Genomic DNA, 70775 nt, shown 5'->3' on the forward strand with positions numbered 1-70775 from the left:
CACGCACAGACACACACACACAAACACAGACACCGACACACACTCACACACACACACCCACACACACACACACACACACACACACACACACACACAGACACACATGCATACGCACACGCACAGACACATACACACACATATACACAGACTCCAGAGGAAGTAGCAGGAGATACTGTCTCCTGGAGTCAGTCCCTGGTGAGGCCTGGGCGCTGCGGACCGAATGGGAGAATGGGAACATCACGGCAGTCTGTCACACACACACACACACTCACAGGAGCATCCCTCCATGGACATCCAGAGCCACCTGCACAGCCATGTACACTCCATCCACAGGCACGCCTCCAGCTCATCAATTGTAACCCCCGTACAAAGAAGAACGGGGAAACAGTTGTGAATCAATGTCAGGCAAACAGACGAGATTAGATCTGGGTGTGTTGGGCCGGGAGGTGGTGTGCGTACGTGTGTGTGTGTGTGTGTGTGTGTGTGTGTGTGGTTGTGTGTGGTGAGGTGAAGTGAAGCGCAGGCTCCCAGGAGACCACCGACACACCACATCCTCATAGGGGCTGTGTAATGTGATTAGGTGTGTGTGTGTGTGTGTTTTTGTGTGTGTGTGTGAAGCAGGGGATGGGGTGGGGTGGGAGACCTCACTTGGGAGTTATTATGATCACATCAGGAGGAGAAGGACACTGTAACTTCCACAACTCTGACTTCATGATTTGTGCGTGTGTGTGTCCGCGGGAGCATGTGTGTGTGTGTGCGATGGGTGTCTTGCGGAGGAGGAAATCCCCCCGAGACATTACCCGCCCCACCATGTAATGCGATACAAACCTCGGCGACCGTCACTCCGTCAGCCTGACCTTGAGTTGAGCGGTCCCCTCCTCCATCCCTTCTCTCCTTGTCTCCTTGTCTCCTTCCCTTAGACCTCATCCTTCCTTTATTCATCTTCTTTCACCCCCAAACTCAGCGTCAAGCGTGGGATCATCTCTGACCCCCTTTAGGCAGGCATGTGGACGACTTGTGTGTGGGGGGGTGGGGGGGGTCTCACTGAGGGGGGGCCGGCTCACAGGACGGGTGTCCTGTGAGCTGTCACTATGACGGATGAGTCTTCTCATTGGCCGCCCCGCCGATCAGGTCAGCCTCCCGGGAGACGGCAGAGCAGCCGTCGCAAAACGCCGATGCGGAACCCACTAACAGATGATGCGTCTCTGCATCACCGCCCCCCCCCCCCCCCGGGTTCAGAGCCCCGCAGCCCGCGGCGGGCGAGGGGACCCCCGCCGTCCCCCTTAAAAGAATACGGTAACCCGGGTTTTTAGGGGGTGTTTATTCGGTGGAAGCGGCCCCATTTGTGAGGAGTGGGGGGGGCCACTCTGGAGTTGGGAAATTTCATTGGCTGTCAAGGTCCATATCTTTTAAAGGCACACATGCGCCCACAGAAGCGGACCTGTACAGACACAGAGCGACCTATACACAGAAACACACACACACACACATACACACACACACTCCTCGCACACACACACACACACACACACAGGGCCGGTCCGGCGTTGGCATCCTCTTTCACAATAATGGTTTTCTCCCACTTCCCTGGCAGTGCGCTTTTATTTGTTCAGTGCAGAATTCTCCGGCTGTTAAACTGAGGAATTGACTGTGGAGCTTGTCTCGCTTTTATCTCCGCCCCTGATTCATTTTCATCCCCGCTTTGAGAGGGGGGACCACCAGAGCTGGCCCCGGACCCATTACTTTGCCCCGGCACTCGGCAGTCAGCACACACACACACACGCATACACACACACACACACACAAACACACACAGACGCACACACACACACACACACACAGAAAGCCACCAAAGACAGATCATCTTTTGTGGATAGAACCATTGTTTTTCCCAAAGACACCGCCACATTACAGTACTAAGAGAGATGATTGCCTGGGAATTTTATTGGCTATTACTGCAAGAGCTATGGCTCGCCTTGGTGGCCACAATTTAACCGCCAACACCAACAGCAGCGCCACATCCATTCATCCCACACCACTTTAGCCCCGCTTCCACCAAAGCAGAGCTTTGATTACCCGAGGCATGGCTAAAACCTGTTATTTCCCCTTTCTAACCTGACAGAATACCCACTGTGTTTTCTTCCCTGATGACCTCGTTTCCTTTACCGAGACCCGAAAATAAGAGAGAGGGTACTTTCTCCAGTAGTCCAGGGGACAGGTGGTGGTGGTGGTGGCACTGGGAGCTCACCGGCCACAGAATCATCAGGAATAATTTGATTTTTTTAAATGCTTTTTATTGTGCTATTATTGCCGTTGTTGTTGTTGTCTTTGTAAATAATAGAGAGAGAAAAACTCAATAGCACCAGCAGGAGAGAATAGAAAATAATACAATAAAATAGACAAGAACAGAACAGAACAGAGCAGAATAGAAAAAGAACAGCACAGAACAGAATAGAATAATATTGAATACAATACAATACAATACAATAGAACAGAACGGGAAAGAACCGAACAGAACAGAGCAGACAGCATGGCTTGTCTGGCTCCATTCCCACGACAGTGTTGTAAGGGATAAACAAAAACTACAGAATAAGGATTTAAGAATGTGTTTTAATGTTGATGCGCAGGTGTACTTTGCACGGACGTCGAGCAGTGTACTTACCGTTTCAGTATGGATTTCCCCCATCACTAAAGCCACCACCATCAACCTCCTGGAGGGCTGAGGACGGCTTCCAGGCGGCGATGGGGTGACGGGGACGTGGGCCGCAGTTAAATGCCCCAGCCATGTAAAGGCCCAGCCCACAGCAGTCTCGTAAAGATAAGACAAGTGTTTCTCCCTCTACTCTTTATTCACTATACCCCCTAGGTTTACTTTTGTATGAACACGTTTGCAATTCCTTGGATGGATACCTTTTACGGCGGATGTCAGGGAGAAATATAATCCGCTTGTATCTGATTGCTGCTGGCCGCAGGGCGCCACACGCCCTCGTCCCTGTTATATTAGGGGAACTAATGGTGCTGCCGCGAGACTGTTTGCCAAGCCCCATATATTTGAATGCGGTGCCGGCAAATATAAGGCTTTAACATGGGTTTAAAGTTGCAGGAGTGGAAGTTTAGTTTATGCTGTTGGATAAGTATAGAGTGCTCGCTCACCGTTGTAAGTGCAAGAGCACACACAATATATTTTTTCTCTTTCTTCTTACAAATGTACTTATTGTTAGTCGCTTTGGATAAAAGCGTCTGCAAATGTAAATGTAGAGAGGAGTTTACAATCACTAGTTTTGGTTCAACGGGAAGATAATAATGGCAAAGTAACTTAACTTTAGTTCTTCGGTTAATTTAACCAACATGGGGAATCCATCCGTAGGAGTCAATTTGCAAAGCGTCCGTATTTTGCGTTGTGATTTCTGCTGAACTACAGATTGAAGAAAATACGTTTAAGTGTTGAGATGAGACCGGTCTGCCCTCTTCAGGCCTTGAGGGTACATGAGGAACAGTGAAGTGAAATCCAATCTTTATCAGAAATCCGTGTTGAGAGGATTCCGCTCAGCGTACAATAACACACTTCACATATAAAAGGGAAATCCATTGGAGATATAAGCAATCAATAGGAAGACTCTGGTAGTGGGCGAGGAGGCCAAGAGAGAGGGATAGGCCCTCAAGGCAGATATTCTGGAGTTAACTCACCAGGTAACTTATTTGCAATTAGATCTGTTTGATTTGGCCCGTCCCCTCCCACTGGATCCGTATACGAGCCGCGGGAGACAATTACTGCCTTACTAAAAGACAGGAGGGAGATGGGATCATACACTTGTGGTTACGTGTGGGGGCGCATTTGAGTCTCTGTGTCTGTTTATTTGATTGTGTGTGTGTGTGTGTGTGTGTGTGTGTGTGTGTGTGTGTGTGTGTGTGTGTGTGTGTGTGTGTGTGTGTGTGTGTGTGTGTGTGTGTGTGTGTGTGTGTGTGTGTGTGTGTGTGTGAGTGAGTGAGTGAGTGAGTGAGTGAGTGAGTGAGTGAGTGAGTGTGTGTGTGTGTGTGTGTGTGTGTGTGTGTGTGTGCGCACGTGACAACATGGCAATCTTTGGGCAGCTTCCATCCAGCCAGCCCAGTCCTCTGGGGTCCTCTCTGGGAAAATACACCCCCCAACCCTCTCTTTCTATCACTCCATCTTCCCTGAGCCCCCACACACACACACACACACACACACACACACACACACACACACACACACAAACAGTTGCACACACACACACACACACACACACACACACACACACACACAAACAGTTGCACACACACACACACACACACACACACACACACACACACACACACACACACACACACACACACATTTCAACTGAAACATTTACGTCATACTTAATCATCAGTTTGAAGTTCCATTGAATTTGTTAGCCTCCTTTTTCCAGAACTCTCATCAGAGCCCCACCAACATTCTACCTGTTCATCTGCTCGGTGTCCTGGCCTCTGACGACCTCAGACGGTAAATGAAGAGGTGACAGGCCTTAAGCCTTGCGGAGCGCCCCTTTTAAATGGGTGGCTATGTCCTGATTGGATACATCGAGTGACGACGCTTCCATCGGTTGGCAAAACGATAAATTGTCGCTATATTATACTTACTATGTTTATCCATTAATTCCAGGGCTTCTCCACCATGGGGTTATGACCCCAGCGTCTGGTTTGGTTTTGGGGTAAGGTTATTGTGTTTGCTGCACCATTTCCAGGATGTGTCTCTCATATCCTGCCACTTCAGGTAGGAGGTACGGATGAAACATTTTGGGGTAAGAAAAAGCATTAAGGGTCTCCTCTTCTCTTGTTTTTGGGACATTTCTGTCATGGTTCTCCATATCTGGTTTCATGTATCCACTCTCTTCCAAACTTGAACAATATGTTTATTGGTAAAATAAAAAAATAAAACCGGAGAGGGTTCACAGCCATAGACAGGGTTCTGTTTTCTATGTTGGGTTGTGAAAGATGAAAAATGTAAGACCTAAGGATGGGGATGCCGATAAAGAAAGGTGGCCCTCATTGTTTTGAGACTAACTCAAACCAAAGCAATTCCTGTTTATAAGCACACTGAGGTACAGTGAACTTGAATCTTTTACCCATTATGGATAATAAACAAATCCCCCATTGCTTGGTAAGGGTTTAGTCTGACAACAAATCCTTTGCCTTGGATTGTACAAAGACAGGTGGCTCTAAGTCAGAGGGCAGCGTAGCTTTAGCCTGGGCTAATAGTGTTTTCCACAGGTCACACATGCAGGCCAATGAGGTCTTGGGCTTTAAGAATTGATTCTTCATTTGCTCTCTTACTCAGAGCTGCCTTTCCCATGAGGAGCATTTGGCTTGTCTTCTGTTGGATCCACTCTCTCCTCACCTGAATATAATCTGGTAACATCTAACCTCAACTGCCCCCAACCCCCCAGGCCAGAGAGTAAATCATGTGAGAGTTCTTCACGTCAGGCGACGAGGTCTGCTCATCCAATCAGATGTGAGGGGTTAAAGGATCGCAGGTCTTACTGAGTACGGAGGACTGGCGATCTGGAAGCCATTGAGGCGATGGAAAAGGTGGAGGTCGCTCCGAATCATCACCATCCACTCCACCCTGTGGAACTCCAAGAGACATCGTTCAGATGGAGCTTTACTTTGTCAGAGCCCATGAAGTATCTATCTTTGGGGATTTACTAAGAATATGTGCAAAAGACCACCTTGATATCCTGGCTGCGTACATACCTGGAATGGGTAACAATCTAAAACGAAGCCGATCCAAAAATCTTTGCTGGAGAAAGCAGCGCCTGTGTTAATAAAAAACAGCCTTGGGTTCATGGCAGAGTGCTTTGGCTCTCTGACTGGACCTGCTTGTATCTGTGTGCACCATGGGTTTAATATTTCATCTCCTGATACGTAGGGGCACTCAGGGAATTAGAATGGTAAACAGCATGCGGCTTTGGATACATCCTCTAGTAATAAAAACCAATATCGCATGATAATTACGCAGGTTTTTTACAATATGCTTCCACGCATTTGTTTTTCTTCCAGGGATTGAAAACTGTCGGCCGATTGCAAATTATTTTTTTCCCTTTTTTATTAGCTCTCTGAGAAACACAGTGTCAGGACCGTAGCCATCAGACCTAAAGCAGGAGCCCGCCTTTATAGCCAGGCCAGCAATAAAAAATAAATGAATACATAATGCGTGCTGCATATTAATGTAATGTACAACATGGGACCGGATGCATGCTGCTGTGTTCTTCTGACACAGGATGTTATGTTTTATTTCCAATGATCACCTTAAAGTCCGGAATATGTTACAGTATGCCTGATGCTTATCTGTGCCATAATAGCTACAGGCAATAATAAAACGATTTTGCCACCAACATAAGTGGCGACAAAAAAGATAAAGACACAACTTCAAATGTCCTGCATTGATTCTTGGGGTGTCAGCTCAGCACACCCCAGTAAATCTGAGTTTGGGACGTGACACCTAAAGTTCTTCCTATTAACCGCTGAATCCCGCGAGCCTGACCAGATGCTCTCCAGGAGATACGCGAGGGCTCAGATCAATACATCGGTGTGTTCCCTTAATCGCCTCAGCAGAGGTTCACACTTTGGAGGGTTGAGACTCGGAGGGGATTGCTCACGGACTGATGAGCAAACAGCTGCTGGTTCCCTTGAGGCCTCAGAGCTCGGGGACCAATGAGGGGTGGGGGGGGGGGATTGTAGGGGGCGGGGCCTCATTGTAGGGGCGGGGCCTCATTGTAGGGGGCGGGACCTCATTGTAGGGGGCGGGACCTCATTGTAGGGGGCGGGACCTCATTGTAGGGGGCGGGACCTCATTCGATGGAGAACTAAACTGAAAGGATTCTCTTATTGCCGGAACGTTCCTCCCTCGGTGACGACGCCGCTTATTTCCAGCAGGCCTGGTGTCCCTTCGTACTTGGAAGGTATAAAATGCAGGAACACGGGTCGCCTCACCCAGCGACGGCGCACGGCAACTGAGCCGTTGTTCGATCCCCTGCGCTCCGTGCTGTCAGAATGAGCCATGGGGGGCCGAGGGAATGGTCTGTCCGCTGAGACACGTCACAGGGGGGCTGTAAATCCACCTGGGCCGTTTGGAACGGCGCTGGTTTCCCTCCAAACAGAGGAAGATTTCCCACGAGAGCGTCCCCCAAGACCCCGCCCCATACACACACACACACACACACATAAACACATACACACACACACAAACACAAACACACTGACACACACACACACAGTCACACACACACCCACAGACTGAAACACACACACAGACACACACAGACACACATAAACACATACACAGACACACACACAGTCATACAGACACACACACAGTCATACAGACACACACACACACACACACACACACACACACACACACACACACACACACACAAACACACAGACTGACACACGGACAGACACACACACACACACAAACACACACACACACACACACACACATACACATACACAAACACAAACACACACACCCCATGCCACCAGACCACAGCAGCGTCCTCGTGGGCATGCGTTACGGCCGTCCCTTCTGAATATAACTTTTCAAACGCCATTTAAAAAACAGTGGAAATAAAAGTTTGTTTGTAGTTTGTGGCGGGGCCGTGCGGAGAGTGGGTGAAAGAGATCGGGGCGAGGTTATTGTAAACCAAGGATTGTGAAATGGCCATAAATCGACATGTTCCTCCATCTGTTGAAGGTCCAAAGCTTCTTTGAGTCATTGATTTCGTGGACAAACTGTTCAGATGTAGTTTTTCCTGTCTCCTGGTTCGTTCATCGGGGGAGATTTTGCACACTGGCTTCAAGGTTCCGTAACTCAAATAAGATGGATGGTTGCTATGGGCACAAGGACATAGACACGGCATTGAGATAGAAATATTTACATATTATAAATCTATATTCACAGCATAAGATTGATGACAGAAGGGTTTGATTGAGTGGATTCCCGCTCTTAAAATCCCAAAGGTTAAGGTGTGATGATTCTAAGATCTATCAACTGTAATTGATGTAGGAACATGGAATGAGTAAAACTATATAATATAGTTAGAATTAAATTTATACCAACATGAGAATCAATAATCGATTAGGGGGCACTGTACATAATCAGTTAAATATACCCTGTCTTTATAAATTTGACACTACACGTTTATAAATTCATATTATGTGTTTGCGCATTTGTGTGTGTGTGTGTGTGTGTGTGTGTGTGTGTGTGTGTGTGTGTGTGTGTGTGTGTGTGTTTATGTGTGTGTGTGTGTGTGTGTGTGTGTGTGTGTGTGTGTGTGTGTGTGTGTGTGTGTGTGGGTCTTTGCAGAAGGAGATGACGTGGACCACCAGTGTAGGACGTGACCCTGGTTATTTATCTCTCCTGATGAAATCCTGCGAGGTTGACGTCTCCATAAATAACCACCGTAATTATTGTGGTGTGTAATCAAACCCGGGCAGACGCAGGCCTTCAGGTACAAACGACACTGATGGTCCCCCCGGGTACAACGTCCTCAAAAAGCAAACCTCTTGCATCGCCTGGCCATCTCTTTTGTGCGTCCAGGAGAAAATATCGACTTGGCGGTCGGTTCCTTTGTGTGTCCGGACACGCGCTGTCCTGTTCTTAATGTATCCACGGGGCCATTACGCCCATGCGGCGTAATTCAACTGAGGTATTCTCCTGCATCGACAAGCTCTCCCGAGCCACGAGGGAAGCACATTATCAGAGCCCCGCTAACGCAATCACAGCTAATCAGCAGACCTGCTCATACACAAGCTGATCTCATTTACTGTCATGAATGGATCATCATGGAGCCGGAGCTGTCTGTTAACACCAGAGACCGGCGAGAAATCGAGTTCTGCCGAACAACAGGAAATCGGAAACTGCTGAGGAACAGAACAGATTCCCCCCCCCACACACAGACACACACACACAAACACTGTCCTTGTACTGTTCCACAGATCGGGGAAAATCGTGTCTTTCATAATGATGTTGTGCGTTGTTGCTACGGTGAACCGGAAACAGTATTTTTTTCACGGTCTGCCTAATACCATCAAGGATTGGCGGAGAATTAACGATAACCGCCTTCAATTCTACAGATGTTAGATTGTTCCTTATAATTAACTTATTGAATTTTTCTGCGCAATTTCCGCGTGAATTCTTCGGACTGTAATGCGCTTTGTCAGCGCAATTTACTGCCCCGGTAGAGCTGCTGAGAGGAGGATCCATAAAGTCCACACCCCTCACTCTCTCCTCGGTGGTGGGGGTTAGAAAGAAGTCACAGATAGATACATCACAGAAAAGGGGGGCTGGAGAGAAAGAAAGAACCTAGTAATCAATAAACATATTAAGAGGCCGCCGTTAACGGAAACGTCATCAGCACAATCCTCAATGGCTCCATGGAGTGATGATAAGCCTCTAGTCTGTCTCTCTGCGCCTTTCCCTCTCTCTCTCTCTCTCTCTCTCTCTCTCTCTCTCTCTCTCTCTCTCTCTCTCTCTCTCTCTCTCTCTCTCTCTCTCTCTCTCTCTCTCTCTCTCTAGCCCTCTCTCTTGCCCTCTCTCTCTCTCTCTCTTGCCCTCTCTCACAAGCTAAACATGTTAACCTGCATTAGATACCCCGGGTTGTAAAGGCACGTACGGTAACACCAATCCCCACTAATAAAAGGAGAACTGAATTTTCCGACCGATTAAATTTAACTATGGCCTATCCCGGGCTTCTGAGTGGTCCTTAAGAAGAAAATGAGATTGGGTGGTGGGAGAGGAGGGGGTGGAGGGGGAGGGGCTTGCAGAAGGATGGTGAGTAATGACACATAAACATTTACTATTTAGTGTTTCCTCCAGCCCTGGCCGTGGTGTTCATAACACCCTCCTTATTGAGTTATCATAAAGTGAGCAGTGGGTTCCTCTCTCTCTCTCTCTCTCTCTCTCTCTCTCTCTCTCTCTCTCTCTCTCTCTCTCTCTCTCTCTCTCTCTCTCTCTCTCTCTCTCTCTCTCTCTCTCTCTCTCTCTCTCGCTCTCAAGCTCGATTGACCGTAGCGGCACTGACCTGACCACCCCCCCCCCCACCCCCCAGTGGTGGTGACCGTGGCCGTGTCTCTGGGTCAGTGAACGTGGAAATCTGCAACACTTAACCTTTCATCTCATCACCAGGCCTCGCGAGATGTTGTCCTCCATGATGGACTTTTTTACGATGTTTTATTGAGTCACGCCAGAGGAGAAGTTTATCTATGGTGGAGGCGTGGGCCTCCCTCTTTTTTATGACCGCCCACGACTGATGTTTTCATATTTTGAGGTCAACTGTTATTTTGTTGCTCAGGCACATTTCCTAGTGAAGAAGGGAATACTGTTCATTGAAACAAATGATAATGACTTCCGTTGTGTTTTTGTGTTTTTAGACTATCAACCCAAATGGAATACATTTGCCACGGATAGGTAACACAGGAATACACAATTCTGTGATTTGCAAATCTGTTGGACAAATTGCGTTGTGTGCAGACTTGAATAAACCGTATCTAGATGATTTAGCAAACGATCATTTTAACAAGAGCCAGATTCTGAAATGAAAGACAAACAGGATTTGAACAGGCTCCAAAACACATAAAAAAAACAGCCCCTTGTTGGAGAGCAACTGCTACGAATGGCTCTGCGGTATACCATCATCATTCATGTATTACAATCGTACATTTAAATACAATTCTCGTCCCTTAATCTGCGGTCAAACCCTGGTCCTCTTTGCTGCAGCGGGCCCCCAGTGTGAGTGTAGCCCTTAGTTGATGAGGCATTGCCTCCACGCCCCCCCCCCGCCCCCCTGGACTTCTCTATGGGACAATACCAGCGTCGGAGATGGTGGGCACCTGTCTGTCCTCACATGCCCCGCTCCATTCGGCCGTCATCAGTCCGTAGTGAAGACATCACACGGGCGTCTCTCAGCGGTGCCGTCACAAGGCCTTCCAGACATCATCATTATTTTTCCACTCGGCCGACCTGGTGGGGGCAGGCCGAGCCCTGCCAACATCGCCATGGATGGAGGGGCGAACACCTGCAGCAATGGCGCAGCTCCGAGGGTGGCCGCTGTGTGTGTGTGTGTGTGTGTGTGTGTGTGTGTGTGTGTGTGTGTGTGTGTGTGTGTGTGTGTGTGTGTGTGTGTGTGTGTGTGTGTGTGTGTGTGTGTGTGTGTGTGTGTGTGTGTGTGTGGAGGGAGGGACGTGCAGTTCCATCCAGGCTGCTGGCCGGGTGCAGGTGTCCCCGGGAACACTTGACCCTGATTGGCAGGTGGCACCGGTGGACCATTAGCGTGCCTCTCAGAGGTCAGGCCGGTGGTGTGTGACCCGGCACGCAACACAGCTCGTCCGACAAGAGGCGGTTGGCATGACAACCTCGCCGTTGTTCCTAATGTCCCGAACATTAACAAAAAATAAAACGGCCTGTCTGAGGAGGTGGGTGGTGGGAGTCTGTATCTGTCTCTCTGTCTCTGTCTCTCTCTCTCTAGCTCTGTCTCTCTCATTCTTATGTGTCTGTCTGTCTGTCTGTCTGTCTGTCTGTCTGTCTGTCTGTCTGTCTGTCTGTCTGTCTGTCTGTCTGTCTGTCTGTCTCTCTCTCACTCTCTATCAAGAGGCGGTTGGCATGACTGTTGGCACCAGGATATAAGACTATTCGTTTTGCAGTACACTTATCTGTTTCTTGTGTCTGATTCCTTCGAGCATGCCAACTGTCTATACAGGGATCCTCTTTCAGTGGCCGTGTGACCGTCAGCATTGCCTCCCTGACTGAAGGAAAAAGTAAGTCCCAAGTGTTGCTTGAGACGTGTCTGGTAAATGCAGCTGGACTGGCAGCACACCAGTGCTTCCTAACAGGATTATCTCCAGAGCTCACCTTCTCCCGCTGAGCTCCTAATGGCCTGCGATCCCACACAGAAAAGGTATACTGCAGAAAACCACAGCGGAGGACAACGTTACCGTGCAGAGACAGATGGGAAGCTAGAGAATGGCTGCTGTTGTATGGGTGCCAGTGATGTAATTACAACTTATCCAATCAGATTCCTGGTGGAGCCAATGGACACCTGCGGCGGCCATTGTCCACTGTTCCCCTCGGTCAGTCTCATCTCATGGTCCATGGAGATTTTTAATGGGCAACAGAAGGCATTTAGAAAAGCCCAAATAGGTCAGATGAGCAGACAACAAGTTATGAACATGTTGTAAAAGAGAAAGTGGAAACGTGGGAGCGTTGGCTTCAAGCTAGCAGCACCATTTTGTTGGAAACAGTTAGGTTCCAGCCCCAGGCACTGTGATACACGTGCTTTGTGTGATTATACGAGATAGTTTCAACAGGAGAAGGTAACACTTCATATTGCCTCTCTATTAACCTTCCATGGGGAAATACCCCTGTTCATATCGCCAAGAAACTTTATTATACCCCACAAACATCAATCTCCATCAGAATCAATTAATCATAAGAAATGAATGATGTTGTAGTGAGGTATTCATTATTATAGGGTATATTACTTTAAACTGACAGAGAGCTGAATAAAGTACCTTTCAATTGGCTATTGATAGTTCAGGTGTTTATTCCTACACAAAAAATTGCCTGAGTAACCTGATAATTAGTCTTCCATCCTGTTTCGAAACATATCTTTAGATTTGTTCATTTTTAAACCGATTATAATAAAATACATTATCCCGTGGATGTGTGACGCTATATATTCCACTAGGGGGTGCTAGAGTGGAATACAAGACAGTAATCCAGTTGTGAACAGGAGTTCTGCTCCTGAAATTGATGCAAGTAGCAATGCTTGTCTAAGATAATAATACGGAACTGACGGATCTAATGTATACCATAATAATCATACCGGTCGTTATAAAGGCACTCATTAGAGTCTTTTATTGTGCATATTTATAAAGCCCTTACCTTGCTGAAGTCACATCCAGTAGTACTCTGTGACCCCTTCACAGCCTCAGCCGTAATGAGGAAAGTAATGAGGTTGCTTATGGACATAATTGCGCGTGGTTTAGCATGATTCATGTGTTAATGAATGAGCCGGTCAAGGTTCAAGGGCAGTATTTGCTTTCAAAGCACAACTGGAATTAAAATTGACTATGAGAAAAAAAGAACGCAACAAACTAAATTATGAATAGCGGTGAGAGGATGATTTACGACGACGTGGGGAACATCACCTGAGGATTGGCCTTACTGTATTTACCATTGCGCTGTTTGTCCGTAAAAGTCATCGGGTCAGATAATTGGTTAGAAAAGAGACAGATGGCGGGAGCGTTTACTGCTGATTACATGGAGGTCATAAAGAGGATTTCAGGAGCAAGGATTTTTGAGCCAAGCCAATAAAAACTGACAGAGCCTGAATCACCAAACGGTGGCTCCTGCCCGCCCCAGGTAGAACGGCAGCAGAGAGAGAGAGGTTTAACATCGCTGGAGGACCGCATGCCTTACCGTAAAGACTGTAATATTTAAAGGAATAAATACATTCCCTTTGACGGACGCTTTTATCCAAAACGTGGACTCTGCGTCATTCTTATCACGGAAGGCCCTGGGAATCAAACCCTGTACTCCTGACTCCAGTGTTATGCTGCTCAACCAGAAAAGAAAGCAGCGTCTACTGTTCGCTTGTGAACTAGGGTCCGGCTTCATAACAATGGGTCGTCTGGGTGTGGAGACCGGAGTCTCAGCAGGCCTCTCCGTGACTCCTTCAGATCCATCGAGTCGGCATGTTGTGAACGGGGAGCGGCTGTCACTCACAGAGAGAAAATGTTCCGTTCCCCGGGCCCCTGGGTGAGACGGGTCAGCACAATGTGCACAAAGCAGTAAATAAAAATAGTATCTGCTGATGCAGAGCCATGCGCACTGCCGTGAAACGACACGTGGATCTGAAAGGAGAGGTAATGTACTTCCACCACTGCTGCTGACTCGCTGGTGTATGCAAAAAGAATTATCCCGACAAACGGCTTATTAAATCCGCGGTGATTTACGAGGACATCCTGAGAAGTCGGGAACACAAACTGGAACCCAGAATACATTGTTCTTCAGCCATTGCAGAACACTGTCTACCATTCGTTTCACGTGTGTACACAGAAAGCGTCTGTACAAATGAATTCGCACTTTGTTGGGTACAAAAGGTATTGATGCATGGCATTCCACGCATGGATCCTCCACTTCCACTTCCCAGCGACGTCTCCGTGGTGTCAGTGCTCTGGCGGCGAGACGAGGCGTGCGTCCAGATTAGCCTGGCGCCGCGGCCTGTTTGAATACAGGCTGCGGCTTGTTTACTGAACACGCAGACAAATTTGTCTACCAACTGCACGCGACAGGCAATCCATACCCCAATTACAGGTGGATTCCTGCTCTCGAGGAGACCGTCCGTCAGCATCGAGGAGCGCCGGATGCCATCGTACTGGCAGAGAGGCGTTCAGGAAAACCTATGAAAGCGAATCGTCTTAACAAGTGTGTATATAATTGCAATTAACTGATTGTACTTTGATCTGCATATAATGTGATGATGTGATGATTTATCTAATAATCTCCTTTTAATAACTCCTCATTATGTTATTATTACATGCATACTATTGAGGCTTCATTATGAAACATTAACTGAACCGATCTCATGATCCCAGGGGACCACAGGTCCATCGTGTTGGACAGTGTCCAGACGTCGTCACGTCTCTCACAACAAGCAGACGTTGGCGGTTTCCCCGTGAGGTGGGTGGGACGTGCTGCTGTCAGTGTCCGAGCGGACACGCGTGTTTCTCTCTCTGCAGCTTGGCTGGCTCTCTCATGAGGACATGGATCTCCATGACGATGACCAGAAGAATAGACGTCCGGCCGCGAGTGTCTCGACTCGGTCCTGGTAGAGGCCTTCCTGCACCCACCTGGTTCCTCCTGCACTCTCTGCCGGCTCTCTGTCGCTTACCCCCCTAACCCCGGGGTAAAGTGAGCAGGATCACCCGACTGTTGCCTCCGGCCCGGCCTCGCTCTTTGGCCGCAAGGGTATAAAGTAGCCCGCATTACCATAATCAAGTCCCTCGGCTTCTCCTGATGCTATTAGTGCCCACGCACACGCGCACACACACACACACACACACACACACACACACAGGCACATATGCTAATGCTCTCTGAACCCTGCCCATATGTGCTCTGCCGCCATTATTAAAACCTCCTCCTACTCGGCTGGGTGGAGTGGATTCTAATGAGGACAGACTCTGACCGCTCGGTTGTATTGCCTACACAATCACACACAGACACACAAACACACGTATATGCCCACACACGCATGCAATATCTGTGCACATCAACAGGCTACCCACAGCGTACCATGGACAGACGTTTCCCAGGATGGGACTCCAGCTATGGTGGTCATGGTCAAAGGGCCTGTGATGTCGTTATGTATGATAATCATGTGGCCCTGGGCTCTCCTCGCCTCCTCCTGGGCTTCAGGGGGGAGTCGGTGCCCCCCACCCACAGAGTAATGAGCAAACAAGTGCTAATACCCATTAGCACCCCCTTCTCCAGGCAAATGTTTGCCTAGTCTATAAAAAGACTTGTCTGCAAGGCGTTGATAAGGGGACTAATAGAATATTCTATGTACACTCTTGTAAATAGTGTCTTGTGTTGCTCTTGGCTGTGTCTTACTAGCTCATACAAGTCTCATGACCTCAATATGAAATTCACATACATTGTTGAACATCAGTGTATTGCCTGTTCCTCTCGCATACACGGACTCTATCTCCGAGCAAGGTTTTGGAAGCTGATTTTTAGTCAGCCTATTAAATCGTTTTGTGCTTCAGGATCACTATTCCTTCATATTTATGCTTTTATATTTTTCTTGCAAGCACGGAGGTACTAAATAATACATGCTTATTTAATGCCCTGTGAATATTCTTCAAATCAGGTCAAGCTAAAATTAGTTATATTTAAATTCAAATGAGGTTCAGTCGATAGTGGAGAGAGAAGGATGGAGAGACCGCTAGAGAGAGAGAGAGAGAGAGAGAGAGAGAGAGAGAAAGACAGAGAGAGAGTGCATTGTGGCTCAGTATCCATCCATTTCCTGCTTGTGCTCAGACCCTCTCACATGCTGACTGGGCAGCAGCGTGTGTGTAGCGCTGTGATTGGACCAGAGCCCTGTCATTCAAAATAAACAAATCCCCTCTCACTTCCCCTCTCCTCCTTCCGCGATGCGTCGGCTTGGAAGGAAGCAGGGAGGGAGGGAGGGAGGGAGGGAGGGGAACGGCTCTGTGGAGAGTGAGTCGCTAAAGCTCCCTCAGCCTCTCACCACCTGTCCTTGACTCGCTCTCAACAAGGAGCTCTCCGTTCCTTAAGCACTCTCTCTCTCTCTTGTGCCTTCTCCCTGTCTCTCCCCCGCGCTTGCTCTCTCTCTCCCTCTCTCTCTCTGTCTCTCCTTTCTCTGTGTCTATGCTAGCATCCGAGCGCTCATTTCTCTCTCTCTCACATTCTCTCTCTCTCTCTCTCTCCCCCTCTGGCAGTTCACGCTTCGCCCGCGGTCCGCTTCGGAGAGGGGCGGCAGCGGAGGCAGGAGAGGAAGTGGAGGAGGAAGGAGAAAGAAGGAGGAAGGAGGAGAAGGGAGGAAGGACAGAGCCGGAGGGAGGCAGCAGTTTGTCCCGGGCTCCGATGGCAGGAAGTGGTGCCTCCTCCGACCGGGACTAGGGGATGCTGAGCGGGGGGAGGGAGGGCCTCTTCGAGCTGGGACAGCAGCTCCAGCAGCAGGGGGAGAACCAGGCCGCCCTGCACTGCTTCCTCAGCTGCCTGCTGGGACTGAGCCACGTGCAGAGCTTCACCTCCCTGCCCAACTGTCTGCACCAGGTGAGCCAGACAGGCTGACCGCCCCCGGGGGGGGGGGGGACACACGCAAACACACATATACATACTCTGTAACGCACACACATACACACACACACACACACACACACACACACATACTCTGTAACGCACACACATACACACACACTCACACACACACACACACACACACACACATACATACTCTCTAACGCACACACACACACACAAACACACAAATTCTCCAACACACACACACAGACACACACATGCACACACACTCTCTAACACACACACACATACAAACACACACACACATACAAATACACACACACTCATTGTCGCAAGCACACTCCCTCGCATGCACACACACGCATGGACACACAAGTATTTTGCAAGCATGTACAAACACCTATGTACAAACACTGGAATGCATAAACACACTCAATGCTACGTGCAAACACACATTCTGTTAACTGTTAATATTTACTCTCTCTCTCTCTCTCTCTCTCTCTCTCTCTCTCTCTCTCTCTCTCTCTCTCTCTCTCTCTCTCTCTCTCTCTCTCTCTCTCTCTCTCTCTCTCTCTCTCTCTCTCTCTCTCTCTCTCTCTCTCTCTTCCTCTCCCTCAGGTGCAAATACAGATAAAAAGCACACACACTCTTTGTCTCTTACGTGTCTGTCTAACCATACAGATGTATTTGCCTTGCATGCCTTCCTTGAGTTGGGAACATTAGCACCCTAGGAGTAAGGAGCCTAGGAGTAAGGAGCCTAGGAGTTAAGAGAGTAGGACTTAGGAGCTTAGTAGTCAGGACACACAGAGGACAGAGCTCTTCTCAACATCTGTAGGTCCAATGTCAAAACCAGTACATACCACACAATCCATCATGGCTACGACGCCGATGCGGCGCGTTTGGCTGTCCTGGAAATATAAAAAGATCTTTGGATAGAAGCATATTTCAAAACCGACCACAGATACATGGTTTATGAAGAATAGCTTTGTCTCTGTTTACAGAAAGCTTATATTCACCATGCATCACCATCGTACCTAGCTTTATAAAATTCTACTTGGTTTAAACACCTATGGTACCCTGTGTGTTGTCATGGGCATTAAGTGTCGGTACTGTGACGTAACCTACCCCCAACGATGCAGATGGTAATCAGATGTGTATTAAGAAAATCTCCCAAATGTCAGTGCACTGTACGGTTATGTCGCTGTAACGCGACGCGTTGAGTGGAGAGCAGGAGGTTGACTGCACAAGTGGCGCACAATAACTGACAAGGGCCATTACATGCGTAAACAACCACAAAGGACTCTGGGAGATGAATTATTCAGCATCCACTACTCCTGTCTGATATTGGATTCTCTATGATTTACAGATCGCGGAACTCTTCATCAGCGAGAAGAACTGTATCCTCTAATCTACCCCGAAACAACGCAATGGCTTTAGGACGGGAAACTAGAAGTCTTAGCGATGTAAATGATGAGGGCCAGCTAATGGCAAGACAGCGGTCAAATGAGGATTGTCTTCCGGTAAGGGTCAACCTAGCAGGGCATGGCAGCACATTGAAGCACAGTAAATTCTGCTGCAAAGCAGGCAATACCACTGAGGCCTGTAGAAATATGTGGAAACACTGAGTGGGGCTCTGGGAGGGTAGGGGGGATGAGGTAAAGGGGTCTCCACACAGGAGTCCATAATCACAACATTTGTCCCTGAGCCCAGCTGCTTGTGTTTTTTTGTGGGGAGCTCGGGGGGGCTGTGTGTCGGCCTCTTAAAAGGATTTGTAGCCCCTTATCTGCTGCACAACAGAGTGTGGGAAGCACTAATTAACCTGTGTCTGCACTCTCAGTGCCGCTCGCTGCCAGGACGCCTCCACCACACTACAGCGCTCATAAAGATAATAGAGAAATGTCACGTTTCTAGATATACAGCCTCGCCCCAGGCGCGCTCTCTCTCTCTCTCTCTCTCTCTCTCTCTCTCTCTCTCTCTCTCTCTCTCTCTCTCTCTCTCTCTCTCTCTCTCTCTCTCTCTCTCTCTCTCTCTCTCTCTCTCTCTCTCTCTCTCTCTCACACTGAAGAGACACTTCAACCACTGACCTGCCTTTGCCTGCTCAGGTAATCTACCTCAGCAGATGGTTACTCTTGATGATGCATCTCCCCTACGTGTCTGGGCTCTAACCATCCATGGGTCTGCAGAGAGCCTCCAGCGAGCCCTCCTGGGGTGTAGAGGCCTTCCTGGCCGATAGGGAGCGTTTGAGGGACCAATGACTGGCGATCGATATCACTGTCATGTGTAAATGCAGCTTAGTTCCAAAAGTAAACTGTGTATGCTACATGCCCGTTTATGTTGTGTTTAAATAATAGTGTATAACACTGTTGTAATAGTACTGCAGTATATGTGTACATGCTATGTAAACCTCTTTGTACAAATGTGTACAGTTAGCCAGAAAAGAGCCATGACTACCAGCATTGTGTGTATTGTGAGCCAGAAACGAGTCATGTCTAGTTATAGTTAGCCAGATACTAGTCTTATTTATCAGCATTGTCTGCACTTTTAAATCCAACATACTCGCTCGCTGAGGTTTGCTTAGGAAAGCTTCCTTCAGATCAGCAGTGTATGGTTTTATTTGGCATGGTGTGGTTTAGTGTGGTGTAGTCTGGTGTGGTGTGGTGTGGTTTAGTGGGGTTTGGTTTGGTGTGGTTTGGTGTGGGATAGTTTGTTGGAGGTGGTGTGGTCTGGTGGGGTCTGGGGTGGTCTGGTGTGGTTTGGTGTGGTTTGGTGGGGTCTGGTGTGGTCTGGTGGGGTTTGGTGTGGTCTGGTGTGGTTTGGTGTGGTCTGGTGGGGTCTGGGGTGGCCTTGGGTTGTCAGGTGGGGTTTGTTGTGGTCTGGTGTGGTTTGGTGGGGTCTGGTGGGGTTTGGTGGGGTTTGTTGTGGTCTGGTGTGGTCTGGTGGGGTCTGGTGGGGTCTGGTGGGGTCTGGTGTGGTCTGGTGTGGTCTGGTGGAGTCTGGTGTGGTCTGGTGGGGTCTGGTGTGGTTTGGTGGGGTCTGGTGGGGTCTGGTGGGGTCTGGTGTGGTCTGGTGGGGTTTGGTGGGGTTTGGTGTGGTCTGGTGGGGTCTGGTGTGGTCTGGTGGGGTCTGGTGGGGTTTGGTGGGGTTTGGTGGGGTTTTAGTGCAGCTCATATGGGAGCACCGGAGAGGAGGAGGTCTTAAGCGCCCCTTGAGAGGCTGGGGCAACAGGGCCGCTGAGTCACACCAGAGAGGACCTCTTGAGCGTGAAGTTCTCCATGGCCGCCCGATGCTCTGAAGGAGACCATTACATGTCACTAATGTCCCACACAACGTCCCAACCAAACCAGGACACGTTTGCTGGTTTCTAACTAGCCACATTGTAATGACGTGTGATTTTACTTGATCCGGGTTCTCCAGTCCTAGTCAGGGCAGCTTTGGGAGAAACAGCATGGGTTAAGTTCTGCTATCAGAACATGGTCGTATCTAAAGGTCACCTCTGACTGCAGGAGCGTTTGAAGGGTTGCTTGACAAGCAATTCATGGCTAGGATGTTGTATCTCCTTTCCATGATATCCCAAATCCAAGGTAAACAGACTGAGCCATTCATCAGATATCATCAGTGAATAAACACCACCTTTAACGTGTTTATACACGCATGTGTGGGTGGTTAGTTGATATGCTTGAAATGGATGTCATCTAAAGAACCTTGGATCCCCTTGGTGGGGGGCATATACTTCAGATGGTTATTTCCGTCGGGGTCCTTGGTGGAATTGTGTCGCACGTGCACCCAGAGGTGCCCTTGGAGGTGCCTGATTTAATGGACACTTTTGGAGCTCGGCCCAATTACCGGCCGTCTAGAAGACACGAGCCTGGAGGTGGAAGCGTAGGGAGCGGGGAATGTGTGTGTGAGTTTGTGTGTGTGTCTATTTGTCTATGTATGTGTGTATTTTTATGTGTGTGTGTGTGTGTGTGTGTGTGTGTGTGTGTGTGTGTGTGTGTGTGTGTGTGTGTGTGTGTGTGTGTGTGTGTATCTGCATGCGCGTGCGAATGTCTGTGTGCATGTGCGTGTGTGTGTGCGTGCGTATGCGCATGCTTGCGTGCAAGTGTATGTGCGTGTGCATGCGCGTGCGTGCGTGTTGAGAGAGGGGAGCGTGAGATTCCCCTTGCTGGGTCAGGGTGCTGTGTTGTTGCTGTCCAGACGAGGGCTATAAATATGCCGGTGACCTGCAGAGTAGTGCTGCGACCTCTGGTGACACCAGCTCCTCTAATCCCCCCCCCCCCCCCCTCCCAGATGGCCCACTTGTTACTGATCTGATGCCCACTGTGGCTGCCAGGTAGCCCACCCAACCCCACCACCCTCAGTCCCCACAGATGTATAAAGCCATTTTTCCACCACCCTACACCACCCCAACCTCTGCCCCCACACACACTCAATCTGGTCTTGATAGCAGGATGTAATGTGTCGTGTTTGGGGAAGTTGTTTATGCTTTCTGTGACTTATTCCTGAGTTGTGTTTTGTTCTTCTTGCCCAGGGTATCAGCAGAGAGTGCTGTAGCGTGTCTTGTTGCTCAGGAGAGGGAAGTTCATGAATAATAACCCTGGGAGCAGAATTGAGGAGGAGGATGGAGGAGGTCAGCTGGCGTAGATGTTTACCGAGCCCAGCAGGTCAAAGGGAACTCGCTCTCTCACTTCCACCCTGGAGTTGGAGCATGTAGGACTGAGCCAGGTGAGACACCGTCTTCAGCGCTCTGACGCAGTCGAGGTGAAGTTTGGATAAATTACAGTTTACACAATAGAATAGACAGAGGCTTAGACGGAGATTCAGGAGGCCAGCGCTGCGGTGTCTGTGTTTATTTTAGGTACATTCTTCTTGGAAGTGAACTACAAACTCCCTTGTCAAGTATCAATGGAGTCACTTGGCAACCAGAGTAGCTCTGTTGTGGAATATTGTGAGGCAGGGGCTATTTTTAGAGACGCTTTAGAAGCTGAGCATGTTGCAAACAAACGATCTGATGCAAAAGTTAAAGAAAACGTTTAAGTATCAGTATTCTACCTGAAAATTGTATTATACTTGAACAACTAAACAATTCTCTACCACAGAACCGGCTATGTTAAAACAATAGAGAATGCAACATAGAATGTGCAAAGGTAATCTTTGTCGCATGGCTCTTTATTTTATTTTATTATCAAGATATGAGTTCAATTTATTTAAATAGAGCTGTGTACCAAGGTCTTTGATAGACGCCACCTGCCACTGCCCTGTAGCTAACCTTCACTGGGTCCTGCAGACAAAGGACGCAGGCTAGGGAGGTTGGAAGACGGTTTATTGTAGAATTTTCTAGTTATGGCGCTCGTTCTCCATGTTGCAATGTAGGAGATCTGTGTGTGTGTGTGTGTGTGTGTGTGTGTGTGTGTGTGTGTGTGTGTGTGTGTGTGTGTGTGTGTGTGTGTGTGTGTGTGTGTGTGTGTGTGTGTGTGTGTGTGTGTGTGTGTGTGTGTTGACTAACCTGCGCACACTGAGACCTCATCCTGCAACATACGTGCAGCCTCACCCAGATCCCGAGTCGAGTCAGACTTGGCCGGTTGAGGCTGCTCCAACCAGCCATCATCCACACACACTCCCACGTCTCTCTTTCCATGACGACGACTAGAACATTATTGAAAAGAGAACAGTTTGTACACATCGCAGTTTTGCCTCAAGACAAATGAATATAAATCCTACGGAAACAAACGGCATAAACAATCCATTGAATCAGGGGGCCGTAAATCACAGGCTGAAGTGAAAAGGAGGTGGCGGTTGGGGGGGGAGACAAACGTTTTAAAATGCAACAGATTTCTTGTGCCACTGAGGATCCCAAAGCATCCTTCACAGCCCACCAACAGATGGGAAGGCCCTGCAGTTCATCCAGGCGGAGAAGATGTTCTACGAGGTGGCTCTGATCGAACTAACAGGCAAGTGACCCTTCACTATCTCTTCAGCTGTTCTTTTCAAAGGCTTGTCTGTGGAACTCATTGTATACTTAATCAGTGGTTCTCAAACCTTTTCTACTAGGGTACCCCCCTTTAAGATATTGTTTCAACTGAGTACCCCCTTCCAAAAATACTCACAATTTAGTGTGAAACATGGGCCTGTGCTTTATGCAACTGTTGGCTAATTTCTCCCCACAAAAGAAGTGCAACGCCAGGGGAGGGTCAGAGCATGTGGAGGTGAATCCCATTCAAATATATTCCTCCTGAAACTGACGACATTATGTTGTTCCTGGATGAACTTTCTTTTTCACAGATTCTCAGTTTACATTTCAACCATCTGTCCTTTTTCACAAGTTGTTACTGTTTATCTTTCAGAATAGAAATTGGCTCAGGGTGGAAAAATAATTATAGTTAGCTATTTTGTTACCCCCATTTGAGAACCACCGTGCTAAACGATACAGGGAACAGACCCGTAAGGGGTCCGATGCCTTTGAGCCAGAGCGGCTGATGGCTGATCATCTCTGTGCTTCCCAGGGTTATCCTCGTTTAACGACTATAGGCTTGGCCTCGCCAGGCGACTCCCAGCCTGTGTTTTGAATTTTAATGAGGCACAGCTGAAGGTGCAGAAATTATTGGACGAGGGAAAAGTGGTCAGCAAATCCACCCTGGGTAAATAAAGATTAGAAAGCAGCTTACATATGGCTCTAAGTTAGAGCAACTTCAGGTGCAGCAAGATATTATTTAGCATACACGCTGTTTGTGTGTGTGTGTGTGTGTGTGTGTGTGTGTGTGTGTGTGTGTGTGTGTGTGTGTGTGTGTGTGTGTGTGTGTGTGTGTGTGTGTGTGTGTGTGTGGTGTATCTTTGGTAGACGCACATGTGCCTGCATGTGAGTAAGGCGATCTCGCCCCATCCCTCGGGGAAAACAAAGGTGAGAGTGCGATTTAGCAAAACCAAAGAAGCCAACGCATGCTTTCACAACCAGGGTCAGTCGTTCATCACCTGCTGCCGCTGTCTCCCTCTCTCTCCTTTCCCCCTCTCCCTCCCGCTCTCCTTCCTCTCTCTCTCTCTCTCTCTCTCTCTCCCTCTCTCTCTCCTTCCCCCCTCCCTCCCTCTCTCCTTCTCCCCCACCCTCTCTCTCTCTCTCTCCATCTCTCCCTCTCTCTCTCCATCTCTCTCTCTCCCTCTCTCTCCTTTCCCCCTCTCCCTCCCTCTCTCCTTCCTCTCTCTCTCTCTCTCTCTCTCTCTCTCTCTCTCTCTCCGTCTCCGTCTCCGTCTCTCTCTCTCTCTCTCTCTCTCTCTCTCTCCCTCTCCATCTCTCTCTTCGTCTCTCTCTCTCTCTCTGACCCTTGATCTGTCTCCTTCTCCCACTCCCTCTCTCTCTCTCCGTCTCTCTCCGTCTCTCTCTCCCCTCCTCCCCTCTCTCTCTCTCTCTCTCTCTCTCTATCCCTCTATCTTTCTCTTACTCCTCTCCTGCTGGTGCTGATGCAGCAGCAGCTCCGTCTTGCCCGGTAGAGGGGGGAGAGGGTGGAGCAGGGGGGGAGAGGGGGAGAGGGTGGAGCAGGGGGGGAGAGGGGGAGAGGGTGGAGCAGGGGGGGAGAGGGGGAGAGGGTGGAGCAGGGGGGGAGAGGGTGGAGCAGGGGGGGAGAGGGGGAGAGGGGGGAGAGGAGTTGGAGGACGGCGGCGACGGCGGAAGACGAATGGCTGCACTTGGTATTATCCCATCAGGAGCAGTGGCTGCAGCCCGGCCCACTCCCTGACTCAGCACTCAGTGGGATTGGAGTCGGGCCCGCCAGAGTCCAGGGGCCGCAGACAGAGCCACTGGTCTGTGGGGGGGTCTGCTTTGGCTCCCTGGCCACTGTGGGGGGGAAACTGCTTTCATTTCGCCACATTTGGGCGGATGAGGTTTGGACTGTGAGCTCTGCTCTTTGGCATCGCTCGCTTTCTTGGTTTCACGTCGTCACATTAACGACCGAACGCCAGGATCAGAAACTATTAGTCGTCGTCATCACAAGTCGTCAATCGTGTGTTTGTGCGTGTGTATGTGTGTGTGATGGCTTGCCTTTTGCAGATACACACTCCTCTGAGTGTGTGTGTTGCTTCCCTCTATTCTTAGTGTGAGTGTGTGTGTGTGTGCGCTACCTCTCTCTCCTCTGAGTGTGTGTGTTTGTGTGTGCGCTACCTCTCTCTCTGATTGTGTATGTGTGCGCTACCACTCTCTCCTATGAGTATTTCTGTGCGTGCGTGTGTGTGCGTGTGTTTGTTGCCTCCCCCTATTCTGAGTGTGTGTGTGTGTGTGTGTATCTGAGCATGTGTGTGTGTGTGTGTTGCCTCCCTCTCCTCTGAGTGTGTGTGTGTGTGTGTGTGTGTGTGTGTGTGTGTGTGTGTGTGTGTGTGTGTGTGTGTGTGTGTGTGTGTGTGTGTGTGGCCTCCCTCTCCTCTGAGTGTGTGTGTGTGTGTGTGGGTGTGTGTGTGTGTGCGTGTGTTTGTTGCCTCCCTCTCCGGTCCTTATCAGTGCTCCTGTGTCTCTAGTCTCCAGTTTGCCCCACTCTGCTGCTCAGCCGCCACACAGCTCAACTTCCCTCCAGGACTCTAGCCCACAGGCACGCCGCCAACCCTCCAGGACTTCCTAGACCTCTCTCCCCGGTAGATTTAAACAGAGACCCAGGGAGGTGAAGTGTCGGGGGGGGGGGGGGGGGGGGGAGGAGGGCGTGAGAGAAGAGTCAGTCAGGCTGCGACCGGGAGAGAACCAGGACAGAGAGAGCAGTGGAGAGAGTGAGGAGAGAGAGGTCCGTGTGACCGGGACCCCATGCCCTGTGTGTGCGTGACAGGGCCCCAGGAGGAGGCCACGCTGGGCTCGGCCGGGTGGACCAGCGCCGAGGAGGTCCTGGACCAGGCGTCCCAGGCCCAGCACCTGGAGCGGCTGGCCCAGCTCTGCATCATGAGCAAGAGGTAGGACTCTCTCTGTAGCCTTTATGTCTGTGTGTCCATATCACGGGACTTCATCATGAGCAAGAGGTAGGACTCTCTCTGTAGCCTTTATGTCTGTGTGTTCATATCACAGGACTGCATCACGGTGCTGCTGGCCCCCTTGCTTACCTGGGACAGAAATACACAGAAATAAAGATTAAACAGTATATTTACCTGACGATTTATAAGTGCATATGGCTCTATTTGGCTTGGTTCCAGTTGTACTTGTTGTTTATACTTATACAAATATTTGAATGAAGTGTATTTACTAGATTTAGCTATGAACTGTCTCTGCTTGTTGGATTTCCGGATTAGTAAAAACATGCATTAAATTAACATATGTTTGATGAGCGTTTGTTTGTTTGATAAATTTGATATGCTAATTGAACGCTCTAATAAATGCTATTATATATGCAATGATAAATGCTATAAAATATACTGTACTATATGCTATCATAAACATAACTCGCTGGAAGTAGTGTTGGATAATGTTCTCCTCATTTAAATCGGTAATAAGAAAAAGTTATCTCTTAACATGACTTAAAGAAACTAAGTAAATAAATACTGAGGTTCCTGTTACAAAGAATGCAGGAAATGTAGAAATCCAATATGGTGACCTTGTTTTGATACGAACACGCATGCATTCTTCTGAAAACCGGTTGGTTAAGATGGTGGGATTGGTGAGCCTTTTACTAAAAATACAGAAAACGTGTTTGTGTGGTTATGCATTTGCCCTTAAAATATACAATTGTCTGAGAACTGGACTGAAGTAAGAAACTTACTTAAGGAACCCTTACTATCAGTTCGACCCTTATCTTCACATTCACCAATGCTTTTGCTCTGAAGCTGCCAGTAACTACTAGTCACTCTAACAGTCAAACTTGTACACCAGCGTAAACACCTGTCCAAAGTAAGGCATTCCCACCCTTTGTAAAACACGACTTCAATAAGAGCTGCGTTGAGTTTCCGTGGGCCTGTGGCCGAAGGAGACACCGTACGGTACGCACGGCTGCGGGCTGCCAGAAGAAAGCGTTCACTGGATCCCGGGGCTCCTGTTGCAGGGGTACTTTGTTAGGCCAAAACAGAAACACTTTTTCTGTGCTCCTGCTGTCATTGTTGGGATTAAACCATTTAACCCTGAAGGGGTGACAGAGGTGCCGGGGCCTTTTTAAGGTGAAGGGCTCTGGATATGACTGCCCTGGGGACGGTAGCGCAGAGCGATGGGGGTTCTGTCCCGCTCTCGCCTTATCGGGCTTATGTTTTGGAACAAAATAAGCGCATGCAGGAATTTGACTCTGACCCCTTTGCACCCGTTTCACAACGCAATACTTTCCCACGGGGGACCTTGTCTTAAAATAAATGCGCCATAAAAAAGGGGGTAACACAAGTATTGGTCTTCAGTTATGGCTGGGCTGGTTCGAAGCGGGACAGTGTTCTGCCTGGGCGTTTGTCCCGTCTGTTGTACTTTCGGAAGTCCTTAGAGGCGCTGAAGGGCTTCTCTGCCTCGGCCCGATCAGGTGTCCTCTGAGAACCTTCTAAATAAGTGCAAGGCGACACCTGGCCATTACTAATTAAAGCCCAGTGTGGCTCGGAGCGTGGACACCGACATCTGTCACACTAAACATAGGTTGCTCCGCATGCACGCGTGAGGGCGATGAATGTTCACGTCTGGGCGGGGTGTTTGGGGGGGGGTCGTTGGGTTGGGTTGGGTTGGAGGGTAGGGGTCTGACAGCAGCTGGCCATCCCCCTCCCCGGACCCTGTGTTTCCCACAAAAGAGGGGTTCACCTAGAATAGCGCAGACGGAGGGGGGAAAGTACGGACAAGGGCATGGCCCCGGTAAACAGACCTGTGCGGGCCGTGCCTGCTGTAACTCAGCCCCGTCCGAGGCAGCCGGCCCGGGCAGCGTGCGTACTGGCAGAGACGGAAGGTTTCCACTGCGAGTCCCCGCGTCTCCAATCACGGCGCAGCCCTGTTTGGATTTCTCCCCTCGTGTCCGTTGTGCTCGAAGCACTGACACGGATACGCTCACCGGCAACGCAGCCACGCTCCACTGAGCTTGATTAAGGTTACCCCCCCCCCCACACACACACACACACACACACATGCCTTCCGGAGTCCGGAATCTTCCGTTAACAAAAAGACGTGTTTGTGTTTGTGCGTGTCGGTGATCGCACGTCACTAGTACGTCAGACGCACAGATAAGAGATGGAAGAGATAATCGACTGAGTGTCGGCTCATTAAGCTCATTGACTTCTTCTCTCTAACTTTAATTCATTTTTGTCTTCCTTCCTGCTTTTCAGACCCCATCTTGCCCTGGAATATAGCGGGAAGGTATGTTCCATGTGTTCATGTTTATTTATTTCCTATTTTAGCAACAGTGGAAGATTATATGACAATGGCATACAATGGCTTACATGATGTGTTAGATTATGGGTCACATGAGGGGTCACATGATGTGTTAGATGATGGGTCACATGATGGGTCAAATGAGAGGTTAGATGATGTGTCACATGAGGGGTTAGATGATGGGTATCATGAGGGGTCACATTATGTGTTAGATGATGGGTCACATGATGGGTCAAATGAGGGGTTAGATGATGGGTCAAATGATTGGTCACATGAGGGGTTAGATGATGGGTTACGTGATGGGTCACATGACGGGTCACATCATGGGTCACATGACGGGTTAGGTGATGGTTCACATGGTGATCGTCATGTGCTCAGACTAGGACTGTTTGATCCTCTCAGGCCACCAAGATCCACCAGAAGACCTTCGGCCACGACCACCCCATCACGGCCCGGAGCCTGGAGCTGCTGGCCACCGTCTACGCTGAGATCGGCAAGACTGAGTACTCAGGTGGGACGCGCTCAGACACAAACCAACCACGCGGAAAGTTAAACACCTCCCATCCATTTTTTATCAAAAGCGCGTGTGTTCAAACACTTGCTGTATGATTAGGACTATCTAAATATAAACGTCTGTGTGTGTCTGTGTGCGGGCGCGTGCGTGTTTCTACATGGAGTTGATATAAGGTCGGAAACTCTGTCCCATCTCGGGAGAGGGAACGCAGGCCTCACCACCACATGAAACTGTCTCCGGACATTTGTCAAAACGCAGCACAACAATGTCAGTCCTGACGAACTTTCACACAGCGAGCAGAACAGCTTAGCATGGAGCAGCACTAAAACACTGTCTCTAGCCTGACACTAATGTCAGCTCAGGACAATGGTACATTGTTCATTTGAGGAGAACGTTTAAACAGGGAGATGCTATTATGTAAAGAGAGACTATGAATTGAAGAAGAAAGTCAAGTTGCTTTGACACGACAAGTCTTTACAGGGATGTCAACGTTGGAAAGATAAAGTGTTATTAATTGATGTAGGACGAGAATACTCATTAAAGTGCTCTTCTACATAGACTTAAGAAGTAAAAGGAAAAGCGCCGTCATCACGTTGACAGTTTCGGGCCACGGTGAGGTTATTATTGCTTGGTTTGCGTGACGATAGGGAAACAATGGCAGGGTTGTTTTTAGACTGTTTCTATAAAGGCTGGTCCGCTTTGAACACTAATGAAAAGTGCTTGCCTTGGTGAGTCCGACATCAGAGCAGTAAAGGGCATCTACAGGGAAATGAATACACCGTAATATGCTCATTTCCTCAGTTTGTTATGTAGCTCGAGGGATCCGGTAGCATACCAAAATAACAACTTAGCCGGCCAGCTGATTCCACCACTAGGGCATTGTCTGACTCGTCACTGAGAGATGCACAACATGAATACACTGGGAACACGAGGCCAACGATAGGCCTCTGCAATGTACATGTTTCAGTATGTTGAGTTTTTTTCTAAATGTCGTCTATTCTGTTTTCTTGCGTTGTAAATCAAGCTGGCCCACAAACAGTTGGGGGAGAGGGGGGCAGGGGTTGCAGGACTTGTTGTGAAGAAGGCTGTGTTTGCAGGACAATAAATGGTAGCGCCATACCACCGTGGGGTTTCATTTAAGGCACAATCACACATAAACATAGATCACTGGCATTTCGATAACATCCTGCTTGAAAAATAATGAAAATAATAGTACAAATACGCATGTCAATAAATATTATTATTAGCATTCAATTGCATTGTCCACATAAGAATGAACAGCAGAACGCTGAACAGCACGACGAGATAAGAGGTTCCGCTGTTATATATATATCCGTCACCAGTCTGGGGCAGGCCCCATACATCACACAGTGTGCCGTGACGCGAACAGGAAGGAGTTAACCCTGGCAACGGCACGCTTGTTTGCCCTCCTTTGCATGTTTACCTTTGAGCTGCCATACGTCTGCAGGCGCGGGCCAGGGAGGCTCCAGTCGCCGCGGTGTTGTTGTGGAGCACGTTCCTCAGTGATGTCACCAGCATGTGGTCTCTGCTCCTAGACTCCCTGGGCCAGTGCGTCTCGGCGCTCTCCAAGCGCTTCGCCACGGCCGAGACATTCAGGGACGCGGTCAGCAGCATTCCCTATTCACATCGGGAGAAGCGCTCCGAGATCCGCCACAGAAAAGACCACGTCCACCACAAGGAGGACCATGAAGACAACAAGGTACAGATCCTCCTCCGTGACCAGAGAAGGCTGTCGGGGAACCTTACCCTGGGGTTCTGTTTCAGGATCCAAGTCCATCCTGCATGGCGGATCTGAACTGATCCTGGTCTGATCTGCTCTGATATTCAGGTTCTGAGTGCAGTGAGAGTGCCCACCTCCATATTGAAGAAGACTAACTGCACCAGCTCCGACTCTGAGCCAACCCACCGACGGAAGGGGGAGCGGAGAGTTCGCTTCAGGGAGCCGGAGACGACTGTACACGGTAAGGATTATCTTTGAAATCATGTTATTTTGGAGCTCAGTAAGCCCTCATCGCTAAGGGCCATGGAAGACCGGAATGGTGTGTTATGATTGTACCTGAGACCTGCTCAAGGCTTTATTAGTGCAACAACACTGGACAATAGCTTCTGTTGTTTGCATACCGGCCCAAGGAGCAGCGTCCATCTTGGCTCTTTGTTAAACAACTGATAGTGGGCTTGGAGAGAGTGTGATACATCGCACACAGAGTAGTGTGCAAATTCAGGAGAGGTTTGAAGCTATTTTTTGATTTGGTAGGCTGATCCACTCGACCATGGTAGATCCACATGTTTAAAAATGTGTTTTGTTTTACAAATATGCTCATATGAACTTCATGAAATGGTTAATTCAAATTCAAATGCAAACAAGGCAGCTTTGGACCTTACCAGAACAGATTCTTCTTTTGTCCGTTTTTACAGACATGCTATTCTATGACTGTTTAGGTGGTAAGTCCAAAATGAAATGCATGAAGAGTTGAACCACCTGCCTGATTTACAATGTTGTCACAGAATGTGTGTAATAACGAACCAAAGCATCAAATCCTATGTCACGATTTTACGACTGCAATGTTTCATGTCATGCCATCTTTGTGTCCACTTCTCTTGTTTGTATTGCCACCGATACATAACATAACGTAACACATTTCAAATGTTTATGCACTGCCTGGATACCGTGTTGCAACACACCACAACGTGTCTCACACAGGGTTAGCTAGGTCAAAAACTAGCCGTGTACAACCTCTGATTCAAAAGACCCTTATTTCTGGTTTACAAATCAAAACAGATGGCGTGAATTAACTAATTGCTTCTGGTGGTCTCGGGGTCTAGCCTATGAGACGACTCCGGCCCGCCCCCACCTGGCTCTCTTCACCTGCCTGTTCCTGCTGATGTCACTGCTGGGCGTGGCCATGTACTGCACGGACCGGCGACGCCCACAGCGCATGTGTGAGGAGCTGGAGGCCCGGCTGGCGGTCTACCTCCTGCACATGAAGCAACTGGTCTGGGGCTGCTGGATGTGGCTGACTGTGCAATGACTGGGACCGAACACAGGGGGCGACACGGAGCAAGGTGGAAACGTTTTTAGATGTCAGTGAGAGTCCACACACCACTCAAAGCACTGTAGCTTTTGGGTGAAGACTGTTGTACGATACACACTATGAACGGTGAGGGTAACTGCTCCCAGGGGGAGTGTAGGCAGAAAGGTAACATGTGGATTCCATGCCTGTATGAATATTTAACTGTAGTGGGTATGCCACACTTTTTAAATTGTGACGTTTTGCACATCTGCAATGTTGAAGCTCATGTAATGCTCACCAACTCGCAAATATTTTGAGTTTCCTTTTCTGGCACAATACTCGTATGCGGGCAAATGTTTTGATGGAATGCAAATATTTATTTGGGCATTGGACTGTCGTATATACACCTGATGTGATGCAGAAGAAAATGTGTATATAATATATGGCCTATCATAAAGGACTAACACAATATACAGCAATGTAACAATACTTCACTGACTGTTGCCTCATGGGCTGAGTTGGCTTCAATCGGACAGAAAAACCCTTGCAAATAAGGCTGATTATAGCACAAAAGAAATAAAATTGATTGGCATTGATTAAAGAAAACACACACACACAAAGTGTGAAGCATCACGGACTGAGTCGGGATGACTTTAAAGTAATTAAAGACCAAGAAAGGTTATTGACACTGCTTTCTAACCAAGCCTGTATAAAGATTGCCAAATTGGGCTGAGGAGAAAAACGTTGCCTCACAATTGAATGTATTCTGTGTTGTTGATTACGGTCCAGCGAATATTCTCTGCTGAGACGGTGTTTTGATATGCTTATAAGCCACCAATGACCTTCCCTCAATGTTATTTATTAGTCTAAACTCTGTCAACATCTACAACCAATGTCCAGCTAAACATAATCACTGACGTTTTTGTTTTCTTCTTAGTTAATATTTATATTTGCCCCAAAAAATTGATATTCAGGTTTTAATCTTGATGTCAAGGATTCCTTTGTGTTTTGGATAATGTAGGGTAAGTGGCATGGAGTATTTTGAATAGTACATGGTACCTGATGAATTATAGGATATGTACCAATAGAGAAAGGTTTGCAATTCTGGGGCCAAAATGCAGGAAAAGGAAAGAAGAACAAGTTATTTCAGTGTGATCATCCATAACGGCACACTCATACCGTATCCAGTCGGCCGACAAGTGAAAGGAACGGCAGACATATGACCTTCAACCTTCACTTTGAGGAATAACACATTTCACAGTTTTCAGTAAAACATTGTTTTATCCAACAGGTTTCAGGGAAAACAAAGGGAAGCATTGTACTCTGAAAGTCTAGCAGTTGAAGCAACAGAAGGCTTAAGAGCCGAGGTCAACAGGAGAAAGGCTCCGTTCCGGTAGTACTGGCAAACACAATTGCTATTAGCAATAAAACGCACCCAACTAGCTCCTGAACACACCTTTTGGTTGAGTAGCTGTGTTATGGCAGTCCAAACGTATATGGTCACTTTGTAAAGTGTGCCTTTTTTAGGAGGTTTACTTAGTTCTTAACTTTTTTATGATTTGTTTTTGATTGTTTTGAATAAAACTGTCATTACATACCAAAGTCCACTGAACGGAAGACTTGGTCTTACCCCCGACCCATGGATCCTTTGTGTGAGTCTGTTTATGTGTGTGCGTTTTTGTGGTTCTCAGTAGAAATTCTTCTAGGTATACATAAGTTCAATGTCCTCCTGGCAGCATGTAAAGAAATAAAGAATATATTCTTGTGAGTATGATAAAGCAGGGTTAGGTACTTTCCTGTCCTCACAAAGGACAGAAGAGTACTCTGGAATGAGTCGTCCTACGAAGCATTCTATCGATGGCGAAGTTGGACAAAATACAATGGAGAGTTACACTTCTTGATGTACAGTTGTGTATGAACTGCGAAAGCAAACAGCTTTATTCTACAGCATGCAATGGTTTTTCCTCTGCCAAGTTATAGGGTGACTCCACTGGGAAAGCACAGAAACCCTTTTAGGTACAGGATAGTGGCACATTTAAAACCCGTTTGGTTCATGCATAACAATCCATGCAAAAGCTACAGCTAGACAGGATGGTGTGCGTTATAAGCAGTAAGTCTGTTTGAGTCATCAGTATGACGGGTATAGAAACAGACACTGCACCTCGCTGCTTGTTGATTAGTATGAAGTACTACATAGCCTCTGCAAAGCTAAAACCTCCTGTTTGATTCAATCCACCACCGACTGAAATACTGATCTTCGATTGTCTATTTTGGCATCTGTCTTGCTCACAGTAGAAAACGAGGACTGTGTGTGTCAGTGCGTGTGTGTGTGTGTGCATGTGTGCATTTGTATGCATAGAGTGACAGTAAGTGTGTATGTTTGGCCATGCATGCATGTGCGTGCATGAGTGTATGTGCGTGCACGAATGTCACTCTATACATGGCTGCGCGTGTGTGTGCGTCAGTGTGTGCGTCGGTATGTGTGTGTGTGCAGGTTTGTGTGTCCGTGTTTGCTACAGTATGTGTGCTTGTGTGTGTGTGTGTGCATGAATGCGTGTGTGTGCGTCCGTGTGTGTGTGTGCGTCCGTCTGGTGTCTGTGTCTCCTCCTCCGGCCCTCAGATCAGGCCGGTCTTCAGGTGTGCGTCGGAGCGGCAGCGCAGAGCGGAGCGCCCCAGCAGCAGGTCCTTCTCGTGGATCAGGCTGTCCAGCAGGTCCTCCTGCCGGTAGTTGTGGTACACCTTGAGGAAGGCTAGCACCGCGATCCCCAGCCAGGTGAGCCACGCCGCCCACAGGCCAAACTGCCAGAGCGGGAGAGAGAGAGGCAGAAGGGCTTCCTGGTGAATCCTCCTTCAGTATGAAACCATAGCAACGAGGTGCACTTTGCACATGCAGAAGGGCTTCCTGGTGAATCCGCCTTCAGGATGAAACCATAGCAACTAGCAACGAGGTGCATCACTGTGCACTGCAAATGCAGAAGGGATTCCTGGTGATTCCTCCTTCAGTATGAAACCATAGCAACGAAGTGCATCACTGGGCACCTGCAGAAGGGCTTCCTGGTGAATCCTCCTTTAGTATGAAACCATAGCAACGAAGTGCATCACTGGGCGCATGCAGAAGGGCTTCCTGGTGAATCCTCCATCAATATGAAACCATAGCAACGAAGTGCACACAAACTCACCTGAGCTATCGCAAACTGGTCGTAGAAAGCTGAATTGTTCAGACCGAGCTCCAGGTCGGTGTCTTGCAGTTCTTCACAGCTGAAACCCACAATACGTGGAAACAGTTTAGAGACATACAGGAAGGACTGACGAAGAGGAGCTCTGAGGAAGAGGATTTACCTGCTGGGCATGCTTCCGCCCTCGGTGACAGAGTCACACCACAGGTTGAAGCCCACGGTGACGATGGTGCTGGACAGGAAGACGGTGAACACGGCCAGGGAGCTGATGAGCAGGTTCAGGAAGGCGTTGAAGATGGTGCTGGAGAACGATGTAGAACGTGTGGAGAGCAAAGGCAAAATGTAATTGTAACCTAGGCCTATCAAATATAATGTTTACGTGATATATTTGTTGGGTTAGCCGTAGATGATATATATATATATATATATATATATATATATATATATATATATATATATATATATATATATATATATATATATAAGATTTATTTTGGAGGATTTTCAATTGAAACATGTAGGACTATAAATAAGTTAAATCCTGTCATAGTGGGTTTAATTAATTAATTAATTATAATGAATTAATTTCCAACTAAAAAATTCATTTTAGGAAGTGGACAATCAAAACCTTTAGCAATGTTATGCCATGTGTGTAGGGATTTCTGTGATGCTCACAGGGAAGGAGGGAATTTGCTGCGTGTGCGTATTAATGGTGGCGCACAGTTACAGTATTGCCGGTGTTTCTATATATCATGCATGTGTATCTTTGGGAAGATGAACAATGCGGATGTGGCAAATGGGTGTTTGGTCCAGATCATCATCATACATCTGGAACTTTAGAATACGTCGCACCAGGGCGTGGGACATGTTAATAATAGACCGTCCTATTGAGTTCACGTTGTAGCTTAAATTAGCAAGAGCTATAGAGGCTATCCTATATAGCGGTCATGACGTTCCGCTCCATGCATTTCATCGTGAACCAGCCCACAGGTGCACCATCACTCACTCGTCGTGTCCTTTGCATAGGAAGAACAGCAGTCTCCATGCCTGCACTGCGGACAGGATAAGAGATGCTATTCCGACAAAAGTGATAAAGCTGCAGGACGACTCGGGTCCCCACTCCTCCACGATGAACCGCTGCTTCGACACAGTGATGTTCTCGTTCTGCCAAATGCCCCGGGTGAAGAGCAAGCACTTCCCCCGGAAATCTTCTGTGTTTTCCGACAGGGGCACTACGGCAATGAAACCAAAAACAAAAGATAAAAAATAAAGAATACATTGCGCGAAAATTAAATTATCAAGAGCCATTTTTCTATCCCTCTTCTTCTGCCTTGCGTCCCGACCCACCGCGCCTGCGCAGTGGATCTTGTATCGATGGCGCGTGGGCGCAGCATCCAGCGGCAGCATCCGACGCGGCAGCATCCGACGCGGCCTAATAATTAATTAGGCCGTAAGTCTTTTCCCCATCATCCTCAATATAGACGCTATTTTCTCCGTCCACCTTTGCAATGATATATAAAAACACATTGCTCAATTAGAATTTTTTTTTTTGTTTGAACATTATGTTTTGGTTATTTTTTATTTTATATCATATTTCAGTATCATTATCTTTGTCACATGGATTCATGCATTAGCTCTACACGGTATTCCCCCTTTCTCTTTCCCCATCTCCCTCTCCCCCGGTCTTGCCTCCCTCTCCCCCTTCCCCTCTCTATCTGCCTCACTCTCTCCCCTCCCTCTCCCTTGCTCTGGCCTCCCCCTCTCTCTCTCTCACTCTTGCCTCTCCCTCTCTCTCTCTCTCTCCCTCAGATAGAGAGGCAGGGTCTCATGCGCGCTACACCCTAGAGTAATGGTTTGTTTATGGATGGTGACAGCCCTTAAGGAAGGGCAGGTAGCCGTCTGATCTGTCTACTGCACGCTCGGCTGAGCCCATCTGGAGTACAGTAAGGATCATACAGCTATAGGGGCCCATCCCTGCACTGTCCCCCAGCCCCCGTAGCCCAACACACACACCACACCTCATTCACAGTGCCTGTCGCTATGACCTCAGCCATGTATAGAAACACTAAAGTAGAATCAAACATAAAAGACTCGCGCGCACGCACACACGCACGCACGCACACACACACACACACAGGGCCCAGGTAGGTGTGTGACCATGTCTAGAGTGAAAGCAATGACATCCTTCTTCCAAAGGTCAAATGAGGGTCAAACATGGCGGTGCTTTTTACATGGACCAATCATAATCTCCACCGGGGGGGTTTTCCTCTGAAGTCTCTCACGGTGCACCAAAACCAGTATTTACACAAGCGTTTCCCAGACATTAGGCAGCTCTTTGTATCCATCACACGCATGGCGGTAGCCCCCAGTTCCCCCCCGCGCTGCACGTGATTTATGGGTCATTTTGCTTTGCTGTGGCACTCGGATTTCCATGATGTTATCAGTTGGCAGATTAGTGTGAGTTATTGTTTGTGTGTGTGTGTGTGTGTGTGTGTGTGTGTGTGTGTGTGTGTGTGTGTGTGTGTGTGTGTGTGTGTGTGTGTGTGTGTGTATATGTGTCAGGGGGGTCTGAAAAAAAGGAAATGGATTTAATTTCAGTTAAAGTTGGCCAGTGTGGTTGGGGCGTCATTAGCCCGAGTGTTTGATGCTCCACACTCAGTCCTACCAGGGAGACGGGGGGGCCCTTCCCCTTCTTTTGGCCCGTCTGATAAATGGTTCAGATTATCATATTCTGTGATAGATCACCCTGCAGTCTGGTTGGTTCTTTATGGCGTCGGGAGGAATCCATCTTCTGCTTTTCTGTGCTCTGCTCTTATAAATTGTCTTGGGGGGCTTAAAAGGTAGATTTTCATTTTATGATAATCTGTAAACTGTAGCCAGACCGAGGAGGACTGACCTCAAACCAAAAGCACCATGGGATATCAAATTTGTAACCATGATGTGGGGTGAGGAGAGGTCAGACGTGCATATGCATGGCCACACTCTCAAACAGAACACACATACATATACATGAAAACGTATATCACAATATCTCTCACATGCACTGGCATACCCTGTGTGTGTGTGTGTGTGTGTGTGTGTGTGTGTGTGTGTGTGTGTGTGTGTGTGTGTGTGTGTGTGTGTGTGTGTGTGTGTGTGTGTGTGTGTGCGCGCGCATGCATGCGTTCTAAGTATTACACTTTGTGTGTGGGCTCAGCCACGACCCCCTCGGGGGAGCCGGGGTGTCAGGCTGAGCTATGTGCTCAGTGCACACCCCCCCCCCCCCCCCCCCCCCCCATGAGTCAGGGAGGCAGGTTGGGGGAGGGAGGGAGGATGGAGCAGACACTCTCTGTGCAAATACAGGCAGAGAGGGAGGAGAGAAAGAGAGGGTCGAGTTGGTAGAGAGAGGGGAAGGAGGAGAGAGGGAGGAGGAGAGAGAGAGAGGGGAAGGAGGAGAGAGGGAGGATGAGAGAGAGGGGGGAGCTGAGAGAGAGAGGGGAAGGACGAGAGGGAGGATGAGAGAGAGGGGGGAGCTGAGAGAGAGAGAGGGGAAGGAGGAGAGAGGGAGGAGGAGAGAGAGGGGGAGCTGGTAGAGAGAGGGGAAGGAGGAGGGAGGGAGGAGGAGAGAAAGAGAGGGGGGAGCTGGTAGAGAGATGCGGAGGAGGAGAGAGGGAGGAGGAGAGAAAGAAAAGGGAAGTGGTTGATGGGGAGAAGGAGAGCAGGAGAAGGGGAGGTGGTAGGTGGGGGGAGAGAAGGGGGGAGGAGGAGAGCAGTAGAGGTGGGAGCTGGTAGATGGGGGGGCAGAGGGGCAGCGGTGACAACCCAGCGTATTGAGGACATCCATATTTCATGAGCTGGAATGGCAGCAAGGCAAACATCGCCTTCTCAAACGGATCGAGACAAAACCTAACAACCCTAGTTTCATGGTGATACACACACACACACACACACACACACAAACACAATGTTTTCATTTAAAAGAGAGCATAACTATAACTAATGCATTAGTTATAGTTTGTATGCTTTGATAAAAACAGTGCTCTGGCTCTGGTTTGCTTACCTAAGGGAATTTAAAAAAAAAAAATACAGAAATGCTGAAATAAACTGTATTTTGTATATTTAAATTTGAGTAACAGCAATTCTTAATTTTTGTAACTCAGTACAGTAGCAACGATTGCAACAGCAGGTGTGATTGGTGACTGAGTGATTGTTTCCGATCCGGTGCGTTCATGAGAGTGGGCATGGGCATCCATCAGAGACGTGCTCCTGAGAGACCCATCATCAGCTGTCACAGCCAATCAGGTCAGTCGATTGTAAAAGGCCCTGTGCCAGATGATTGAGCACGAGGCTGGACCTGCTCCTGAGGTCAGGGGTCTGGGGTCCGTCTGCCGTGGTCTGTGTATGATTCTATAAAACACAATACAGAAGATTCATCATTTTAAGGGCTCTATACAAACGACCTCATTACTTAAAAATGCACAGATTTAGTTTGCATCAAATGGAGATAATCAGAGGCAAAAAAAAAAATTGTGCAAAAACAAAAAGAGACAAATTATGAAATTCTCATTATCTTATAACGCGTCAATACGCTGCCATCCAACTGCTTGCGAACAGCATCTTAAATTGAGAAGGCTCCATTCCAATCATCGTGTTATTCTAATCCGCTCTCCTCACCGGTGCTCCCTCCGGCCCCAGGGACCAGCCTCTGTCCTGCCAGGCCCTTCCAGAACATCTGAGACCAGCGGGCTCCTCCTGGTCTGCCTGGAGCAGCAGAGCTACCTCCAGCAGACACAATTACAGCCTCATATCCTGGCCTGGGATGGGGACGGGTGGAGGAGATATCCTGTGACCATTCATCTTGGCCCGTGGAGGCGGGTTGCAAGGGGACTGAACGCAACAGAGCCCGCCGCTGATTAAATGCCCTTAATATAGCCCATCTATCTCTGGCTCCGATCCCTGGACGTCTTCAGCGAGTAACTTCAGCCCAGCAGCCCTGCCCGTCTCCAAACATCAGGGCTTTGTTCATGTACGTATAAAAAAAACCTTGTATGATTGTCTGTTGATTGTCTGATTGTCTATCATGTAGCATCGATCCTAGCCCTTGTTGTAGGCCTATACGGCCGGGGAATGGGTTAACTTAACAATTGTTAGTTCTGTGATATCATTTCCAAAAGGGACAAAGTCACGTAGTTTGACTCCTGAACGAGTTCAATTTTCTTACTATTGACGTGAGTCACGTCAATAGTAAGAAAATTGAACTCGGTCTCCTGCACAAGACGCTGATGTCACGTCACGTGACATCAGTGTCTTGTGCAGGAGACTCGGCGCCGCCCACACCTGCGCTCGTGAAGCGCGCGCCGTCCAATGACGTCATCGGGCCAACGTAAAAGTTAACATGATTAACGGCCGTCTTTTTTAATATCCTGCAGATGTGTAATCGGGGGCTGGGGGACTGAACGGGGGACCGATCGTATCACTTATATCATCAGTGTCTCTGACTTATCTCCGCGCCTGAGTTATTTCTGCACACTTAGCAGAACTGAAACATATTCTCTTATCCCACCACGCTGATGTTGCGCAGCCAGGCCGGGATGAATCATTTATACCGTTTACAGGAATTACATTATACACATCCAGTACAAATTCAAACTGCAACGTGATGAATTACCAGCGTGGCTATTGCTACGCATGCACGTACAAACGCATGCAAGCAGGCACGCACACGCGTACACACGCATACGCGCGCGCACACACACCCATATCCGTCCCACACCCACACATACACACAGTATTTATACTAGGCTTGGTTAGTGTTGTACAGCCCTTGAACATGATGACGCTCATTCAACATCTCCTTATTAGGTTTCAGATGCCATGTTGTGTATAGTCCCGAGTCTTGAAAAAAAAGCAATTAAGGGGCAGACTCTTTAAAGCATTGACATAACTCAGAAAATTAACTGCCTACTTTAGTGAACATGGCATAATAAACATGTAAGTCCTATCAAATAACAGAATAAACATGGCCTGGTTAATTTCCTGGATACATATTATACTGTTGTGTACCAGTAAAATACCGTTTCCTAGTCTGCTGTCTATGGATGACATCATTTCTGAGAACAGGTATTTGGTCGGTGCTGATGGAGGACCGGAGGAAGGGGGATGAAGAGTAGAAAATAGGCCACCTGCTGGGTCATGATAAACCGCGCTCTCCCGGGAACAAAGCATGAGATCATCGCAACATCAGAGCGTCCATGTCCGTCCTAACACTGGAACAATACTGACCCCTACTGGCCACGATGCTGCCTTTCACCAGGACGTGTGTGTGCGTGTGCGTGTGCAAGAGAGAGAGAGAGAGTTGACTCCCTGCTGAGAGCTGGCCTGTGGATACAGGGCCGACCCAATACAGATATCGGTGCGCTTGTCTCAACAGAGAAACCTAAACAAAGATTTGACGAACAAACACACAAATCCTCACACTGCTCAATTCGTTGCTCCTGCACCGTGGGAACCTTCACAAAGGAACAAACGCAAATATGGCAGAGGAAACCTAAAACAAAGGCCGGAGAAACTGAGTCATTATGAATTTAATTTCATACACCACTGACTCCTTCCAACACGTTTCATTGGTTGACCTCCCTCCTCCCCCCCCCCCCCTCCCCTGTCACAAGGGGGGGGCATCAGTGTGGGCAATAGGCCGTGGTTCCCCCGGCCCCCCAGGGGAGACCAGCGAGGCGTGACCATAAAGGTGGCACTGGTGTTAAAAAACACCAGTGGTAAAAGACCACCGAGAGCAGGGGGCCAGAGTGATGCTGAGGCTGAGTACACACACACACACACACACACACACAGACAAATACACACACACATCTGTCGTTTGTACAGAGCAGAGCACATGTGACCGGGCAGCTGTCTTGTGTGTGTTCGCTACAGAGAACAACCAGGGTTTATTATACTGTTAATATGCACATTGTGGCTCTGGCCCACTTGCTGTCTCTGTCACACACATAAACATACACAAACACACGCACACAGTTACAACCTAACACACACATAAACACATAGGAATAACCCGATACACAGACATACACACACACCCAGGAACAACCTAATACACGCACACACACAGGAACAACCCAATACACACACACACACAGGAACCACTTAATACACACACACACATAAGAACAACCTAATTCACACACACACACACACACACACACTGTTAAACACATCCAGGAACAACCTAATACACACACACACACACACACACACCAAGGAACAACCCAATACACACACACACAAACCCAGGAACAGCCCAATACACACACACACACACACACACACACACGCATACAGGGAACAACCCAATACGCACACAACCAGGAACAATCTAATAATTGTGTGTGTGTGCGCGCGCACACACACAAACAAAAACACACACACAGATCATTTATATAAATTTATATTCACAAGCCATGGCCGCAATAGATTTTTTCCTCATGTGAAATACACAAGCCATAAAAGGACGATTGTATTGTTTTATTAGCTCTGTAAGCGTGCTCAATATGTCACCATGCTTTTAATGTTCCAAATGTCACCGATGGCCACTGGTGCCCTGGGTTGTAATGTCATTATGCACGTTATAAAACCGCACAGCCGTGGTCCCTATCTACCTGGTCCGGTCCGTACCAGTTTGTAATGTAAACGGACGGCGTTTGTACTGCGTTTTTCTAACCCGTGGCCACTGCCACTCAAAGCGCTTTACAATATTGCCATTCACCCATTCATGCCCCCATTCACACACCAACGGTGGTGTGTGAGCAGTTAGGGTTATGTGTCTTGCGCGGGGAGTGTCAGGTGAGTGCCAGGTGTCTGGGACACCTGAGACTCAGCTAGGAGAAGCCGGGGATCGAACTAGCAACCTTCCGGTTACCAGCCAACCCACTCTGCCTCCTGAACCACATGCCACCCAAAGTCATTTAGCACTGTTATAAAACCACACAACCGTGGTTCTCTCTGCCTGGTCTGGTCTGAGGCAGCCGAATCCTGGAGCAGGTCCTGGGTCAAGTCAGGTCCTGGGTCAGGTCAGGTCCTGGGTCAGGTCAGGTCCTGGGTCAGGTCAGGTCCTGGGTCAGGTCTGGTCCTGGGTCAGGTCAGGTCCTGGGTCAGGTCAGGTCCTGGGTCAGGTCAGGTCCTGGGTCAGGTCTGGTCCTGGGTCAGGTCTGGACCTGGGTCAGGTCAGGTCCTGGGTCAGGTCAGGTCCTTGGTCAGGTCAGGTCCTGGGTCAGGTCAGGTCCTGGGTCAGGTCAGGTCCTGGGTCAGGTCAGGTCCTGGGTCAGGTCAGGTCCTTTTGGGCATTGAGAAGTTGTTGTTCCACTTGTTGTTGAGATCAGAGTTGGACCCCAGGCTGGTGGGTTGTCTTGGTTACGAGGGGAGAATCCAGAACTTCAGAGGTACAATATGCAGGATTTGTGATTTCAAGCTCCAGTAAACATTTCGAAGAAAAAGAAACAGCAGAACGCGGCCCTGATGTTAATGCTCAGTGTTGTTGGCATCTCCCATCTTCGGTCAGGGGATCAAACCCCAATCATAGGATGAAAACATGGACGCTGTTATCTTCAATATATTTAAAGTCAACATGGTGTTGTTCTTTTCTGTCTTTTTTTTTTTTTACTGAAATATGATCTATTATGAATACAGAAAAGGTTTTATTTTACAGGAATAATATTTAACAGGGATATTTGACAACTAGTTGTAAAACATTAAAACCTGAAATTTTTATGATAAATACACACAAATGAAGGATTCGTAGAGGGTGTAGCATGGAGGACTTAAGCCCCTCAAATAAGTAACACATCAAAAAGAATAAGTTCCAACTTATCACCTACTTGTGGTTTACTTCTGTTATTACACACTGAGGTAATCCACTACTCTCAAGCTAAGCCGGCATCCCATTGGCCAATCTGCTAAATGGTTGTGGCTTGACAACCATGTGCGTTTGTTTTGCCATAAGTGTGTATGTGAGAGTCACATAAAGAAAGAGAGTGATATATATATATATATGGAGAGAGATTTATACAATTCATAACTTAACTGTAACTGCAATTTGTGGACGGATTGTCCAATAAAGTAATGATGTGTTTATGTATTGATATATACAAACGCAGTAGAAAATACCATAAGGTTATCCTTTCTTTACCCTTTACTAGGGTTGAGGGAAGGGTTCAAGTTACAGTCAAAGCGTTCTGTGTGATTGATTATATAAACAAATATATGACTTTAGATTGGAAGTATCTGAATTAGATTCATCCATACTTGACAAACCAGTGTTGTAGTTATATTTGACGCAGGCACAGGCACCCCAAGCACACACGCTGCCCCCCCCCCCCCCCAACCGTGTGTGAGTGCTGGCGATGTTAGACGTAGTTCAGTAGCAGAAGGTGTGTCCAAAGCCTCAGGCCCAGTGCTGATTAATGACTACTGGGAATTAGAATTAGTCGGGATCCTCAGCCGCTAGGCTCCCAATGATGCTGCCCCACTGACCACACACGCTCTGGGTTACTACGACGACGAGCAGTCTCACTGCACATCGGATCAGGAATCTCTGTGTGACTCCAAGGATGTGAACTCTACCAGGACCGAGGTAGGTGCAGCTCATTCCCTCAAGGAAGGGGGCTTTTTTCTTCTCTTCACTCATTCTTGCTTCCAACCCTGCTAATAATGAGGTGCTATTATTAGCATGTAGGTGCTACATTTCAGATGCTGGGTCAATTGTGTTTAATAAAGCATGTCGATTTAACGGGTTTCCTTTTGAAATGGATTGGCCAAATGTCTAATCCAAAGACGGTGGCAGAAGTCAGCTTCTGACGTTATACATGAGAACCGGGTGATGTCTCTCTGTGTGTCGGTCTGTCTGTGTCCTTTATGAACATGAATTACTTTCCAAGCCTGTGATGTGATAAGAAATGTAATCAAAGTATATAATTTCCTCTAACTCCTTTGTTTCCTTCACTTTCAGTTTCACAGTGGTCAGCCTTCAACACCTCTGACCATTATGCTGCGTCCGCAAGATATTGTTCAGGAATATCAGCCTAAGCTGCTTAGTAGGAGAAGACCTTCAGAGACCGGCCCAGCCCCCGCCCCCCCGCTCGGTCCCCCCATACCCTCCGATGCGTAGAGCGGATAACAAGTCCCCCCCCCCCCCCCTTCCCCCCCTCCCTCCCCCCGTCTAATCCACAAATCATCCAATGAAAAGTAAGATCCACAAAAAAGTGTATCCTCCTATTCTGGGAAAAGAAGGAAGCGGCACACTGAAGTTAGGGCTAACTGGGCTAATGGGCCCACTCCACCTTGAGAGGATTCAACTCATCATTAAGGACAATCTTTTAAGTCTTTGAAAATATTTGGCAGCCTTTGGTTTCTTATCTTGCAGGACAAGGCGAGTCTTGAATGCTGTCTGGGGAGGGTTGTTGTTGGTAGGGGGATTAAGGCCTTTTTTTATTTTATGTCTTTTTGTTTAAAAGGAGCACTGTTATAATGACAATCTCGTGGCTTGATATTTTGAAATGACGCCTCATAATAAAAACACCTGAAACAAAAAGTAAGATCCGAACCTGAGACAAAGATGGCCGTCCTGAGGGTGACGTTCACCAAGTTCCGGCGCGACAAGCTGGCCCAGGTGCTGTGGATCCTGAACTGGGTTTCCGTGGTGACGGGCCTGCTCCTCTTCAGCCTGGGGCTCTTCCTCAAGGTGGAGATCAATAAGCGCTGGGAGCTGATGGCCGAGCAGGACGTCCACCAGGTGCCCAACATGCTGATCGCCGTGGGCCTGGTGGCCTGCGCCATCAACTTCCTGGGCGGCAAGATCTGCTACGACTGCGTGGACAGCTCCAAGTTCCTGCGCTGGAAGCTCATCCTGCTGCCCTACATCGTGTGCACCTTCTTCTTCACCTTCTCCGTGCTGGCTGGCGCGCTGCTGTGCTACGGCATGCGGGGCCAGCTGGAGCAGGCCCTGACGCTGGGCCTCACCCAGGCCATGCGCTTCTACAAGGACACGGACACGCCGGGCCGCTGCTACCTCAAGCGCACCGTGGACCTCCTGCAGATGGAGTTCCAGTGCTGCGGCAACGCCGGCTACAAGGACTGGTTCTACATCCAGTGGGTCAGCAACCGCTACCTGGACATGTCCCAGAAGGAGGTGGTGGAGTGAGTACTGCAATCCGCTAGGCTGATCCAGCAAGGGGGGGTCTTAGTTGTCTGGCTGGTTGGCATTTATGAAAATTGGTTCCATCAACCTGCCCTGAGCGTGCGAGCGTGTGCGTGTGCGTCTCTGTCTGTCTGTCTGTCTGTGTGCATTCGTGTTTATGTGCGTAGTCGTCTGAGGAGCAACGTGGACGGGCAGTACCTGGTGGACGACGTCCCGTTCAGCTGCTGCAACACCCTCTCCCCGCGGCCCTGCATCCAGGAGCACATCTCCAACGCCACGGCCCACTACAACTACGAGCCCCAGACGGAGAGCCTCAACCTGTGGATGCAGGGCTGCCGCCAGGCCCTGCTCAGCTACTACACACAGATCATGCAGTCCATCGGCCTCACCGTCCTCATCATCTGGCTCTTCGAGGTTAGTGAGGAGGGAGAGTAGAAGCTTTTATTCAGAGCAATTTAAAATTAGTTAATTTGTCAGAAGAAAAATAAACAACAATATTTTGCTGTCGGTACAGGGAGGATGTTTACAGAACCAAGTGCCAACTACAGCTAGCTAGGATAAGACGCTACACGATGCTAAATACTATCTTTAAGTGCAAGGACGTACAACATACAATAAGTGCGTAAGAGGGGTGTGTGGGGGGGGGGGGCTATCCAGAGTCTACCTCAGTCCCTGCCCTGTCCTGCGGTCGGCCGCTACCCCTAACAGACATCTAATGCCGGAGGACAACCACATGTACGACACACTTATGCTGTGTACCATCATCATGGACACAATAGATGATATTATATCGAACTTATACGTGAAATCAAGATTTCAGGTAACAAATAACCTTTTTACTCATCGGAAAAGCTGTAAGAAATTGCAATGAACTATTAGCATATGGAAGTCCAAACAATGGGTGTTGTTCGTCCTATTTGGTCATCGGTTGGTGTGTTTGTGCAGCTGTCCGTGTTGACGGGGGTGCGCTACCTCCAAACCTCCCTGGAGAACGTGCTGAAGCAAGGGGACCCCGACTGTGAGTCGGAGGGCTGGCTGCTGGAGAACAGCTTTGCGGAGACAGCTCGCTCCAACCTCAACATCATCAAGAACCTGGGCAAGTGCAACCAGATCGACACGGCAGAGAACGGCGACCGCAACCTCAACGTCCCCCCCTGCACCCCCGCCCCGGCCCGCTACGGCCCCGACAACATGCCGCCCACTGAACAGGCCAAGGGCAGCTAACATGGGCTGATGTTTACAAAGACTGGGGCCCCTCCACGAGCAGGTCAACACACTGGGCTACTGAACCCAGCAGGTCAACACACTGGGCTACTGAACCCAGCATGTCAACACACTGGGCTACTGAACCCAGCAGGTCAACACACTGGGCTACTGAACCCAGCAGGTCAACACACTGGGCTACTGAACCCAGCAGGTCAACACACTGGGCTACTGAACCCAGTAGGTCAACACACTGGGCTACTGAACCCAGCAGGTCAACACACTGGGCTATTGAACCCAGCAGGTCAACACACTGGGCTACTGAACACAGCAGGTCAACACACTGGGCTACTGAACCTAGCAGGTCAACACACTGGGCTACTGAACCCAGTAGGTCAACACACTGGGCTACTGAACCCAGCAGGTCAACACACTGGGCTACTGAACCCAGTAGGTCAACACACTGGGCTACTGAACCCAGTAGGTCAACACACTGGGCTACTGAACCCAGGAGGTCAACACACTGGGCTACTGAACCCAGTAGGTCAACACACTGGGCTACTGAACCCAGCAGGTCAACACACTGGGCTACTGAACCCAGTAGGTCAACACACTGGGCTACTGAACACAGCAGGTCAACACACTGGGCTACTGAACCTAGCAGGTCAACACACTGGGCTACTGAACCCAGCAGGTCAACACACTGGGCTATTGAACACAGCAGGTCAACACACTGGGCTACTGAACCCAGTAGGTCAACACACTGGGCTACTGAACCCAGTAGGTCAACACACTGGGCTACTGAACCCAGGAGGTCAACACACTGGGCTACTGAACACAGCAGGTCAACACACTGGGCTACTGAACCTAGCAGGTCAACACACTGGGCTACTGAACCCAGCAGGTCAACACACTGGGCTATTGAACACAGCAGGTCAACACACTGGGCTACTGAACCCTTCCGCGACCAGCAGGTCAACACATTTCCTTTATATCATGTGTTTTTATATTTATATTTGAGTAGTTTAGGTTTTGACAACAGGGGGTTTGGTGTTACACCCCATTGGCCTTTTAGCCATAGATCAAAATAGGTGGTAACGTTTGGATCAAGATCGATATTGTTCACCCACACTTGTTTTACTATTTTACAATTCTCTGCAGAACTGTAATTCCTTAAAAGACATCTCATGGCCTACAAAGCATAAGTGTCTCCACCCACAGCTGTCTTTAGCAGCAGATGCACGCTGCCTGTATGAGGAAGAAGTGTTAGTGAGGACTGGTTGTTTTTAATAGGGTAGTTGTTCTGCAATACCAATCACACATTGAGTGATGTCTACAGGAGATAGGGTTATGACAGCCACAGCCTCCACTGCATCACTTGTTTGATATAAACATTATCCAACAAAAAAAGGTAAACATATTTTATGAGAATCAAAATGGCCTTTCGGAGAATCTGCCTTAGGACAACGGGGAACTGCAGAAAAAGAAAAAATACAGAAATGAATTGAAGATTATGGATCCAAATGGTAGCTCCATTCTGGCACATACCAAACACAAATAACAGATGTTTAAATGTTTTATGGAACTCGATAAGTGTTGGTTATGAACTGTTGTTTCTGCTCTAATAAATCTTTAAAGATCCCATATCATGCTTTTTTATGGTTAATGATTGCATTTGTGGGTACTAGAGTAGAGAATAGGGTTTCCTTCCTGAATGTTAAAAATACCCCTTATTGTTCTCACTGTTCATTCCTGCAAACCCAATTTCAGCGTCTATCAAAAACGTTCCGGTGATCAGCTGCCAGAAAGTGATTTCAGCCGCGGGAGCGCGCACAGCCTGTTAAAGCTAGGCTATATCGCCTCGAAACGTGAGTGTGGCAGCAAAGTCTGATCAGTACTGGTCAATAGCACTACAGGACTATTGTCCGCTGTATTAACACAGATATGTATTTTAAGGTCACAAGACATCAACGTTGTACGGGGATCGACGTCTGATCAGTCATACTAGTCAATAGCACTACAGGACTATGTCCGCTGTATTAACACCAGGGGCGATTCTAGGTTGCATAAACATCTGGGGCTTAGCCCAGAGGAAAAATAAAAGTATCCCTTTGGGCATACTATTTTATCTTTTTTTTTTGTCTGCTTTATTGTGCATGCACATTTTTTCTGGATGCTTTACCTAAATAAACAAAAATACGCGGTTTATTATAGCTTTAAATAGCTACCTGACTGCTTTGCTGCTTATCCCCAAACATATATATCATAGAGAGAGAGAGAGAGAGAGAGAGAGAGAGAGAGAGAGAGAGAGAGAGAGAATGTTATTCTTTATTTTATTCAGGGCTAATTAAATAATATCCGGCACTTTAGCCCCGAATAAAACAGCCTTGTGATTCCACTGAGTATAAGTACACAGGACACTGCCTAAGTATGAGTATAAGTACCCCGGATACTGGCTCAGTATGAGTATCAGTACACAGGATACTGGCTCAGAATGAGTATATGTACACAGGATACTAGCTCAGTATGAGTACACAGGTTACTGGCTCAGTATGAGTATAAGTACACAGGTTACTGGCTCAGTACGAGTATAAGTACACAGGATACTGGCTCAGTATGAGTATAAGTACACAGGATAATGGCTAAGTATGAGCTGGAGTGGGGGGCGTTGGAGGCCCTTTGTGGCCCCCTGCCATCCGTCGGACCCCGTCCTCCGCCACCTGACGTCCGGCACGTCGATGGGAACGCCGTCGCCGGCAGGGATGTTTCTAGGTTTCATAAACATCCGGGGCTTAGGAAAATGAAAATGCTAAAATTATTTCTATGCTTTATTTTGCATGAACATTCTACCATAATGCTTCACCTAAATAAACAAAATACAGTATTATCTAGCTTAAAATAGCTACCTGACTGCTGTGCTGCTTATCCCCAAATGTCTAAAGTTCCATTCAAGTTATTTCTGCGTAAAATGAATACAGAGTGAGACAGACTTTACACACACATATCTGACTGGGGATAGGATAGGTTAATTCACTTGAGGTGGTAAAAAGGTTACGTTTTTAAACTGTTTCTCTTGCCAGAAGGACTATCTAGACTAGGCTACTTATAAATAATTATAAATCTTTTTACTTACTTTATTTTTAACCCAAAAATTATATTCAGGGCTAATTAAACACAGGGTCTGTGATTACGGTGTCTGGGTTCAGGGTCTGTGTTCAGGGCCTAATCGACCAGGTAAACACGCGTCCTCTGAGCTCCAGGAAACGCACCAAGTTCCAGGTAGTTAATATTTAGCTCAGACGTCGTTCACTCAATACATTCATGATCCAAAATCTGACCGCAGCTGACCTCAGATCTGGTGAACTGGGCTTTTATTCCTTTCACTTCATATGCTTTGACCAATCCTGTTGCTGGAGGCAGAGATATTTGCAGACAAACTAGACCAGCACATGAACATTTTAAAATGTAAATACGACATTGCTGTATAATTAAGATCATTAAGGTGTATGACAGCTCCCTCTGCTAGACAACAGTCTCACACCAAACTACAATTTCCGTTTGAACCAACGTAGCTATAGTACATTGATGTGAGACGGGTTGGTTGATTGAACGTGTTGTATTAGCAGAGAATGGCCTACAGGGCAGTATGTACATTGTTAAATACATGAATAGGCTTGAATTTTGTAGTAATATGGAGGTTTAATATTTTTACAAAATGGATTATGTGAACATTGCTGAATAACAATCATGTATATTAAATGTAATGCAGTTTAGCTTGACATTAACCAAGTTAAAGGACAATTAAATTAACCGCACCAAACATGTAGAAGTCAATGTGGGATTTTAATGTATAAACAAAAACACTTGACAGAAGTTCAATACAATTTTGTAAAGGAAAGCAGAGGAAAACATTTTCCCAAATTAATCTTTTCAAAATGTCACCACCATTCCGGAAGGTGGTGAAGAGGTTTGTGTAAAAGCAGTCCTCCCTGACCAGTTCTGTCCCTGACTCTAAACCCTGACTCTCAACCCTAACGCAGAACCCTCTGAGGGCAGGAAGACGCGCCTTCAGTGTAAAGGTTCGAACAACAGAGAAGGAAGAAGAGGAAGCAGTAGAGAGTAGTGAAGTAGTGAGGTTAGTGAAAGACGTGAGGGAAAGGCGTGTCGAATCACGTTACATGTGGGGTCAAGAAGATCACTCCCACTGGAGGTCATTGATAAATCAGCCTCAGACTGCTGAGCTCAGCAGGTCTTCTGGAGGTTGAGGCGCAGATGAACTGAGGAGACGGGAACAGCAGGATGTCAGGATCAGGGCGGGTTCAGCTCAGGTGCGTCTACCCCCGACCAAACAGGATCAGGTGAGGTTCAGCTCAGGTGTGTCTGCGTGGACCAAACAAGGACATTGATTAGGTTCAATATTCAAAAGATGTAACATTATCTGAACAAAAGATAAGTCATTAAGGAGCAGGCAGGCTTTAGGGCGCCTTGCTCAAGGACGCATCACTGTATTCTGAGGACTTGAACCCGGCAACATTGGTTTGAGAGTTGAACCCCTAACCCCCTACCTAGTCCAATATTTCCAGATAATGCACTTACGAGGAATCCTTGATGGTAGAGTCCTGGTTGTCCTCAGGATTTGCCTTCCAGAAGTACGGCTTGTCCATCAGTCCTCCAGATTCCTGGTCTGGTTACAAACGTAATTTGCCTCTAATGTAAGGTAACAAACACAGTAGTAGTTGGGCTCTAATGTAAGGTAACAAACACAGTAGTAGTTTGTCTCTAATATCAGGTAACAAACAGTAGTAGTTGGGCTCTAATGTAAGGTCACAGACACAGGAGTAGTTGGGCTCTAAAGGCGCGTAACAAAGTAGCAGCTGTAGTTTATCTGGTAAACAACCACAGTAGTATGCCGTAACTTGTACTGGACAAACTAATCCTGCGTTACAACAAGTCCACTCTGTTTATTTATGCGAACTTACGAGGATCCTGGTTGGTAGAGTGATGTCGTCCTCCAGAGTCTTGGCTCCTCCATCAGCTCACCTCAGCCAGAGTCCTGGTCTGGAACAAACACTGGTCTCAGCAGTAAATCACCTGGGGACGCAACACACCCCACCACTGTAGAAGTCAATGTGGGATTTTAATATATAAACAACACTTGACAGAAGTTTAATACAATTTTGTAAAAGGAAAGCAGAGGAAAACATTTTCCCAAATGAACCTTTTCAAAATGTCACCACCATTCCGAAAGGTGGTGAAGAGGTTTGTGTAAAAGCAGTCCTCCCTGACCAGCTCTGTCCCTGACTCTAAACCCTGACTCAACCGTAACGCAGTACCCTCTGAGGGCAGGAAGACGCGCCTTCAGTGTAAAGGTTCGAACAACAGAGAAGGAAGAAGAAGAGGAAGCAGTAGAGAGTAGTGAGGTTAGTGAAAGACGTGAGGGAAAGGCGTGTCGAATCACGTTACATGTGGGGTCAAGAAGATCACTCCCACTGGAGGTCATTGATACATTAGCCTCAGACTGCTGAGCTCAGCAGGTCTTCTGGAGGATGAGGCGCAGATGAACTGAGGAGACGGGACCAGCAGGATGTCAGGATCAGGGCGGGTTCAGCTCAGGTGTGTCTACCCCCGACCAAACAGGATCAGGTTAGGTTCAGCTCAGGTGTTTCTCCCTGGACCAAACAAGGACATTGATTAGGTTCAATATTCAAAAGATGTAACATTATCTGAACCAAAGATAAGTCATTAAGGAGCAGGCAGGCTTTAGGGCGCCTTGCTCAAGGACGCATCACTGTATTCTGAGGACTTGAACCCGGCAACATTGGTTTGAGAGTTGAACCCCCAACCCCCTACCTAGTCCAATATGTCCAGATAATGCACTTACGAGGAATCCTTGATGGTAGAGTCTTGGTTGTCCTCAGGATTTGCCTTCCAGATGTACGGCTTCTCCATCAGTCCTCCAGATTCCTGGTCACAAACGTAATTTGTCTCTAATGTAAGTTAACAAACAGTAGTAGTTTGTCTCTAATGTAAGGTAACAAACAAAGTAGTAGTTGGGCTCTAATGTAAGGTAACAAACACAGGAGTAGTTGGGCTCTAATGGCGTGTAACAAAGTAGCAGCTGTAGTTTGTCTGGTAAACAACCACAGTAGTATGCCGTAACTTGTACTGGACAAACTAATCCTGCGTTACAACAAGTCCACTCTGTTTATTTATGCAAACTTACAAGGATCCTGGTTGGTAGAGTGATGTCGTCCTCCAGAGTCTTGGCTCCTCCATCAGCTCACCTCAGCCAGAGTCCCGTCTGGAACAAACACTGGTCTCAGCAGTAAATCACCTGGGGACGCAACACACCCCACCACTGTAGAAGTCAATGTGGGATTTTAATATATAAACAAAAACACTTGACAGAAGTTTAATACAATTTTGTAAAGGAAAGCAGAGGAAAACATTTTCCCAAATGAATCTTTTCAAAATGTCACCACCATTCCGAAAGGTGGTGAAGAGGTTTGTGTAAAAGCAGTCCTCCCTGACCAGCTCTGTCCCTGACTCTAAACCCTGACTCTCAACCGTAACGCAGAACCCTCTGAGGGCAGGAAGACGCGCCTTCAGTGTAAAGGTTCGAACAACAGAGAAGGAAGAAGAAGAGGAAGCAGTAGAGAGTAGTGAGGTTAGTGAAAGACGTGAGGGAAAGGCGTGTCGAATCACGTTACATGTGGGGTCAAGAAGATCACTCCCACTGGAGGTCATTGATACATTAGCCTCAGACTGCTGAGCTCAGCAGGTCTTCTGGAGGATGAGGCGCAGATGAACTGAGGAGACGGGACCAGCAGGATGTCAGGATCAGGGCGGGTTCAGCTCAGGTGTGTCTACCCCCGACCAAACAGGATCAGGTTAGGTTCAGCTCAGGTGTTTCTCCCTGGACCAAACAAGGACATTGATTAGGTTCAATATTCAAAAGATGTAACATTATCTGAACCAAAGATAAGTCATTAAGGAGCAGGCAGGCTTTAGGGCGCCTTGCTCAAGGACGCATCACTGTATTCTGAGGACTTGAACCCGGCAACATTGGTTTGAGAGTTGAACCCCCAACCCCCTACCTAGTCCAATATGTCCAGATAATGCACTTACGAGGAATCCTTGATGGTAGAGTCTTGGTTGTCCTCAGGATTTGCCTTCCAGATGTACGGCTTCTCCATCAGTCCTCCAGATTCCTGGTCACAAACGTAATTTGTCTCTAATGTAAGTTAACAAACAGTAGTAGTTTGTCTCTAATGTAAGGTAACAAACAAAGTAGTAGTTGGGCTCTAATGTAAGGTAACAAACACAGGAGTAGTTGGGCTCTAATGGCGTGTAACAAAGTAGCAGCTGTAGTTTGTCTGGTAAACAACCACAGTAGTATGCCGTAACTTGTACTGGACAAACTAATCCTGCGTTACAACAAGTCCACTCTGTTTATTTATGCAAACTTACAAGGATCCTGGTTGGTAGAGTGATGTCGTCCTCCAGAGTCTTGGCTCCTCCATCAGCTCACCTCAGCCAGAGTCCCGTCTGGAACAAACACTGGTCTCAGCAGTAAATCACCTGGGGACGCAACACACCCCACCACTGTAGAAGTCAATGTGGGATTTTAATATATAAACAAAAACACTTGACAGAAGTTTAATACAATTTTGTAAAGGAAAGCAGAGGAAAACATTTTCCCAAATGAATCTTTTCAAAATGTCACCACCATTCCGAAAGGTGGTGAAGAGGTTTGTGTAAAAGCAGTCCTCCCTGACCAGCTCTGTCCCTGACTCTAAACCCTGACTCTCAACCGTAACGCAGAACCCTCTGAGGGCAGGAAGACGCGCCTTCAGTGTAAAGGTTCGAACAACAGAGAAGGAAGAAGAAGAAGCAGTAGAGAGTAGTGAAGTAGTGAGGTTAGTGAAAGACGTGAGGGAAAGGCGTGTCGAATCACGTTACATGTGGGGTCAAGAAGATGACTCCCACTGGAGGTCATTGATACATTAGCCTCAGACTGCTGAGCTCAGCAGGTCTTCTGGAGGATGAGGCGCAGATGAACTGAGGAGACGTGACCAGCAGGATGCCAGGATCAGGGCGGGTTCAGCTCAGGTGTGTCTACCCCCCGACCAAACAGGATCAGGTGAGGTTCAGCTCAGGTGTTTCTGCCTGGACCAAACAAGGACATTGATTAGGTTCAATATTCAAAAGATGCAACATTATCTGAACCAAAGATAAGTCATTAAGGAGCAGGCAGGCTTTAGGGCGCCTTGCTCAAGGACGCATCACTGTATTCTGAGGACTTGAACCCGGCAACATTGGTTTGAGAGTTGAACCCCCAACCCCCTACCTAGTCCAATATGTCCAGATAATGCACTTACGAGGAATCCTTGATGGTAGAGTCCTGGTTGTCCTCAGGATTTGCCTTCCAGATGTACGGCTTGTCCATCAGTCCTCCAGATTCCTGGTCTGGTTACAAACGTAATTTGTCTCTAATGTAAGGTAACAAACAGTAGTTGTTTGTCTCTAATGTAAGGTAACAAACACAGTAGTAGTTGGGCTCTAATGTAAGGTAACAAACACAGTAGTAGTTGGGCTCTAATGTAAGGTCACAGACACAGGGGTAGTTGGGCTGTAATGGCGCGTAACAAAGTAGCAGCTGTAGTTTGTCTGGTAAACAACCACAGTAGTATGCCGTAACTTGTACTGGACAAACTAATCCTGCGTTACAACAAGTCCACTCTGTTTATTTATGCAAACTTACGAGGATTCTGGTTGGCAGAGTGATGTCGTCCTCCAGAGTCTTGGCTCCTCCATCAGCTCACCTCAGCCAGAGTCCTGGTCTGGAACAAACACTGGTCTCAGCAGTAAATCACCTGGGGACGCAACACACCCCACCACCTGCATCTGAAGTTCACTTGTAAAAGTGAAGACAAATTTAAACATATTTAAACACTTAAATTAGACAACGTCTGCAGATTGTCACGTTCAGCAATTCATCCACTACGGTCGTAGCAGCACTAGTAACAATAATGGCTCATATGACTCTTACATAGCCCCCGTATGAATTAACTCAAATCACAGCTTGGCACAGATTTAAAGTCATAAGATTATCAAAACCAGACCTAAACTACCGTGGATTTTAGTGTTTCAGATGAGCTTGGTGATGGTTACCCTCTGGTCCGGTGCTGCAGGCCCCTGGTCTCCAGCCTCAGTCTCTAGTCCATCCTGGCACCACAAGCCTCCGGTCCCCAGCCTCTCAGCCTCATCTTTCAGCTACAACAGCAAATTTATAATCAGCATTTGCCCAACAATAAACTTAATGGACTAATCCGAAACCGAGTTACACAATTAATTTAACTATTATTTTATAACTCAAGGCTAGAAAAGACTTGAGAGGCCAGACATGAACATCCCGTTTTTGGGAATGAAGACAGCAGTCCACAAGTTTAAGGAAGTGATTCAGGCCATGCATTGAAACTGACCTGAGCAGACTCTACTCACACACCAGAGCACTGACCTGTTCTGGAGGACTTTTGACAGGAGGTGGAGGTCTGGCTCTGGATGAGGAGGTGGAGGTCTTGCTCTGGGTGAGGAGGTGGAGGTCTTGCTCTGGGTGAGGAGGCAGACACCTTGGGACAAACTACATGTTACCTTTTTAACCTTGTACAGTTCTAGAGTATCTTCTACTGTAACATGTGGGAAGGACGGCCATTCTTTTAGCTTTGATATTATCCAGTTGGTAACTCTGCACCAAAGTCGTTGTTTAACGTTATTCCATTTGGTAGGGTTTAACTTCTGTGGCAATTAATAACAGCAGATAATTAGAACATACAAAAGCTGAAGTAACAAAGAACACGCAGCAGTATCGATATTAAATCAAATATACTCAGCCTTATTCAGGTGCTGGGTTTGGTTGAAATGCAGCCTTGAAAAGATTTTCATCCATCACTGATGTAAAAAATGGGCCCGCAAGTAGAACGCCGTTTTGTACGCAGCGAGAGTCCCGTCACGTCATCGTGGTTAAAAGTACGGCGCAACCATCGGAAATGAACATATTGTACGACGTACGTGTCAGTATGTATTTAATATCAAACGGCTCGAGGTTACGCAAATACAATCCTGAACGTTCTATGCTAACCATTGGGACTAAATCAAATGACCGCACTCAGAACCTTCCACGGCGGGAAGCACAAACCGTCCAACTGGAATCCGAACATTCCAGCCGGAACCAACCAAAGAAAAAACAGAACCAGCGCCTCACCTTGAGCTGAACGGAGGAAGATCCTGAAGTCCAGCGATGGTCTTCATTAAAACACAGCCAACAGACTTACCTTGAGGAGATCAGTTTGTTGCTGTTGGTCATTACTACTATTCAGTGTACCTTTACATTATTATGCACCCAGTGTGTACAAGTTATATCACTCAAAACCGTACGAAGAACCAAACTACCATGTACGTCCGACAACAACTTAATACCTAAAATCATTCAATACAAAACCGTGCCTACATTTTACAATTATCTAGATTATTCAGGGTACAAACCATACAGAGCAATCTAAACGTTGAGCTCACAGAGAGCCGACCATAGCCCTGCAACGTCACCCTGACCGCCTCATCACCAACAGCAAATCATGCCAGCCAGCCAACAGGTCCAGTGAGAAGTGGGCATCTGAGTGATAGGACCGCCCATAATAAAAAGAAGCCCAATTCCTGAACTATACAACCATCTTCATGGTTTAAAGATTTACAGACTGGACATGCCATTGTGTTCTAATCACCTTTGTCTGCTCCCTTGTTACTTATAAAACTCTAAATCTCCATCACTAGAATGTTGCATCCTACTCATGGGGGTGTGGTCTGAGTGAGCAGAGATGCATGCTGGGATACAGTGCTTTCTAAAGTCTTCAGTTCTATAGACACGCTCCTCAGGAGAAACCAAGTGTTTGAGAATCTGTCTTGACATTAGTTACATGAGCTGGAATATCCTTCAAGATGGCGCCAGGATTCTCAGAGGAGAAAGGCCAAGAGGAAGATGCTAGGGTTCTTCCTCTCAGCCAGTGGAACACAACAACGGTCTTCATCAGAGTACCATGGAACACTTTGAAACATCCTCCTCTTTACACCTTGAAGCCCCAGTGAAGGTTTCCTTACCGCTTCAGCTGAAGAGCACAACTTCAGCTCGAAGAGCACAACTTCAGCTCAAAGAGCGCACTAGTTGGAGTTCCCAGATTGGTTCTGATTTAAGGGAACCAATCGTTCAGCTAGTCCTGTCCGAAACAAATACAGTTCAGCCTGAGAAGACGTGCAACTGAGAGCAAGACAAGATCCACAGGGCTCTCCATCAATCCAGCCAGGTAGGAAGAGCCGTCTCATTACAGGTCTGAAGTTTATCTTGAATATCCATTTAGGTCCCTTTCCAACGTCACTCCTTTTGGAATTCCTTTAGGTGTCCATCCTCCATTGATCCTGATTAGTGTAGTCCTAGTTTGAAGTCACTCATCTGAACACACCGCTTGCATCCTTTTACACTTGAGTTGGATACCCTCCTTCCTGCCCAGTGTATTGGATGTCGCTCTGGGCTCTTCATGTCTACTGGAGGCCCTTAAGTAAACGTCTGGCCGTCCATCAGGTATGATTTAGTTGACCATTCCAATATCCCAAGCCAATCACAGACCCCTGTATGAACATTATCACTGTCAAAGCAAACCGGACACACACAGGACACGCACGTAGAACCCCATGCCAGGTGTGAGTGGGAGACCCACACAGTAGAACCCTAGCGATGGTCAAAAATCATCCATCTCATGTCAAACCCAAAAACACACACCACTGAGCCATAAAAGGCTAAACAATCATGCAGGGTAAAAACCTCATGCCAAATAATGTTCCATCACCCAACCCCAGCTCTCCTGCCAGGACACCCACAACAGAACCACCAATGTCTCCAGAGAAGTAAATTATGTGCAACATTTTTCAGTGGCGTCCCACATTGGTGATGGATTATGCTTGGCGTCTCCAAAATGTGTCCCAGGTTGATTCAACGTCTCTGAAGTCATGTCTTTGTAGTCCAGTGGTTTCCTGAATGAGGGGCCTTCACAGATGGTAACGGTGCAGCTTTAGTCAGCCTGAGGACAGGAAGGAGGTCATCTGTTCAGAAGACCACCCAGTGGAGGGGGGTGGCTCTTGAGGAGCAGGATCCATCTTGGAATGGCCCCAATTAAGACCCTTCTTGGAAATGAAACTGTTCCTGAGGAGTCACGATGTCTGGAGGGGACTGTTGAATGTGTTCCATGGTTCTCTGTGTCAGACTGAAGTTGTGTTTTACCTGTTGAGATGAGGAGCCCCCTCATCTCCCCCTGGCGTTACTCCTTCTGAATCCCCGTCTCCATCTTAAGAACATTCTAGTCCATGTAACTGACGTCATGACGGTTTCTCAAACACTCGGCTTCCCCTGAGGGGGCGTGTCTACAGACCTGTAGAATTCAGACAGCTCTGTATCCCAGGATGCACCTCCGCTCACTCAGACCACACCCTCATTAGTAAAGCAACACTCAAGTGATGAAGATGCAGAGCTCAGGAGAGTAGCTGGAGAGAAGACTGAAGACATCAGAACCCAACCCATTACTCCAGCTTACAACAATAACTTGGAGCCTGTAACCATTTTAACAAATCATTAAAACCAACATAAACCAAACACCTAAGTAACCCATAAACCAATAAAACATCCTTACTACGCAGATCAACCTTCAGGTAACGGGTTAACTCACCAGGAAGCCAAATACATCAATGTGCCCAAGAGTAATGAGAAACTTATGACTTACAGTTTGCAGTTCATCTTCATGGTTAAGTTGGGATACTCACAGAACTGCAGTTAAATATCCATGATAGACCTTTGAAGGAAGGAACAGTTTACTCATGGTCCCCAAACTTGGGCACTGTCCCACAGTTCAACATCTACCATCTCCATTAAATCAGATAAATTAATGACAATACAAATTCAGGGCTTTTGGGATCATCCAACCTTTAAATAATGATTAAGATAATTAACTAATCCAGCTTTTTAATACAAGTTATACTAATCATTTGACTGTCATTAGTCAAGAGTGATTTACCGCTTACTTTGACAAGTTTGAATGTATAGTCTCTAAAATGTTACCTTCAGGTAGAATCATTATTTAAATTTCAAATGAGTTAATCCGCCACAAACCCAGATTTCCTTCACACATTTTCAGTGAATTATATTCAACATACAAGTCACGTCAGTTGTGCTTTGCTAAAACAATTCTACTCACTTCAGGTTCAGATGAGATGCTCCTCTTTACTTCAAAAAGTCTTTAACTTGTGGAACAGGAAGAGATGTCAAATAGTACACACACGATGGGGTTTCTGGGAACACAACATACCGCGTTTGGGAGACGCTACACTGCCAAACAGTGGAGGACAAATACATACTGTCCGGTTCCCTCTTAAGTGAAACGCACCAGATGCAACCAATTAACTGATTAAGAAAACCACATGGCAGGCGAGCTGCGGCAGGAGAGGTTCGGCACCCTCTGGTCGCACTTGGTAACAGTTAGAGGCTATTTCAGCTCTGTGTTTGATCTTAAATGACCTCACACCATACAGACACACACCAATACACCATATAGATTCACACCATATGCACGCACACACCACAGATATACACATAAAGATTCACACACAATATTGATACACACAACATATAGATGCAAACCATATGCACACACACACGATAGATACAAACCATATATATACACGCACACACAATAGGTATACACCATATAGATACACACACACCATAGATACACCCCATATAGATACACACCATAAAGATAAACACACAAAATAGACACACACCAAAGATTAACTTAATATAGATACAAGTTATCTGAAGCCGAATCTTGTAGTTAAAATTATATTTCTGCTCCAAACTGACACTATAACATTCATGTATATCAAATCCAATCCTGTCTTTTTTCAACTGTAATATGTTTTAAAGCGAAAATATGACACATTGGAGTTTTCCTGGCAGAAAATGATGATACTGAAAAATGTTATATGCTTTAAAATGTGTTGATAATAATCATGAGTATCACCTGCTACAAAAAAGATCTCAAGCCGAATCTTGTAGTTAAAATTGTATAATATATACAGCTTTTTATTTCATCACACTAATAATCAGTTTTTGTAGGAATCAAAACTTTTGGTATAATTACAAGGAAAAATCTCTGAACTTTAGAAAAGTTGAATACAGAGACAATTACAGCTAATAAAAGAGACTGGATTTGTTCTTATCTACCCCACATAGCCCACGTGAATGTTATAGTGTCAGTTTGAACCCTAATCTATTTAATGTGATAGGACCTACTCATGAATTTTATCAATTCATTTTGTGACGAAAAAAACTTCTTGAAAAATCTATAAGCTGGGAAAATAATGCATAGTAAGAAAATACATTTTTTATTGTATAAAAAAGACAGAAATAATTTTGATTACAGTGGTTTAAAAACATAAAGGATAATTGACTCACAGACCTGTAGTGCTATTGACTAGTATGACTGATCAGACGTCGATACAACGTCAATGTCTTCTCACCTTAAAATACATGTCTGTGTTAATACAGCGGACAATAGTCCTGTAGTGCTATTGACTAGTATGACTGATCAGACTTTGCTGCCGCACACACGTTTCGAGGCGATATAGCCGAGAAATACTCCCCCTGGCTCGGACTTCGATTTTTATAGTTTAGCAGACGTTAAACATATAGGCATACGACATAACAGTCTAAAGCAAAGAAAAGTCAAAAAAGCATGATATCACCCCTCTAACAAAATGAGGGTCTGACTTCTGTTGAATGTCATTGTCATACACACCGGCCTCTTTTAACAGCCCTCCTCTCCCAGGCCATTCAGTAAAAACTGAAAGCTCCTATTAAAAAGCACAGAGGGGGAGGTGTGCAGTCGCACAATAGGATGAGGTGGTGATGGAGAACACACCCATTACCCCATCATGGCCCCATCAAACAGGAAGCCACGACTATCTCTGCCCTTCACTGGCTCTAGTTTCCGGCCCAGACTCTGAAAGTCTCCGTCCAGAAATTCTGCTAGACCATAGGACTGGATCCGACACTAGGAGTGAAGTGAGATTCATTTATGTCATCAATGTTTTTAAGACCCTTTTAATATCTCGTGTAATGATTCTTGCTCACGTGAGATAAAAAAATGATATGAAAACTTCCTCAGGAAGACTCAGAGTAAAGACCATCAATGGCACAAAGTTTTGTAGTCCAGGATCTTTATTTCATTGTCATGGAAAAGTAAGCAACAAAAAAACAAAGAACTTCAATATGCACAAGGTTTCAGTTATCCCTAAAAGCGATTATTGTGAACAATGTGTAACTTGTTACCATAAAATGTACATATTCATCTTAAATAGTATTTTTGAATGCGTGTATAGAATAACTGGGATAGTCTTCTGCTGGTATGCTGCTCTTTAGTGATGCAAGTCCTAGTTCTCCCGTTTTCATGGAAACCTGAATCCAACAAGCTCAGTCGAATCATTTCCGGTTAATAAAGTTTGTTTTTGTCTGGGTGGGCCTAATAGGTATTTCCATAATCATTTGATAACTTCTCTGTCACCAGTATGGTAAATATAAAGACTATTGCTACCTGAAAAAAAAAGAAAACCAACTTCAGACTTTTTTTCAATCCTCCAATATCTGACAGAACAACAATGACTTGTACCCTTCTCAACAGTAAGCTACATCCGATTTATGAACAAGTGTATCAATAAATGTTCCAAAAATTACATATATGAAGATATAGTTATTATAAAGAAACCTAGTATTGTTTTGTATCCAAACATAGTATGATCCCAAACACTTCCTTAGTGGGAATGAACTCCTGTGTGATCAAGCAAACCCTTTCGTAAAACTTGAATCAAACAGAAAACCCTAAACTAAAGAAAGAATGCAGGAACTTCACAGCATTACTGGGGAGGCACTTGACACACATAAAGTGATGATTAAACGATACATTGTGTGGGGGGGGTCATGGTTGTCTTCACGATCGCTCTATGGAGAGGAACCTGCTGCCTTGCGCGTGACGCGGGGCAATCCAAATGATAAAGGCAGCAGCAGCTCACTCGCTTTCCCCTCTCCTCGCTAGGGCCAGACATATTAAGACTGCCTCTGGTCCTCCCTTACAGAGGAGTGGGGGGCCGGATGGGGACCCTCAGGCAGGCCGGGGCCCCCCCACTCGCCGCCCACTAAAGAGAAGCTAAGCTCTATACGTGTGTGTGTGTGTGTGTGTGTGTGTGTGTGTGTGTGTGTGTGTGTGTGTGTGTGTGTGTGTGTGTGTGTGTGTGTGTGTGTGTGTGTGTGTGTGTGTGTGTGTGTGTGTGTGTGGCTGCGTGCTTGTTGCCTGTGTGTGCGGGTGTTTGTGGCGCCGGCCGCAGCACCGGGGGGGTGTGGCCGCGCCCGGCAGTCCGTGGTCCCGCCCCCTCACAGCATCTGCCACTCCAGGGCGAACATGACGTTGTCCACCTCCAGGCTGCGGGCGATCTCCTCCAGGACGCAGTGCTGCTGCCACAGCTGGTGCAGCTTCTTGTAGCGCTCGGGGCACAGGTGGAGGGGGTTGCCCCGGCTACGGGACGAGGAGAGCATTACCACGGTGACGAAGGGGGGGGGGGGGACGTGAGGACAGCGGATGTGAGGACAGCGGGAGACATGAACGAGGAAATGATGCATTATGGGAGGGGAAATGGAGAATAGAAAGTCTAGAAATAGAAATCGATTAAAAAAAAATATTCGTCTTTCTGAAGATATTTATGCGTTTGTCGGTTGCACAGACAAAAAACGTTAAGACAGTTATGCAATGGGAACCAAGGAGACACTTGTTGGCCTGGTTTGAAGACCATCAAGAGTCAGAGTATTTTGTGGAGATGTATTTCAGGAGCAGGGGAGAATGTACTGATGTGCAGTCAACATGTCAAACACAATGGAAAACATGGGGGGTCTTACACAAGCTGGGGGTCTGTCTCTCCGTAGTCGTCGAGGTAGGGGGCCGGATAAGTGCTTCCTCGCGTCTTGCTGGCCTTCAGCACAATCTCACATTCTCTGATACTGTCCACAGAAAGCAACACACAGACACAATGTACAAACTTATGCAAACACATTGATTTGGGGAAATACGTGCAATACAATCATTATTATTTCATCAGCGTGCATGTTGCCTCAATAGCTCAATAACAGGTGACGAACTGGGATCAATGAGTAGAAGTGATTATCAGACAGCCAACAGGTGCCGCGCCGCCCACCTGAGGAACACTCCGACGCCGGCGCCACAGGTAGCGGCGTGGGCGGTGCAGGCGCCCACGTCCTCGCCCTCCAGCTGGGACTGGCAGCAGGTGCTCTGGGAGCACAGCATGGTGCCACACACCAGGCACAGGGTGGGGTGCTTCCGCTCCCCGTCGTTGGACTTGGGACACCTTAAGAGCAGGGGGTTCAAACGCATGAGCGCAACGGTGGTGGGGTGTGTTCATGTGTCTGATTGAGTGAGTGTGGTGTGTCTCAGTGAGTGAGTGAGTCTCAGTGAGTGAGTGAGTCTCAGTGAGTGAGTGAGTCTTATTGAGTGAGTGAGTGAGTGAGTCTCAATGAGTGAGTGAGTGAGTGAGTGAGTCTCAGTGAGTGAGTGTGGTGTGTCTCAGTGAGTGAGTCTTATTGAGTGAGTGAGTCTGAGTGAGTGAGTCTCATTGAGTGAGTGTGGTGTGTCTCAGTGAGTGAGTGAGTCTCTTTGAGTGAGTGAGTCTCAGTGAGTGAGTCTCATTGAGTGAGTGAGTGAGTCTTATTGAGTGAGTGAGTGAGTGAGTCTCATTGAGTGAGTGAGTGAGTCTCATTGAGTGAGTGAGTGAGTCTCATTGAGTGAGTGAGTGAGTCTTATTGAGTAAGTGAGTCTCATTGAATGAGGGAGTCTCATTGAGTGAGGTGTGTCATTGAGTGTTTGTCTGATTGAGTGTGTGTCTCATTGAGTGCGTGTCTGATTGTGTTAGTGTGTGCCTCTCATTGAGTGAGTGAGTGAGTGTGTTTTTATTGAGTGAGTGAGTGTGCGTGCCTCACTTGAAATGACTGGCCTGATTTAGGAGGGAGCTGTAATCCGCTGGCAGGTCGATCAGGTGATTCCTCCTCCTTGGATACCTGCAGGGGGGGGGGGACCAGCTCACAGTGACTTCAGGGCCCACAGCCAACAGCATTTCTAGAAGCATCTTATTAGTGCAACACGCACAAAAGGGCCAGCAAGAAGGACTCCTGTACCTGACTGTTTGGATTTCACCCTTTTGCGCTTTGGTTACAGCTGGGTCTTGGCACCACCTGAAATAAGAGATGTGTACTATAAAACTGAGGAGCAGGGCACTGGATACCAGGCTGCTGCCCGGCACTGAGTCAGGAGATGGAAGCAGACCATGTGTGTATCATTGCAGGCTACCTCTGCAGCAGAGGCCTCACAGACTCCCGGTGCTCCCAGAAGAGCTGGAATAGGTTGGAGGGTAACGCCAGATAACTGCACAGCGCCTCCGTGTGTCCTGGTGAGGTAACTGCAACAAGGAGCACAGGGGATACATTAATATTTGGTGGGTAGTGGGTATGCGTGGGCATGGTGGTGTTGGGGGTGAAAAAGTCAAATTACCAAACGATGGCTTCACAGGGTGAACTTTAATCTGGAATCACTTCTTCCCTTCCTACATGACAAGCTTAAAATGTATAATTTTCTAATTTTTTGGAAATTATATGAGGCTTGTGGATAATGTAGTTTAACATTACAATATGTATCTATATATCTCAAGACTTCAGTATTCTCATGTACTCCTGAGTGACCTGCAGTGCTGGAGATCTCCACCGGAGGGGGCACTCCTGTAAGACCATTGAAGAAGAGTGCCGTGCAGCGCAGGAAAGGCGTGATCGCCCGCTTCACTCCCTCAGCCACAGCGCTGCCGGACACATCTGAGCTCAGCCTGGAGGACAAATACACAGAACTCCGTTAGTCGATGCACACAAAACACAATTTTAAATCTGCCTTTTCCTGTGTTTTTAGTCACATCACAAGTTGGCTTGTCCACCTAGAAGTCTGCAGGATAGATAAGCAACGTTTGCTACAGTACACTGTGTGGGCCTTGTGAAGTCACAAGGCAGAGGGAAGGGCAGATTTTCCAAAGGCTTGTAAGTGTTAATCACACTACAACCTGGTGGCATAATAACCCCCCTTTGAGAGTTTTACAGTAAACATGCGTGTGTCCGCTGAAGCAATAAGGAGTCCGGCGGCTACCCTGTGGTGAGCTGGGTCAGGGTGATGTAGAGCTCCGCCGCCGCCCGGGCCTCCTCTCCCTCCTCCCCCCCCGCCGCTGCAGGAAAGTCTGCACACAGGGAGCAGGGCCAACACCGGGGTCACCGGAAGGAATGCACAACAGCATAGCCTACCCCCTTTCCCCCCCACACCCCTCTTATGCACTTATTGTATGTTGTACGTACGTCCTGGCACTTAAAAATAGTACTACGCATTGTGTCGCATCTTATCCTAGCTATCTTTGCTATATACAGAGTATTGCTTAACCTAGCGATTTTTAGTGTTTGGCACTTGGTTCTATGAACATCCTTGTGGCGCGTTTCCACCGGTGGGTGCAGTTCAGTTCGCCAAGGTGCGGCACGGATAGCGTTTCCACCGCCAAAAGTGGGCGTGACCCGGACTGAGCCGTACTCGTAGCGCAGTACTCCTCCGTTGGGGTACTGAGACGCCTGAAAGGGTGCCGGCGAGTTCGACCTCTGAACTGAGCTGGGCTACACCGCCCCCTCACTACCGGACTGAAGCGAACCGAACCCTCTGGTGGAAATGCGCCATTACTGTCCCGGAGGCAATAGATTGTTGTTACCCTTTGTTCTGACAAATGTACTTATTGTAAGTCGCTTTGGATAAGAAACATCTGCCAAAAGCCCTGAACGTAAAAGATAAATCCAACAGCAGTGGTCGTCGTACCCGAGGTGAGCAGGACCTGCACCAGGTGCGCCATGGTGACCAGGTGCAGGATGTAGAGGTGGTTGTAGGCGGAGCTGACGGCCGACGGCTGCAGCTCCACCGCCTCCTCGTGGTAGAGCGCTGGGACGGACAGCACCATGCCCACCTGGAGAGCACCACCACACAGTGGGTACCATGCACAGCACAACAATGGGCCACACAACCAACCCTAACCCCCACGCCACAGAGAGGAGCATGTGGAAAAAGGAAAGGAGTTCACCTGGACTCTGCATAGCTTACCCCCCCCAGCCCTCATACGCACTTATTTTATTTTGAAAGTAGAGCTGGGCGATTTATCGAGTTTTATTTGTAACAACATATATATATATTTTTTAAATATCAACATGGCAGCATGCACTGAAGAAGGTGAGTGTGTAGAGTTTGCTTAAGGACTGTGGCAACCATAAGCAGCAGCACATCACATTTATTCCAACATCTTAAACTGAGGCACGCAGCAGAGTGAAAGATGCGTCTTATTTATTTTGCTTTTGTTAACATTGTAATTCTTCTTGGTTAAATGAACATCCTAACGGTACCCATACACTGATGTATTGGTGTTTCTCCTCCTCCTAACTAATGTACTTATTGTGGGTCGCTTTGGATAAAAGCATCGGCTAAATGCCCTAAATGTTAAAAGGTAACTAAATGTGACAACAGGAAAAACCTAGTGTTTAAAGACTGGTAACGACCTGATTGGACAATGGACACCCACCAGAAGATGGAAGAAGTCCACCTCCAGGATAGAGGGGGTATTCTCTCTGCTGATGGTCGGCAACAGGACTGGAGACAGGGGAGGGGCATCTGGTTAGACTCGACAGATAACAAGAGCGGGGGCGGCGGCGCATGCGGTGTGTGGACGACGTACCTGCGAGCATGTCTGTAAAGTGCGTTTGGATCACAGCCTGGGAGGACTTCAGCCTCTGGGCGGCGGAGAACTGGATGACGGCGTTCAGACCCACCAGCTGAAAGACGGAGGACCTTTAGTCATATTGTCCACAGATAAACAGCCGGGTTTATGTATGGCTGCACACATTTCTAGAGGCTTTGGACAACCTGTCGGTTCTGTAAAGATCCAAAAAGCGCTTTGTCTTCCTCCTGCAACACATTTTCTGCAACAAAGAAATTGTAAAAGAAAAATATTACCAAAAATATAAAAAAGGCGCAACATTTTTGTTGTATGGCTAACATAAATAACAAATACACGTCACCTCCCAATTACCAAAGTTATGAATGTATAGCCAATCAGACAGCCTTACAATCCATTGATTATTGCAGAACACCACGACGGCGTTCCATTGAATACACTGAAGTACACACACAGTAGGGGGTTCAGGGGGGACCGTGGGTCCTTGAGGGCTCACCGATGGCCTGGATGGTGAAGGCGCACGTGTTCCAGGCCATGGTGGGCACGTGGGGGCACAGCTCGTTGGGCGGGGTCTCCAGGCCCACCCGGTGCACCGTGGTGGCACACACCACGAGCATCTCGGCTATGCTGTCCGAGAACTTCCTCCTGAAAGCACAGCGGCGTCAGCGCTCTCCGACGCCCGCCCGCCCCCCCCCTCCCCCCGCAGGAAGACACCCGTGTTTAAAATGATGCTCCACATGCGAGCACGTCGGTCACTCACGGCTCCTGCACGCCAAAGCTCAGGATGGATCTGAAGTCGGGCCGACCCTCTCCACAAAGCCCTGACGCTTCTTCAGGAGACGCGCCCTCTGCAACGCAGCAACCAGACAACCAATCAATCCCAGTGGCTTTGTTCCATGAGCCACCGGGTGGATACAACACCATGATTCACACTTCCTCGTCGCCCTCGACTGATCCTTACCAGGTAATGGCTGAATGGAATGGAGCCGCTTCAGTACAAACCACTGGTATTTGGGGAGACGAAACTACCAGAATCACTAACCTCGCCTCAGGCTCCTCTCTCAGCCCCACTAACCATATTGATCATATTGATCACAGGAACCTTTCTACACATGCTCTGGTCCCTTGTATATTGAATGTTCACTACATTAATGTAATTGAAGAAGTAATCAACACACCTCCACTATATATTTAACATATCTACTCTTTATCTTCCACTCATCCCCTGCCTTGGTCCACACCCACCAGGTTACCACGGTCACAAGCTCTGTCAGACCTGTCCTCACCGGAGCTGTGATTGATGGACTTGAGTCCGTTGATTCTGGCCAAGAGGATCAGGATCCAGCGGGGCAGGGTCAGGTGCTGGCCCACTATCTCTGCATTCTCGCTGCACGACAGAGGGGAGACATCAGCATCTGAACGGACTGCGACACGGGCGAGCCCGTCGCCCATATGGATAACACAACATCCATCGTCGGGATAGCGTCGTTGAAATATTAATCGTAACTATAATATGCAAATTACATTAACCTTGTTTATATAATTACTAGACAAACAAAGGAATTGTTTGTATTCTCCTGGGACCTAGAGGTACTTCCCTTCCCCTCTCTAACTGAGAGGTGGCCTTTGCATTGCTACAGTAGCCACGAAGTCTGATATTAAGGCCACGCTAATCGACTGACCACTTTGTTGCGTGGATTCCTTTAATTGTCTTACAGCCTTGCAGACCATTTCACCCATAGTGTATTGCAGTTTAACTTGGCCCCTCCCGCCGTGGCTGACTTCAGCCATGACCAATCCTAAACTCTCCACGTTGGTCACTCCCCCTCACATTTGTAACCCTTGTATTAATCACCTGGATTGCTAACATTTCCCTGTAAGAATCTTGTTCACACATTGCCTCACTGAATTAACTCTTGGTCACTTTGCTGCCGGTGTCTTCCCATTATCCTGCTCTACAATTAAAATCAAGTGTTTTGCAGTGTCCTAACACGCAGTCATCCTCAGAGAGCTGGTTCCAGGGGGCCGCTCACTAGTCGATGGTGAGGGGCTCCAGGGGCACGAGGGGCACCACGGTGTTGCACAGAGACTTGCAGAGGGGACACAGGTACTGGCCGTTCTCCAGGTCGATGATCAGCTCGGCGTGGAGGCGGTTCCTGGTCGTGTTCTGGATGGCCTCGAAGTACCTGAAGGAACCGGGTCAGAAGCTCAATGAGCTCATCGCGCACGGGCTTATGAACCGGGTCAGAAGCCCAATGAGCTCATCATGCACGGGCTTAGTGAATGTTGTACGACCGCACTGTGTCGCGTCGTATCCTAGTCATCTTTGTTGTATATAGGGAAATAACCTAACAATTGTTAGTGCTTGGAAATTGTTTCTATGAACATCTGCACTGTACCGAAGACAGCGATTTATTGTTTCTCTTCTTCTGACAATTGTACTTATTGTACGTCTCTTTGGTTAAAAGCGTCTGCTGAATGCCCTGATGTAAAATTTCAATGTAATGTCATTCTCTCTGTGGGAAGCACGAGAGACTTGCAGAGACAGACTGGCGAGCCGAGTGGGCTTACAGCTAA

General features: G+C 47.6%; 4 protein-coding genes across 5 annotated transcripts in view; 2 read left to right on the plus strand and 2 right to left on the minus strand.

The window, feature by feature from the left end:
* The first annotated feature begins 16257 nt into the window (after positions 1-16257).
* Positions 16258-33287, plus strand: c5h14orf180 (chromosome 5 C14orf180 homolog). Of its 2 annotated transcripts, XM_030357036.1 has the most exons (10): positions 16258-16867; positions 18222-18252; positions 22735-22803; positions 25651-25771; positions 28091-28121; positions 28539-28647; positions 30207-30370; positions 30500-30632; positions 31087-31113; positions 31495-33287. In XM_030357036.1, the coding sequence occupies exons 1-10, from the start codon at positions 16715-16717 to the stop codon at positions 31698-31700; spliced, it is 1044 nt and encodes a 347-aa protein (XP_030212896.1). In that variant the 5' UTR covers positions 16258-16714; the 3' UTR covers positions 31701-33287. The 2 variants fall into 2 exon arrangements, with proteins under 2 accessions (XP_030212896.1, XP_030212897.1); XM_030357037.1 differs by lacking the exon at positions 31087-31113 and having other exon boundaries at positions 16261-16867.
* tmem179ab (transmembrane protein 179a, genome duplicate B) lies at positions 32944-36513 on the minus strand. Its single transcript, XM_030357039.1, has 4 exons — positions 35865-36513; positions 35022-35159; positions 34862-34940; positions 32944-34481 (listed from the first exon to the last, which is right to left on the minus strand). Exons 1-4 carry the CDS (start codon positions 36278-36280, stop codon positions 34299-34301), a joined length of 816 nt encoding a protein of 271 aa, XP_030212899.1. The 5' UTR covers positions 36281-36513; the 3' UTR covers positions 32944-34298.
* An 8556-nt stretch (positions 36514-45069) lies between these two features.
* LOC115544543 (photoreceptor outer segment membrane glycoprotein 2) lies at positions 45070-47329 on the plus strand. Its single transcript, XM_030357542.1, has 3 exons — positions 45070-46042; positions 46211-46457; positions 46989-47329. The coding sequence occupies exons 1-3, from the start codon at positions 45462-45464 to the stop codon at positions 47265-47267; spliced, it is 1107 nt and encodes a 368-aa protein (XP_030213402.1). The 5' UTR covers positions 45070-45461; the 3' UTR covers positions 47268-47329.
* Positions 47330-62547: 15218 nt separating this feature from the next.
* The window catches only part of ubr1 (ubiquitin protein ligase E3 component n-recognin 1), a 20275-nt gene continuing 12047 nt past the window's right edge, over positions 62548-70775 (minus strand). Inside the window, exons 32-47 of the mRNA XM_030356643.1 lie at positions 70232-70384; positions 69485-69585; positions 68959-69046; positions 68695-68843; positions 68387-68442; positions 68199-68295; positions 68046-68113; positions 67295-67439; positions 66590-66677; positions 66142-66278; positions 65753-65861; positions 65581-65637; positions 65386-65463; positions 64587-64757; positions 64291-64392; positions 62548-63913 (exon numbers count right to left, since the gene is read on the minus strand). Coding sequence (XP_030212503.1) covers positions 63772-63913; positions 64291-64392; positions 64587-64757; positions 65386-65463; positions 65581-65637; positions 65753-65861; positions 66142-66278; positions 66590-66677; positions 67295-67439; positions 68046-68113; positions 68199-68295; positions 68387-68442; positions 68695-68843; positions 68959-69046; positions 69485-69585; positions 70232-70384 — 1741 coding nt within the window. The 3' untranslated portion in view covers positions 62548-63771. The remainder of the gene's footprint in view (positions 63914-64290; positions 64393-64586; positions 64758-65385; positions 65464-65580; positions 65638-65752; positions 65862-66141; positions 66279-66589; positions 66678-67294; positions 67440-68045; positions 68114-68198; positions 68296-68386; positions 68443-68694; positions 68844-68958; positions 69047-69484; positions 69586-70231; positions 70385-70775) is intronic.

This window comes from Gadus morhua, chromosome 5 (genome assembly GCF_902167405.1).
Source record: "Gadus morhua chromosome 5, gadMor3.0, whole genome shotgun sequence".
Classification (NCBI taxonomy): Eukaryota; Metazoa; Chordata; class Actinopteri; order Gadiformes; family Gadidae; genus Gadus; species Gadus morhua.

Coding starts and splice junctions, on each gene's coding strand:
- c5h14orf180 (XM_030357036.1), top strand. CDS start 16,715: ATGCTGAGCGGGGGGAGGGAGGGCCTCTTCGAGCTGGGACAGCAGCTC. Junction 28,122..28,538: donor CCCTGGAATATAGCGGGAAG/GTATGTTCCATG, acceptor TGATCCTCTCAG/GCCACCAAGATCCACCAGAA. Junction 30,633..31,086: donor GCCGGAGACGACTGTACACG/GTAAGGATTATC, acceptor CCGTTTTTACAG/ACATGCTATTCTATGACTGT.
- tmem179ab (XM_030357039.1), bottom strand. CDS start 36,280: ATGCTGCCGCGTCGGATGCTGCCGCTGGATGCTGCGCCCACGCGCCAT. Junction 34,941..35,021: donor GGCGGAAGCATGCCCAGCAG/GTAAATCCTCTT, acceptor TGTGGGTTTCAG/CTGTGAAGAACTGCAAGACA. Junction 34,482..34,861: donor ACCAGTTTGCGATAGCTCAG/GTGAGTTTGTGT, acceptor CCGCTCTGGCAG/TTTGGCCTGTGGGCGGCGTG.
- LOC115544543 (XM_030357542.1), top strand. CDS start 45,462: ATGGCCGTCCTGAGGGTGACGTTCACCAAGTTCCGGCGCGACAAGCTG. Junction 46,043..46,210: donor TCCCAGAAGGAGGTGGTGGA/GTGAGTACTGCA, acceptor TTATGTGCGTAG/TCGTCTGAGGAGCAACGTGG. Junction 46,458..46,988: donor TCATCATCTGGCTCTTCGAG/GTTAGTGAGGAG, acceptor GTGTTTGTGCAG/CTGTCCGTGTTGACGGGGGT.